Genomic DNA, 52,803 nt, shown 5'->3' on the forward strand with positions numbered 1-52,803 from the left:
CTATTAATGCACATCAATTATAAGCTATCAAGTAATGTGGGTTAGTGCAGGATCTATTCTAAATTATTAAGGCTATAGTTTGTCGTAATGACCAGCAACTGCACGTACATGTGATGTTCGAATTTGCTTCTTTGCAATTAAGGTTGGCACTCACTCTTGTCGTGGCGGATTTGCATTGTGAGGTTAGCGACTTAAGAAATGCTGATTATGGATTCTGTGGTTGTTTGTTTGTCTTAATTTCACATATATTCTCTGATTTGGGCTTCTAAAAGTAAATTTTTTGGATTCAAGCAAGTATTGTTTCTGTAAGGCACTAAGGAAAATAGTCATAGCCTCAGTTATCTTTTCAAATGTATCTAATTATGCAAACCAAAAGGGTGATGCGCTCTTTGTTGAATAATGGTGGTGATTTCAGGTCACCTCGATTGCGCAAAGATTTCGTATGCTTAGTTGAAAACTTATATTCTGGATCCACTTTGTATTAAGATATCTTGATGTCAGCAAAAGGCCAACACATGAGACAGTAGCAGGTACACCCTCAACACCGAGTATCAAGTTCAACGCTTGTTCATGAAACTAAAAACTCATTACATTGTTGTTACGTTCAAATTTGTTCCTTGAATTAAAACATCCAATGAAAATTTATGTTCTTTATTTGGATGACATTATGAGGGTTTTTTGCGTCTACCAAACTAAAAACTCTTCACATTGGTGTTACGTTCAAATTATTATTACACACAAGTGGGAACTTATTTGCAACCTTTTGCTACTAATTAGTTGGTCGAGTTCAAACGTTATTTAAGACCTTTCAAAAAAAAACTAGTGACAGTGGTTTTTCACCCTTTAAAAAAAGGTTTGTTGTGCTTTAAGCCCCTGACTTTATTTTGTTAAAAACAATGGAGCTTGCCTTAACAATGACAGACGTTGCCTTCCAATACTTACCGCAGGTAATTTGTTGCTTTCTCTCGCTCTCTCTCTTACGCGCACACACACACACATGTCACACACACAAGCAGATGCCTTTTTCATTCACCTTTAGATAAGGATAATTTTTACAAAGATGTGATGGAGAGACGGTTTCGCAGTCAGGTTATCATGAGATTTTAGAGGAGTTACTTGTTTATTTCATTCAGCAGGTAAATCTCCCACAATTCCCATAAATACCTGGCTCATAATACTCTTGAAGCTGATATTATTCTGTTTCCCATTAATGCGTGGCTCAGAATTCCCGGATAAGCTGATATCTTGTCCAGTGGAGTTTGCCCACCCTGCCACACACAAACTCAATAGAAAAGATAAGTTAGAAAACAAAGATGTCGGATGTACGACTAAGTTCAGAGCTTTGTTTAAGCTCAGTATGTGGGCTTCAAGACTATGGAACATTATTTCTATATACCTGATTTTATGATTTGATTCGTCAAACTTCAGAACTTCTTAGAAAATGTCAGCTCCTAGTTCATATACCATACCCATCTCATTTGTAGCATTATAGCTATTGAAGGAATCGATTTGCAGCCTCAGATTGAGGTAAAAGCTGAAGAACATGTATGATAACTTGCTTCTTTTTCTTGTTAAAATTTGTTGCTGGAGTTCACTCAACAGATTCTCTTATGTATGGGACAAGAAATAAGATCTCTAACACATTAATCTCTTCTGAACAAATTAGGGTCGTCAATTTCAGTTCACATAATTAGAGCTTTTACACACCACTTGGAACTTATTTGCATCATTTTGCTGCTATTAGTTGGTCGAGCGCAAATGTTATTTTAGACCTTTCAAATGCAAGTGACCGTGGCTTCTCACCATTTAGAGAAATGAGTTGTTATGTTTTAAGCTCTGATTTATTTTGTTAAATAGAATGGAAATTGCCTTGATGAAAAATGACAGATATTGCTTTCCAAACCCAATCGCAGATAATATCTGTTGTTATTTATCTCTGTCTCCCTCTTTCTCTCAATCTCTCTCACATGCAGATGTTTTTTATGCACTTTAAAATGTGGGATGATAATCTTTACAAATATGTAATGGGGAAGGTTTCTCAATCTAGCGATCATGAGTTTTTAAAGTGGTTGCATGTCTATTTTATTCAGTAGGTGAATCTTCCACCAATTCCATAAATATCTGGCTCATAATACTCTTGCAGCTGATTCTTGCGTGATGTTCAATTTGATCCATCCGATTGTTGCAGTGGAGCTCCCCCCCTCCCACGCACAAACACAATACAAAAGAGATAAGGTAACAGCACAAAAGATATCCAACTAAGTTCAGTATGGGCGCTTTCAGACAGTAGAACATTGTCCCTTTACATCTGAGTTTATATTTTAATTGGTCAAATTTCTAAATTTCTTAGAAAATGTCACTTGGTAGCACTACAGTTTATCTGGGAGGATAATAACTTGCTTCTTTTGTTAAAATTTGTTGCTCGGGTTGACTCAACAGATACTCTTTTGTTAGGACAAAAACGGGTCCAACCCATCAATCTGTTCTGGATAAATTAGGGTTGTCAATTTTAGTTCACGTTTCTAAAGATTAATATAATTAGGCAACATGAGCAATTAATTGGAACTATGTGGTGTTTAGAACTACTAGTCCATTGTAAGATGACGAAACATGACCACCTTGGGACTAAAGAGGTCCACATGGATGGGTGGACTGGGTTTACTGTTCACACGCAAAGACGAGGTCTTCCTCAAAATATTTGAACAGGATTACTACTGTGATAGTAATGAACTAACAGTAATACTTTGGTTTGAAGTGTAAACTACTGAACATAGTTGTTATTAGTCTGCTTTTAGAATTATTATTCAGATTTTTTGTGTTCGCGTGAATTGCAGTTGAAGAAAAAATTGTGCGAGTTCTATTTGTATATGTGGTGTGATTTCCATGATCTGTACTCCTACAAATTAGTATTTGATGTGGCTTCCGTTGAATGTGTATATACACAAAATTACTATTTGACTGGTTTTGTTTGGTTTATTCTTAAAGAAGTTTTTGGTAATAGTATAACTAATCTTTTATATGATTGCATGAATACTGTGCAGAACTAGTGTCCAATGTGTGTTTATTCTCTGAGTCAGATTTGAAGCCTGACCTTATCTCTGAAATTCTGAATTGATTCACAATGTCTGACTCATCTGATTAATTGCATTAGAATGACAAATACGAGTCAAATTCAAATAATGAGGAAAAAGACTTTTGACTTTTACATAGTAGTTGCGAGTAAAGGTTCATGTAATTGCCTGTGTAGTATACATATTTAGTGTTTTGGTCTGTAACCACAGTGAATCATAAATTAATATTTTGGTGATTGAGTAGTAGAAACTAGAAAGAACTAGTATTTTGGGCTGCTTACTATACAACATTTTTTTGGACGGATTTGCTTATATAATTATTTCTTTGTCTTCTAAACGGGTTTTCATTGTGTGAGTGCATAACGAGACAATAATTTATGTTATTGTACACTTCAGAATTATGCCTTAAATTAGTACTTCGGTGTGTTTTACATATAATATTAGTCTTTCGTGTGAATTGCATTCATCTGTTTGCATGCGTATTTGGGTTGTTTGTAACAGTACTTATCAATGTATTATCTTTGTTTGTATTGTGAGGTTAGCGACTCAAGAAATGTTGATTTGTAGGGATTTTGTGGTTGCTTGTTAGTCTTGAGTTCACTACGCATATTTTCTGATTTTGGGCCTCTAAAAGTAAATAATTTGGGTTTTAAGCAAATTTGTTACTATTAGGCATTAAGAAAGTAGTCACAGCATCTTAGTTATCTTTTGAAATGTAACTAATTATGCCAAGTAAAGGGGGATATACCCTTTGTGGAATACTGGTGGTGATTTTGGGTGGCCTTGGTTACGCAAAGATTTCGTATGCTTGGTTGCAAACTGATATTCTCGATCTACTTTGTATTAAGATATCTTGATGTAAGCAAAAGGCTTGCACATGAGAGAGTATCATATACACCCTCAACATTGAGAATTAGCTCAACACTTGTTCATGAAACTAAATACTCTCTACATTGTTGTTACATTGCAAATTGGTTCCTTCAAAATGTGAAGTTCCTTGAATCATATCTCCCAATGAAGATTTAAGTTCTTTGTTTGGAGGACATTATGAGGGTTTAGACTCTTCAAATCCAAGTGATAGTTGCTTCTCACCTCTTAGAGAAATGGTTTGTTATGCTTTAAGCCCCTGATTTTATGTTGTTAAACACAAATGAGCTTCCCTGGATGAACAATGATAGACGTTGCTACAGGTAATCTCTCTCCCTCTCTCACACACACGCAAGTGCCTATTGATGCACCTTAAATGAGGAAGGATAACTTTTACAAAGATGTGATAGGTCTATAGCAGCCTCTTCCAAGTCCTTCTCTTTCTCTATTCTAATACCCTTATGATCTACAGAACTGATCCTATTAACTCTTGCTCTGTAGTTGATAATCTTATGAAAGTAGGCAGAGTTTCTATCCCCTGCCTTGAGCCACTGCACCCTTGATTTCTGTCTAAAACTAATCTCTTCCAAACTAAGGAGCTTATTGAGTTCCACCCTAGCCGCCTTTCTTTCTTCCACCTCCTGACTGGATAGGTTACGACTCTCTTCCAGCTTATCCCACCTCTCAATACTTACTCGAGACATTTCATCCTCTCGTTCTTCTTACGAAATTTGTCTTTAGACCAGACTTTGAGTTTAGTCTTGGTAAACTGAAGCTTGTTCCAAAGAATTTCACTTCTAAACCCACCATCTTGCTCCACTGCCCACCACTCTTTGATATTATTCAGGAAATCATCCTCCAGCATCCAAATGTCCTCAAGGCGAAATTCATTGGGTTTTAAAAGTGATCGATAGGAAGATGTGTGAGTTTTTGTGGCACGACAAGGAATCAACTAGAAGAATTCATTGGGTAGCGTGGGAGGCTATTTGCAAGGAGTTGGAAGGAGGCTTGGGTATAAAGAATCTGAAAAGTATGAATGATGCTCTACTTTCTAAGTGGCTGTGGAGGTTTGCCCAGGAAAAATCCTCTCTTTGGAGGACTATTATATCTGAAAAGTTTGGGTGCCGAAAAGGAGGGTGGGATCACAGTAGCATTAGGCCTTCCTTTGGACGTGGAGTCTGGAAGGGAATTGCAGCTAGAGCTAAAGGGCTTTAGAGAATCATGAAGTGGAAGTTGGGTAATGGGAAGCAGATCAGCTTTTGGGAGGACGTGTGGTGTCTCTCAATACCTCTTAAGGAGAGATTTCCAGCTGTATACCACATTTCCTCGTCTAAAGAGGGGTCTATTTTCAGCTACTACAGCTGGGAACTGGGGACATGGGACATTAGAGTTCGAAGAAGGTTGAATGATTGGGAGATCCCTATCATCTCCAACTTGCTAGGTGTCCTTGAGCCTTTTTTTAAACCTTCGGCTGGGATAGAAGACTCGAAGGTTTGGACCAATGAAGACAAAGACGCAATCTCAGTTAAGCAATGTTATTCTAGATTGAGCAAGGACATCGATAGGGTAATCTCGAGTTTTGATTTTAAGTCTATTTGGTCTAGCCGTATCCCTCCCAGAATCAGTTTCATTATTTGGGCTGCAATCTTGGGTAAGTTGCCCACGATTGATAATCTTCAGAAGAGAGGGATGTTGATCCCAAATTGGTGTTCTAGATGCAAGAAGTGCGAGGAATCTATTCCCCACCTATTTTTGCATTGCGAGGGGGCTTCGAAGCTGTGGACTTTCTTCCTTCAATCCCGTAACTTCTCTGGGTGTCTACCTTACTCCTTAGCACAGCTCTTGGAGCAATGGGAGAAGGTACCAGTTAAGAAAACTAAGAGAGATCTTTGGAATCTGGTTCCCTATGCCATATGTTGGTCTATTTGGAAAGCAAGGAACAATGGCATTTTTAGAGATTCGTGTTCGTTGGCTAGGGTGGAAAAGGAAGACGTGCTTGGCGTCCTCTTTTCATGGAGTAGAAACATAGGATGGGCTACATCGTTCTCTTATTTAGATTTTGTCTCTAGTTGGGGGGATATCCTTAGATGATGTAACTCTCAAGAGTCCCCTCTCTTTTTCTTTCTTCCTTTAGCTATTCTTTTTCCTCTGTAACCCCCTTTTTCTTTCTTCAATATTAATTCAAAGTATTCAAAAAAAAACAAAGATGTGATAGGGATGGTTTCTCATTTTGGTGATCATGAGCCTCTAAAGGAGTTGTTTGTCTATTTAATTCATTCAGCAGGTAAATCTCCCAGGAATCGCAGAAACACCTGGCTCATAATATACTTTTGAAGCTGGTAGTTATGAAGTTTCATAATAAATTATATTGGTACCTAAAAAGTGATATTTGTTTGTTATGATTCGATCCGTCTGTTGTTGCAGTGGAGCTTGCCCACCCTCCCACCCTCACTCACTCACACAAACACAATGCAAAAGATAAGTTAGAAACTCAAAAGATATCTGACTAAGTTCGGAATAATTTTGTCTAAGTTCAGTTTATGGGCTTCAAGACTGTGGAACATTGTCTCTTCACACTTGAGCTTATATTTTGATTGGTCAAATTTAAGAATATAAGAACTTCTTAGAAAATTTTAACTCCTAGTTCATGCATCACACCCATCTCATTTGGCAGCACAACAGCTTCTCGGGAGCATAATGGCAAAGTTGTGAGCTGTTGAATGACAAAATTGATTCTCAGAACTGGTAAAGTTTAAAGAACACGTATAATACTTGCTCATTTTTCTTGTTAAAATTTGTGCCTCGAGTTGGCTCAACAGATTCTTTTCTATACAGGACAGAAAGTAAGATTTCTAACCTCTTCTGTATAAATTAGGGTTGCCAATTTTAGTTCAAGTTTCTAAAGAATAAGATAATTAGGAAAAATGAGAAACTAATTAGAATTATGTGGTATTTTGAATTAGCCCAATGTAAGATGATGAAACATGACTAATTTGGGTCTCGAAGACCCACATCGATGGGTCGACTGGGGTTTACTGTTCACAGGCAAAGATGAGGTCTTCCTTAAAGTGATTTAGACTCCTTATATGTGGGGGTTTACTCTGAAAAACACCGATTGATGAGAGGATGGAAAAAGTATCAAGATATTTGCCTCATGTTTGAACAATCAAGACTAAACTAATAGTAATGAGCACACACTTCTTATTATGTGTGTATGCATTCATTCTTCTTAGAATGTAGCTAATTGTGTTTGTTTATGAGTACATCTATATGATAGTCGCGAAGTAACGCTAATACTTTGATCTGAAGTGTAAATGTCTGAAACATAGTTGCTGTTAGCCTGCTTCGATTGTGTGACCGCATAGTGGAACCATAATTTATGTAATTGTACACTTGAAAATTATGCGTTAAATTAGTATTTCGGTATTTTTACATATAATAATTAGTCTCTTGTGTGAAATATATTCGTTTATTTCGGATGTGTATTTTTGGTTGTTTGTAATAGTATTTACCAATGTAGTAGCTTGGTGTTGTGTGAGTGGTATGGGCCGAAATTAACATGTGCCGAATTAGCATTTTGATGTGCCTTCTGTATTTTATTATCGTTATTAGATGAGTAGTTAATACAAAATTAGTAACCGGGTGTGTTCAATATTGTGACTTTAGTATTTTAGTTTGTTGTATTTGTATGCTTCATAGTATTTTGGTGTATCTTATTTCGTATTTAGTGTGCTGCCACTTTCGTATTTATATGATTATTAATGTTTTGTTTTCAACATTTTGTATTTTTTTGGCATATGTTGTCCATGGACATTCAGTGGAAAAATGTAATGAATCCATGGATCGACGACTGAAGGTTAGAATCCATAACATGACAGTGATGTTTGCAGTTAAAGAAAAGATTCATAAATAGTACTATTGGCATTTGTATGTGGTATATGTCGTATGACTGCCGTGTTCTTTACTTATAGAAATTAGTAATTGTTGTGTCCTTGCGTTGAATGTGTAATTTTCATAAATAGTGTTGTGATATTTTCGTATCTCGCTGATTTTGTTTGGATTTTTTAAGAAGAATATTTTAGTATACAAAGCTAATTTTTATTGTGTTGACCAAAAACTACACCTGGGCCCTCGACGATAAAATGTCCATTGAGACGTCAAGCCCAACTCGGCTCGCTTGTCCTTGTTTGGGCCCAGCCCAGAAGTCTCTTAATGGGCCCTCGTCGACTAGACCCTAAAACTCGTGTCAAAGCCCAATCACGTGCAAAGAGTTTCCACATGCACAAAACTCCACACGCCCGAATCTCCACACGTCTGGCGCTCGACACGTTTATATCTCCACGCACCACGTGTAAGAGATTACTTAATGAAGAGATCCTCTACATGTCAAATATATCCATAATGACAAAGATCTCAGACTTGGTCAACGTAACTCCAGCAACGAATATCCCCCCATTAATGAAAGGCATAACATGGTAACGTCTCACCTAAATAAAGAGACCATGTACATGCACACGGAGAGTCATTACCAGAGAACATGCACAACCGTTGTGCATGTACAACTTGTGCACACATCACCACATCCCAGGTATCTTGCCATGCATTTACTCTGTAACGGTCAAGCCTTTATTCTCCCCAACGGATCACTCCTCAAGCCTATATAAAGAGGAGCACTTTCATTTCTCAGGACATCGAAAGCAGAGCAAAGCAACTCATACTACTTATTCTTCTCCACTCGCTCTCTGTTCTTCGACTGTCCTTGAGACATTTTGCATACAAGTTCACCTGGTTCTGGTCGTCGACACCATTAGACGCCTCAAGGGTGTTAAAGCTTATCCTTGCTCGACGCTTCCTGTTCGACGCTTCCTGTTCGACGCTTCCTGCTGGACGCTTCCTGCTCGACGCTTCCGGCTCGACGCTTCCTGCTCGACGCTTCCAGACGTCTTCGAGGAGATCACAACCTTCTTCTTGCTCGACGCTACTGGTAACATCTACTCTCACACTTCTGATCATTTCACTCCCGTAGATTCGAACTCCGGTCATTCTACGAGCCTAGCCACTCTCCGATTATACATCAACGGTTATACCCTCGGCTTTTCATTTATTATTCATTGTAATACTTTGCTGACTTGACCGTCGGAGGGCCATTCGCAGGCACCATCCCGGTGTCCCCCAAGTCTTCACGGGTTTGTTCGTGTTTGTTCACTTTATTTTGCAGGTTTCTTCTAGACGTTGTTGGTGCCCATCAATCAAGAATTCGACGTTTGGAATTCCAGAAGACGTTCACGCTTCCGACCTTCTAACTTCCCACCCGTAGACTTCTCATCCTCTACAGTTTGGCGCCCACCGTGGGACCTCGGCAACTAACAACGAAGACAACCAGCCAAATGGAAGAGAACATGACATCTGCTCCTCTTGACGTTTCTGCTCAACTTGCTGCACTTACCGCTCAAGTACGAGAGAACTCTGAACGCTTCAAAGCATTGGAAGAAGAGAACCTGTTGGTTAGAGCAGAGAACCAATTACTCCAGGAAAAAATTACTGAACTTTCTATGACGACTCCAGGAGGTTCCAGAATTCATACCTCGAGAAATGCCAGACCAGTTCCTACAAGTACAGAAGAAGCAGGCCCCTCGAGTCAAGAAATTCCTGTAACAGTTGGAGGATCAACTCCAATCCCTACCGCTACTCCTGTCACACCGTTACGTGTCTCCTAGCACACGCATCAAACTCTTCCAACTACTACACCCTTTTACTCTTCTCTCCATATACTTTACCTACTATGTCCTATGACAAATGGATCAACTCAAGTTAATGTATCTTCTGATTCGCTTCCGTTTACGTTTACAGGTACTCCTCTAGAACAGGCAATGGCAAAGAAATTAGCAGAGATGAAAGCATTGATTACACGTATTCCAGGAATGCCCACTCCTTTCAAAAAGAGTCTTCCTCACAGCTATGCTGACTCGCCCTTTGTCGACGCTATCGCGTTGGTGAAGATGCCAAAGAAGTTTTCTTTCCCGAACATGAAGATGTATGATGGTACATCTGACCCAGATGACCACATTGCCTCTTACAAACAGAGGATGTTCACAGCAGCTATTCCAAGAGACCTGCGTGAAGCCTGCATATGCAAAAGTTTTGGGTCTAGTCTCATCGGACAAGCATTGCAGTGGTACACGAACCTCCCAAATAACTCGATTGCATCATTTGCTCAGTTGACGGACACCTTTGTCGAACAATTCGCCAGCAGCAAAAAGTTAGAAAAACTTTCTGGTGACTTGTACCGAGTCCACCAAAGAAGAGGAGAAGCACTACGTGACTAAGTGGGAAGATTTAACAAGAAGAAAGTATCTATCCCTTATTGTAACCAGGAAACTGGTGTAGACGCCTTCAGAAAAGGTCTTCTACCAGATGGAGAGCTTTACAAAGAACTCACAAAGTTCAACTACATTACAATGGAAGACGTATTAGCAAGGGCGTGGGTAGAAATTCGTTGGGAAGAAGACGAAGCCCACCGAAACAGGTCATACTCGTATGAAGGAAGAAACAGTGATCGACGCTCTAGACAGTCCGATAGAAGGACAGATCGTCGACATGCAGAACCATATCCAACATCCAGAGGACCCTTGTCCCGGGAGAACAGGAAACCATTCAGCACCCCCTCTGGGCGTCCAAGTGATAAAAATCAAGCGCCTGTTCGCTCCAAAATTCCAGAATACAATCTCAACATTGAACCTGCCGAAGTGATCGCTGTAATGAAAGGAATAGGCAATGTAGTAAGATGGCCCGCCAAGAAAAAAACTCCTAGTGATAAGAGAGACAATACCAAGTGGTGTGAGTTCCACGCTGACCACGGGCACATGACCGCTGATTGCATAGCCCTTCGACTAGAAGTAGCTGAACTCTTGAAGAGAGGTCACCTCACTGATCTATTGACAGATAAAGGGAAAAACACTATGGCCCAAAGAGATGTTCATCCAAAGGAACCAGAGGAACCAACTCCAACAAAAACATGTTTGGTTATCACAGGAGGATCAGAAGTAAGCGGAGTCAGTCATTCAGCCGCCAAAAGAAGTGCTCGTATCGCTGCCAACCCAGCTGCTCACTCACCTAAAGCCTCTTCATGTGCCTTCACTGATCAAGTTCTTTGCTTCCCTGACAATGAAGCATCAGGGCTCGTCAACCCTCATCATGACGCTCTCGTTATCTCACTCACTATCTCGAACATCTCTGTTAAAAGAATACTTGTTGATAATGGTTCATCTACTAACGTGTTGTTTTTACATGCATTGCGAGGAATGGGACTGGAAGAAACGAGTATATGTCGCCGACCCACCATTCTCATCGGTTTCAGTGGCGAGCAAAAGTACACGCTCGGCGAAATTTCTTTACCTGTTTTTGCAGGTGGAATCAACATCAGTACAACCTTCGTAGTACTCGACAGTCCCTCGGCCTACAACATCATACTTGGACGTCCTTGGATCCACAACATGAGGGCGGTCCCATCAACCTTCCACCAAGTTATAAGGTTCCCTACTCCGTGGGGGGTACGTGAAGTCAAAGACGAACAGAGCACGTCTCGAAACTGCTACAAAAACACCTTGAAGACGCCCAAAGCTCCCTTATAACAATTACAGACAGAACAACTACTCCATAGTGACCCATACAAGCCAACTATGGAGGAGTTGGATGAAGTACAGATTCACTCAGAGCTAACAAATCATAAAATACAGATCGGTTCAAGACTGAATCCTACGCTCAGAGAAAAGCTTGTAGAATTCCTCAGGCTTCACCATGACTGCTTCGCATGGTCACACGCTGACATGACAGGTATTGATCCGCAAGATATAGTTCATAAATTACAGGTTGATCCGAGCTTCCCTCCGGTCAAGCAAAAGAAGAGAAAGTTTGCTCCAGAAAGAAACAAAGTAATCAACGAAGAAATTCAAAAGTTGATCGACATCGGCTTAGTTCGTAAGGTCCACTATCCTGACTGGCTTGCTAATGTAGTAGTGGTAAAAAAGAAGAATGGCAAGTGGAGAGTGTGTATCGATTTTACCGACCTCAACAAGGCGCGTCCAAAAGACTCCTTTCCATTATCACATATTGACATGCTAGTCAACGCTACATCTGGACACGAACTCCTTAGTTTCATGGATGCCTTCTCCGGGTACAATCAGATCTTGATGCATCCTGATGATCAAGAGAAAATTGCCTTTGTGACAGAAATAGACATCTTTTGCTACAAAGTAATGCCCTTCGGCTTAAAGAACGCAGGAGCCACTTACCAGAGGCTCGTCAACCGAATGTTCGCTGAAATGATAGGGGATACGATGGAAGTATATATAGACGACATGTTGCTTAAGTCATTGGAAGCGGAACAACATCACGATCACCTTCGCCAAGCCTTCGACGTCCTCAAAAGGTATAACATGAAACTAAACCCTGCTAAATGTTCATTTGGTGTTTCCTCAGGAAAATTCTTAGGTTACATGGTGACATAAAGAGGAATCGAAGCCAACCCAGAACAGATACAAGCAGTCATGAACATTCCATCTCCCACTTGCATAAAAGACGTGCAGAAGTTAGCAGGGAGAGTCGCCGCACTCAGTCGCTTCATATCGAAATCTTCTGAAAAGTGCTACCTTTTCTTCGCCACCCTACGCAAGTCAAAAAACTTTGAGTGGACGCCAGCATGCGAAGATGCACTTCAACAACTCAAAGCGTACCTGCCCTCACCACCTCTACTCTCAAAACCCAAAGAAGGTGAGAAACTTTACATTTATTTTGCAGTAGCGGAGACAGCAATAAGCGCTGTGCTGGTACGAGAAGAAGATAAAAAACAACTTCCAGTCTACTACGTGAGCAAATCACTTCTAGACGCAGAGACCCGATACAACCGGTTAGAAAAGCTTGCCCTTGCACTGGTTACTGCTGCTCGTAAACTCAGACCTTATTTCCAGTGTCACTCAATAGTGGTCGTTACGACATTTCCTCTAAAGAATGTTCTCTACAAACCTGAACTTTCTGGACGTCTCACCAAGTGGGCAGTGGAGCTGAGTGAGTATGACATTTCATACCAACCAAGGACCGCCATCAAATCACAGGTATTAGCTGATTTCCTTGTTGATTTTTCACCTAACATACTAATACAGGCAGAGAAAGAGTTGTTGTGCTTAACCGACAAAAGCGAACAGAAGTGGAACCTATCAGTAGATGGTTCAAGCAACATGAACGGTATAGGGTTGGGGATAGCTCTGACTTCTCCCGAAGGAGATCTAATACAACGAGCTATCCGTTGTGCATTCAAAGCAACAAACAATGAAGCTGAATACGAGGCGCTTATAGCTGGGCTTACACTTGCAAAAGAAATGGGAATCCAGAGATTAGACGTTAAGTCAGACTCCCAACTCATTGTCCACCAGTTACAGGGAACTTATCAAGCACGTGACGCCAATATGATTGCATACGTTGCTCACATAAAAGAATTACAAACGTCCTTCAAAGAAATGAACACAACAGATACCTCGTCTAGAGAATGACCACGCTGATGCGCTCGCTAACCTCGGTTCTTCAATTCAAACAAAGGTAACTCAAAATATTCCTCTAGTTTTGCTCGAGTGGCCAGCAGTATGGAAAAATCCTACTTCAGAGGTAGCCGCTACGGATCAAATCGATAGCTGGATGAATCCCTTGATTCGATACTTGGAAAATGATGAATTACCAGAAGACAAAGGAGAAGCGAGAAAGAATCGTGCTAAAGCTGCCCGATACACCATAATAGATGGACAACTACTCAAGAGGTCATACTCAGGACCTTATCTCAAGTGTATCACCCCACAAGAAGCCAGGTACGTCCTCACTGAATTACATGCAGGAGAATGTGGGAATCATTCCGGAGGACGCAGTCTAACAACTAGAGTACTCATTGCCGGGTACTATTGGCCAACTATGAGGTCAGATTGCATTGACTTCGTAAAGAAGTGTGATAGTTGTCAGCGCTTCGCACCCACATCTCATCTCCCCCAGAAAGTCTCAACTCAATACTATCTCCTTGGCCATTCATGAAATGGGGGATGGACATAGTAGAAAAACTTCCTACAACACCTGGACAACGTGTGTACATGTTAGCTGTGACGGACTACTTCACCAAATGGATTGAAGCAGAAGCATTCCACCAAGTTCGAGATATAGAGGTAAAAAGTTTTATTTGGAAGAATGTCATTTGCAGGTTTGGCGTTCCAAAAGAAATTGTGACCGACAACGGTTCGCAATTCATTAGTTTCGACTTTCAAGATTTTTGTAAAGAATGGGGGATCAAACTAAACTTCTCCACTCCGAGATACCCCCAAGCTAATGAACAAGCCGAATCTTCAAACAAAACAATCATGAATACAATAAAGAAAAGACTGAAGAAGGCCAAAGGGGCCTGGGCAAATGAACTACCTGGAGTCCTATGGGCATACAGAACAACTATGCGAACTCCAACAGGAGAAACCCATTTCTCTCTCGCTTACGGCTCAGAAGCCGTCATACCAGCAGAAGCAGGTCTTTCGTCTACTCGTTACCAATGGACGGAAGAAGAAAGCAATTGGCAACAACTCAACCACAATCTTGACATGCTCGATGAAATTCGTGATATGGCAACTATTAGAAATGCAGCTTACCAGCAGAAAGTGGCACGTCATTACAACAGAAACATACGAACTCGAACGTTTAAGGTAGGAGATTGGGTACTTCGAAAAGTGTTCCAGAACACCAAAGAAAGCGGTGCTGGAAAACTTGCACCCACTTGGGAAGGCCCTATCAGATCACTAAAGTGGTAGGACAAGGCACGTATAAAATTCAAGCACAAGATGGACGTGACATAAACAACAGTTGGAATGCCGTGCATCTCAAACTGTATCATTTCTAAACTTTATTGTTACTTCTTTGTTTTCTCTCCTGCTTGTACATGTACTGACTTAGGCATCGGAGAGTTGGTGAGATTTCCACCGACTATAGCCCCTCAACGGAAATTGTGCAGGTAGAAACATCTTCACACCAGTACACGTTTCACGCTCACAAGAACATGTCGAGAGGAAATGGGAAGTAGTTTCCGCACTCTAAACTCAAATATTTCATCTTTCGCTTCTCTTTTAGTACTTGACTAACTTGAGTGTCGGAGGGTCAATGGCTATGCCATTGACCACTTGTTTCTTCCCCCACAGGAAATCAAGGACACCTCTTGCCGAAGGATAACACAACCTAAGTCCAGCACAAAGTTCAGTACTACACTTAGGCTGGGGGGAGCACACTCATGATGTATTTTCACAGGACAAACAGATGTGGGAAAAAGTAAGCATGAACAAAGAAACAACGAAATGCACGTAAAGACATATGAAGAAGCAACAGATGAAGAAGCAATAAAAACGCATGAAAAGATAACATAAACCAGGTGTGAATGTACAACAAACTCAACTACAAGACAATCCGTTTGTCTGTCTACATTCGCAAACATCGACAAAGTGGCAAATCGATTGCTCATTTTCTTTACATATACTTAGCAACCCGATTGCTCATCTGTTTTACATGTACTCGGCAACCCGATTGCCTCTCTTCTTGTAAAAAGGCTTACAGGTGACAACCTGATTGTCTTGTACTCGTACTACTTGTCTCAATAAAGGATTTCTCGAGGTATTATTTCATTTATGTGTGGATTCCAAAGCCTAAGTTTCTTACTTCTACTCGTCTTTATACGTACACAAGTTTAATATAGTTTACAAAACATAAGTCAACACGACTTATAAAAGGCAACCCGATTGCTCATACAAAGAACACATTCACAACTTGTGTACACAGTATAAGCGTAAACGAAATACTTCATTCAGAATATAGCAAGTGAGAATCAACGTCTCACCAAGTTCAAGTCAAAATACTTAAAATCAAGAATGGAGCAAAAACTCACCCATTCACGAAATCCATCAACTAGTACTGAAACAAAAACAAACGAGCAAAGAAAGAAATAGAGTCCACGACTCAAAAGACATCTCTAGTCAGAGCAAGAATCTATGTAGTAATCAACATCCTTCAGGGACTCATGACGCGCAATCTCCCCCTCCAAGTCCCACTCCGTGTGCTCCTTCGCGACATACTCCTTCATCACCTCCCATCGAGCTACTGCCACGGTATTGTAAATCATCTCTTTAAGCACTCCCGCACACTTCTTATGCGAGATTTTCAGCTTGGAGTGCTTGGCCTCTAACTCCTCATAGCGCCCTTGCATGGCTCTCTCCGACTCTGCGTGGCGACTACTCTCCGCTTCGATCTGCGCGTTCAAAGAACTAATATGTTTCTGGGCGTAGTTCGCACTCATCATCGCCTACAACAAAGAATACGGATGTTAACACATACAAGTCGGGAAGCCGATGATGTAGCAGACGTCTGCTCCAACGCTTTTTGAACTACAAACCTGGTAGCCACTAAGCGCCGTCTGCTCCAACGCTTTCTGAACACCTATCTTCTTAAGATAGGCTTTATCACTCTCAGAAGTTAAGGAGCTAGAAACACGTCGAAGGGAGGATGGATCTTCGAACACCGACATCGAGGAGGAAAAATCCACGTGCATCGCTTCAGAGTCTGCCTCATGCGTATTAACTCTCGAGGAAGAGGGCCCAACACCAGAAGTAGGGGGATGAACGAGCACACGCTCGGGAGACGATTCGACCCTCGGCTTCTTCGTTGGAATTTTCTTCTTGGAGGCCACCTCCTTAGCTGATGGTACCTTCAAACTCTTTCTTGGAGCCATATTTCCACCTGTAAAAAACAAAGGAAACAGCTGAAGAAAACATCTACGCGCGCAAAGGAAGCAGGTAAAAGTCAAACGGTTGAAGAAAGCTGATGCGCGCAAAAAGCAGAACACGTACCCTGTGCGCTTCTAAGAGCTACAGACTCAGTCTCTCCGAAAACCAACCTTCTCAAACTCCTCCTCAATACGGGCTCCTCCCAGAAATTCCAGAACTTGGCTATCTGATCTTCACTAGAAAGTCCGTGCAAGTTCCCGTCTGCCAATTCTACATTACACAGAGCAGATGTCAGAGTAAAACATGTGGAACAAAACATGTGAAACAAAACATGTGAAAACAAAACGTGTGAAAACAAAACATGTGAAAACAAAACATGTGAAAACCAAACACACGAAAACAAAGCATGTGAAAACGAAATCGACAATATGAACAACACTCACGAGCATCTCTCCATTTGAACGAGACATTCCCGTACTCGCGCGGGGCAAACACGCCGTCCCTCTTAACAAAGAAGAACCGACGCTGCCAATTCTTTTCAGAACGTGGCAAACCGACTATAACTTGTTGCATGCTTGGACGGACTTTGAGTTGGTACTGCCTTGATCCATGATCATTTGCTTTCATGAAATAATGGGCGGTTACATCTTGCGCGGTTAAAGGCTCGTTCAGATTCTCCCCAAGCTTCTCCAAAGCCATCAACAACCTCCACGCGTTCGGCATGAGTTGAGTAGGGGCTATCCCAAACCTGACCAACACATCCCTCACAAAACAAGAAATGGGGAATCGTATGCCCGCTTCCAGAAAGTTCTCATAAAGGGCATAATATCTAGGTCGACGCGACTCGACTACAGTTTCATCTGGTCCAGGCGCTCTCATCTTTAGAGTTGCTGGAATTTGATACCTCATCCTGAGGTTTTCTACGCACTCCTCAGTCAGCACCGAGAGTTGTTGTTCCACATCGATCTCGTCATCAGAAGACGAGTCAACATGAGGCTCTCCACCTAAATGCGGAGAAAGCTCAGCGCTACTTTGTTCACGGTTGTATGGGAAAGTCCTGGCCATCCTACGTATCAAAGGGAAAACACACTCAGGAATGCCTCGCACGAGTACAAAACAAGCTAACTGAAAATCGCGTGCAAAATGGAGGCATGTACAAAATAAAGACACTTACGAATCAAGAACGCGTATAGACGAGTCACGTTAAATTGAGGTATTTTCTGTACTACTTACAGGATTGAGCAATTTTTTCTCTTGTGCACAGATACACGTCAGAGATTATACACGCATCCTCCTCATGAGTACGTGTACACACCTCCACCTCACATGTTTACGTGTACAACTATGCGTACTACAAGTTTTACATGTACACCCACACGTGCTACTAATTTACGTGTATTCCCACATGCTTCACCGGTTCACTCGTGCGCCAATACGAATTACAAGTTTACTTGTACTACAACTACTACCAGTTTGCGTGCACATCTACAACTACTCCTAGTTTACACATCCTCCCACAACGGCTACCGGTTCCCGTGTATCCCTATAACCACTACGAGTGGGTGCATAAGTCTACTACAAGTTCACATGCATACGGGAAGTTTCGTACAAGCACTAATATGAAAGAACATGCTGATCGGTAAGACAAATGTAAAATAGCAAGTTCCATACGTCGAAAACAGATCGAAGGATCGAAATTTCAAAAAATGGAAAAATGACTTACTTGTTGAGAATTGGTATGAAGATCACGAAGAACGCGAGGAACAGGAGAAAACCGCTTCTAGAAATCCAGAGCTCTAAAAAATCTCACAACAATGAACTTCAAAGGCCTAAGGACCCCTTTTATAGGGCTCCCAACCCCTGATCAAAGGGCCACGTTGACTCACAGGTCACATCGCCACATGGCAAGATCCTGATGATCCATGACATAAACGCCACCTAGGCTTCCACATGGCAATACTCTGCCAAGTCGCCAAATTCGGTCACCCCGAAAAAGATCTTCCGACGTCGGAGCTCGACAAGAGCGGACTCTCCACGCATTACCCGTCCACAAGACACAAGGTGTCAAACCCCCACGCCGCCGGACGGTGCAGGAAAGGCTTCGTGGAATGAATCCCCGCACTGCTTAGGCAGCGTGAAAGGGGTCTCCACACTGCCCAGGCAGCGTGAGGACGACCCTCGAGTCGCCTCGATTCAAACAAACCTTCAACGTTGTCCGACACCGCGAGGGACATCTCGGAACCTGCCCGACGACGGGGAAGGTCTCCCGGACTTCTCCTCCCAAGCAGGGCTGCAACATTGTTATCTGGGTTTACACAACTAACACAAAAATTATCTGACCAACGAGACCGCTCTCGTTCCCTCTTCCTCATCTACTCTCCAAGAAAATAGACCATTTACTTAGAGAGTGGGGGACAAACTGTGTTGACCAAAAACTACATCTGGGCCCTCGACGATAAAATGTCCATTGAGACGTCAAGCCTAACTCGGCTCGCTTGTCCTTGTTTGGGCCCAGCCCAGAAGTCTCTTAATGGGCCCTCGTCGACTAGACCCTAAAACTCGTGTCAAACCCCAATCACGTGCAAAGAGTTTCCACATGCACAAAACTCCACACGCCCGAATCTCCACACGTCTGGCGCTCGACACGTCTATATCTCCACGCACCACGTGTAAGAGATTACTTAATGAAGATATCCTCTACATGTCAAATATATCAATAATGATAAAGATCTCAGACTTGGTCAACGTAACTCTAGCAACGAATATCCTTCGATTAATGAAAGACATAACATGGTAACGTCTCACCTAAACAAAGAGACCATGTACATGCACACTGAGAGTCATTACCAGAGAACATGCACAACCGTTGTGCATGTACAACTCGTGCACACGTCACCACATCCCAGGTATCTTGCCATGCATTTACTCTGTAACGGTCAAGACTCTACTCCCCCCAACGGATAACTCCTCAACCCTATATAAAGAGGAACACTTTCATTTCTCAGGACATCGAAAGCAGAGCAAAGCAACTCATACTACTTCTTCTTCTCCACTCGTTCTCTGTTCTTCGACAGTCCTTGAGACATTTTGTATACAAGTTCACCTGGTTCTGGTCGTCGACACCACTAGATGCCTCAAGGGTGTTAAAGCTTATCCTTGCTCGACGCTTCCTGTTCGACGCTTCCTGCTCGACGCTTTCTGCTCGACGCTTCCTGTTCGATGCTTCCGGCTCGACGCTTCCTGCTAGACGCTTCCAGACGTCTTCGAGGAGATCACAACCTTCTTCTTGCTTGACGCTACTGGTAACATCTACTCTCATACTTCTGATCATTCACTCCCGTAGATTCGAACTCCGGTCATTCTACGAGCCTAGCCACTCTCCGATTATACATCAACGGTTATACCCTCGGCTTTTCATTTATTATTCATTGTAATGCTTTGCTTACTTGACCGTCGGAGGGCCCTTGACAGGCACCATCCCGGTGTCCCCCAAGTCTTCACGGGTTTGTTCGTGTTTGTTCACTTTCTTTTGCAGGTTTCTTCTACACGTTGCTGGTGCCCATCAATCAAAAATTCGACGTTTGGAATTCCAGAAGACGTTCACGCTTCCGACCTTCTGACTTCCGACCCGTAGACTTCTCACCGTCTACAATGATTGCATGAATTTTGTGCAGAAATAGTGTGTGATGTTCGGTTTTTGTTTGAGTCAATTTTGAAATCTGATCATGTTTCTGAAATTCTGAATTGACTCGCAATGTCTGACTTGTTGGATTGGTTACCTTTGACTAGTAACGTGAAATGACCCTTGACTAATGCAAGTCTTCAAATGACTCGAACAAGTCAAATTCAATGAACAAGGAAAAAACACCTTAACTTTTATATAGTTGCGTGTAAAGTTTCGTATGATTGCAAAACCTATTTAGTGTTTTGATCTGTGACCACAGTGAATCACAAATTAATATTTTGGTGATTTAGTAGATTGAACTAGTATTTTCATTGTGTGAACAATAATTTATGTAATTGTACACTTCAGACTTATGCATTAAATTAGTATTTTGGTGTTTTTACATATAATCGTGTGAACTATGTTTGTTTATTTGGATAGTATTTTACCAATGTAGTATCTTGGTGTTTGTGTGAGTAGTATGGATCAAAATAGTATTTTTTTTGTTCATTGTATAATTATTATGTTCTTAATTAGCATTTTGATGTGCGTTTTAAATTTATTTATTTTTAATCGTTATTGGTTGAGTAGTTAATACAAAATTAGTAAATGGGTGGGTTTAATATTGGGTCTATGGATCAACGACTGAAGGTTACAATTTGGTGTATTTTGTATTTTAGAGATAGCAGTATCATGGTTTATTTTGCATTCTGTAACTGTGTGCTAACATTTTTATACCTATATACCTATTAGTATTTTAATTTCAGCATCTTGTATAATTGAGTGGGCATCTTAATTGATGTTTGCACGAGCATATACTGAATTAATGTTTCGGTTTCATCTTGTATTTGTGTAATCATGCAAAATTAGTCTTCAGGTGACGTTCGTAATAATGTGGTTGAATAGTATGTATTGTTTGTTTAGTCTCCTTGTAGAATTAAATTTTGTGTTGTGGTTGGCTTCATTTTTCAATTGGCTTCAGTGTCATCGTTTTATAAATTAAGTTTTGTATTGTGGTTAGCTTCATATTTGTATTGCCTTGATGAGTGTCATCGTTTTATATAGCAAGAATTTAACTCTAGAGATTGCCTTGATGAGTGCTCCTATGTTATCATCATAAGTATGATATTAAATGCACCTAAAAATTAAAATGTCCAAGGTTTATTGCAGGCATTTTGTAGTTTAGGATAACGATGTCTTATATATTTGAAAGTGAGAAGCTTTATAGGCAATGCCTAAACATCTTAAAGCCAATATTACCCCAAATTCGATCAAAATAAATTGACTATGTTTAATTAGAAGCAATATCCAAACATGTGAAAACCATAGTATCTTTTCTTCTTTAGGCAAAAAGTCACCGACCAAAGTTTGGTTGGCGACTTTAAATTATTTTTTTTTTTAAATTTCTTTCTTTTTCTCTTCCTATTCTCAATCTTTAAACTCTTCGGCGAAGGGGAGCTCTTTGACGAAATAAGAGAGGAGGAGAAGGAAGAAAAAACTTAAGGTCGCTGTACTTCGACCGATGATTTTGTCGAAATAAGAAAGAGAGAAATGGGAAAGTTCTCGGCCAGGAAGGTCGAGACTTCACACGCGACTGGCCGGATGCGTCCTAGAGGCGTCCCGACCAGTTTTTAGCAACTTCTAAGTTGCATCCAGCTTCCAATTTATTTTATTTTTCTTTTTGCTTCTAAAGTTGCTGTCCCCATGTATTTAGAAACTTTTAAAATCCAAAAGTTGATTTCAAACGATTTCTAAAAAGTCAATGAAGAACAATTCTTTTGAAAACACTTTACAATACCGAAATCAATCAAAATTGAATCTTTTGAAACTCTTTTCAATCATCACCTTTGAAAATCAATTCGAAAACTTTTAAATCACATTCAAAATCATCAAATTGAAGCCTAACACTTTTAGACATATCTATCTAACCAATCATGAATAAGTCCGAAACTTAACAAAAATTAGATTTTTTGCAAGAGGCTCTGACACCACTGTTGGATTGTGGTGTCACCTAGTGTTCTAAGCAGAATCTCAGATATCTCATGTCTAACACTATTATGGTCCCAAGATCATCATGGATAAGCTAATAATTAACTAAGAGTTAAAATTTACCTTTAGCGTTAGTTTTTCGTCGAACCTTTCCAATCGAATGCGAAGACCAAGAGATCTAAGTGTTGTTCCTCTACTCAAGACACCCGAATGATCAATTTGATCCCCCACCTTGTAGCTAGCTAGAATTCCAATGGTGGTTTGATTAGAAGAACACTTTTTGTTGAAGACTAGTTAGATAGCTTGGGAATTAAGTCACTTTCTCTCTTTACTTGATGTTGTAGAGTAAGAAAGCTTCTTGAGAAATTCCACACCTTATTCAAATCCCTAAGAGACATTATATAGAACCCTAAGTTAGAGTCTCACCCTAATTAGGTTTCCTAAAAACTCCTTTTGAATAAGATTAAGGAAATAACAAAAAATATAAACTAGTTTCTATTTCTTGATTTCCTTATTATTGGTCGGTCATATCAAGCCCATCTTGGGCAGATCTGGAAGGCCCGTATAGGGCCACACGACCAAGCTTGGTCGTGCCCTTTTGGTCCCCAAATCACCTTCTTTGGTGCCCGACCCAAATACCCTTCTTTTCGGCCTTTTGTGTTATCTTTGCATAAACTTCTTTTAGGCCTATGAGACATGTTTATGGGACTCTCCCATGATTATATGTCTCATCCCACTAGTTATATCATCCGATGAAATAGACATTCTTATTTGTAACCCGATGTAGGAGCTGGTCGAAGTTAGCCGCGAATTACTCCGTAATTCGACGATCGTAGTTGGTTTTTAGCTAAACACTACGACCCCTAAATCGTCCGGGCTTGATGATCTTCGTCATCAATTTTCTATCTGACAAATTTTGCGCATTGCATCTTTGGTCGAAGGACATCCCCTCACAAAGAAGGTCTGGTTCGTCGCCAGATCTAGCAATGCTAAGGTCCATGGAGACCATTACCTGATGAAAAAAGAGGGTTTATTCTTAAAATTGAGAAGAAGAACAAGTCCTTGATCTTACATTCATATCTTGATTTCATCACAGATAAGGCTAATGAGATCAGGAGAAAGAATCAAGATCATTCGTTGTATACGAATTCTCGAGGTGGATGTGGGTCTTTAGATTCTCGTGGGCATCCATTGAAATATGTTCCTTTCAAACACCCAAGTACTTTTGATACACTAGCTATGGATCCTGTGAAGAAATTTGAAGTAATTGCGGATTTAAAAGATTTGGCAGATGCTAAAATGTTTTATCAGAAAACAGGTAGAGCTTGGAAAAGAGGGAATCTTCTTTATTGTTGATGTGACACGAAAATGTCACATTTGAGGCGCCTAACTTAGACTAATTAGTCCTTTTCGAGTGTTATGAATAATATTTTATGTGTTTTTCTTGTTTAGGTACCATATTTGGAGCTAAACATGGAATTCGGAATAAAGGGGGCGAATTATCACTATCATTTCATGTGCCCAAAATGAGAGAAAAAGACTTCAAGCAAACCATATGAGAAGAGGAGTCAAAGACGAGCCAAACGGTGAAAACGGAAGTCAATTCCGAGTTCGGACGGGGAAGTTGTGAAAGAAAGAAGTCGAGGTTCGGTCTTAAAGCAAGGATTCTATGAAGGCACCCTCCTTTGGTTATAATTCCAGAAGGCACCCTCTTGACTTCCAAGTGAAGATTAAAACCCAAGTCTAAAACCCAAGCCCAAAGAAGATGAAAGAAGGAAGAGATTTTGGAGGCACCCAATGGACTCAAGTTTGAGTCAAAGTCAAGGTTGACTAAGTCTAGGGTTTGAGTCAAATACACTATTCATCTTCTTCCTTCTTGATTGATTCATCAACAACCAAGAAGGGGAGTTAGAGAGAGGAGGCTAGGGTTTGAGGGCTCTTGGAGATCTAGGGTTTCAAAGAGTTGCTAGAGAGAGAAAAGGAGAGAAGAAGAAGGTGGCCGGCCAAGCTAGGCCGGCCAACACTAGGGCCGGCCTAGCCTTGGCCGGCAGCTGCTCGGGAAGGATGCACGGGAGGCTAAGGGACGCGCACACTTCACGGACTACATGGGAGCTGCTCGGGATCCACAGCACCAGCCGGCAGCAGCAGCTTGGGACGCAAGGAAGCTGCTGCTCGGGATTCACAGCACGGCCGGAACAGCAGCTGTCCGGAACTCGGCAGCAACTCGGGTCCAATGTTCCAAGCTCGGGAACGTGCGGATGTAGCTCGGACTGTTCATGGGACGCGACTGTAGGTCGGACATGCTCGGGACAGCAGCTACCGGCTCGGGAGAAGCTTGTGTTGGCCGGATTTTATGCATTTTTGGCCGGAAACTTGGCCAGATTTTCTGATTTTTCCGGCAACCTTCTTGATCCGAAACCATGGGGCTTTTACTTCTCATGTCCTTGGCTAGCTTCACATGTGATTTGATTTGATTTTGGGCTACAAATTTCTAGAGAGAGAAAGCTAGGTTTAGCTTTAATGGAGGTTTGTGATAAATGGAGAAGATGATGGTGGTCGCTATGGGGAACCCAGAATTTGCTAAGGGGAGATCGGCTGCACCTTAAAGACTCAAATTTTCCGACGAACCTAGCCTTGAACCATATCGGAAAAGGGGGATTCTCTTATCATTTCCTTTCCATTTCTTATTCAATCACCATATTTAGCTAACTTTAGTTTGTCGATTATATGAGATGAAATGTGATGAATTCGTGATTATATTTAATATGATTTGATGTTTTGATTATAAATTGATGTTCATTTATTTCGATTATCGTTTTGATCGTATTTTCATGTGTCTTGTCAAGCACTTCGCATAGTTAATAGACGAAACGAAGTATTCGATATCGATCGTAGTCTAAGTCATGATTTCATGTGTCTTGTCATGCATTTCACATAGTTAGGCGACTAGACAACACTTTCGATGACTCGGGATTAACCGATTTAGACGTTTGTTTGACTAAGTATGATCTCCGGATATACGTAGTGCTTATAGACATCACCTTAGGAGTCGAACATCGATTATACTTAGGAACATTAGATCGGACCATACATAGTTGTAGATTTGTCATTATGGATTCCCGGTTCGACACCTCTATCACTTATTTGTTGCCCGAATCGAGTCTTATCTGCCTCCCGACTCTTGTTCCTTCGACTCTTCTCTCGAATCTCTCTCGCCCATTTTACTTTTATCGTTTAATTAGTTTATTTGTTTTCTTTATTGCTTATTCATCAAAACCCCTTATTAATGTTTCTTCTTTTCCTTTTTAGTTTAAGTTAGCGTTTAATATCTAGACCGAGGGATAAGACCCTTCGATATCCAAACTACCTTCCTATCCTTGGATCGATCCCGGCTTTGCCGGATTACTACTTGATACCTCCGCTTGGGTGTGCAACCTTTTCGGGTGCATCAATTGTCCATCAGGAACAGGTAAATCAAGTATGATAGCAGCCATGGCTAATTATCTTGGTTATGATATTTATGATCTTAAATTGACTGAAGTTAATACTAATTCAGAGTTAAGGAAGTTTCTAATGAAGACAACATCAAAACCAATAATTGTTATCGAAGATATTGATTGTTCCATTAATTTGACTAACAGGAAGAAATCTAACAGAACCCATTAAAAATTCACCTAAGACTCTAAGAAATGGGTTTGGTTCAATTAGTGAAGAAGGTGAGAATTCAATTACCCTTTCAGGGTGAACCAGACCTCCGGCGAAGACTCCACTTCCCTGGAGATCTAGAGAACAGAGAGAAGGGAGGGAGAGAGAGAGAGAGAGAAAAAAAAAGAAAGAAGAAGAGAGAGAGAGAGGGAAGGAGAGAGCAAAAAATAATTTTTTGTATGCTTGAAGGTCGTCGGCCGAAAAATTAGTCGGCCGGCGACCTTCGTTGGTGAAGACGATGAGGTGACAGAGAGAGGTGATGAGATGGAGGAGAGAAAAGTGATGACTAATTAACAGACTTATAACGGTAACTGAAAAATGAGACTATCTGGATATTTTTGATAAAGTAGGGGGTTAGGCAGGAAGCTGGTCATAAAGTTGGGGTCTACTTAAGAACTAGTCCAAAAAAATTAAAAATAAAGAGAGAGAGAGAGAAGAAGTAGATCTTAAAAGATCATAAAAAGGTGTGAGCAAGGTTTCTCCTTCTCTCATATCCACAAATTCCTTCCATACAACAAGATATCCAACCAAATTTGAGTCTTCATTTTCACACCTACTTTTTCTTTCACTACTACTTTGAGAATTAAACTTGAACACTTGATACAATACTGCCCACGTTGAAGAACTCATCCCACACAACACCACTAAATTCCCTTCAAACTCCGTGTTCAAAGTAGCCCTTCAAACCAAAATCTATATAAAAGTAAAACCCTTTACAGAGTTGTTTGAGAGAGAGAGAGAGAGAGAGAGAGAGAGAGAATGGCTTCAACAAGCAACCCACTTCTATCTTCAACCTTCTTTGATGCCCAATTTTACTACTCACCCTTAACTCCAAAATCAACCAAATCTTCATATCTCTATCTACCCATTTCATCTAAAAGAAAAACCCTAATTACAAAAGCCATTCTCAACAACAAGAACCACAATTCAAACACTCTTCAATCCAAAACCACTTTAGCTGCATTAATCTTCTCCTCTGTTTTACAAACCACCCAATTACCAGCTTTAGCAATTGACACAATTAATACCACCACCCAATCTCCTCCCCAACCTATACTTCAACTTGAATCAACCAAACCCAATTCCTCAAATCCCTCATCTTTATCTGACAATCTTCTTCTCACTGCTCCAAAACCCCAAACCCAATCAACATCTGATCTCCCAGAGGGTAGTCAATGGAGATACAGTGAATTTCTCAATGCAGTGAAGAAAGGGAAAGTGGAGAGAGTTCGGTTCAACAAAGAAGGAGGTGTTCTTCAACTCACAGCCATTGATGGTCGTCGAGCTTCTGTTACAGTTCCAAATGACCCAGACCTCATTGATATCCTTGCCATGAATGGTGTTGATATCTCTGTCTCTGAGGGTGAAACTGGCAATAATCTCTTCAGTATAATTGGTACTTTTTCTCTTACTGTTATTTCATTAGTTATGAGTATGTATATACATGGGGTTCTTGAATAGTTCCTTCATTATTAGGTTATGACAGGAAATTCGTAGTGGGTTGAAACAAATTAGTCTTAAAAGTAATCTGTTTCTTCTTCAATCTTCATTAATGCCTGTTTTAACCACTAAATGGCTGTATGAAATCATGAACCTCAGTAGTTCATGTGCAATTTTTACGCCTCAAATTGAATTGAATCTCATTAGTTTCACAAGGAAGAGAGTCTAAATTTTCAATCTTCTTGTTCAATAGTTTGATAGTTAACTCTAGCTAATCTCGTTTGTCAATAGTTATGTTTACCAATCAATGTCAATTAGTCCTAGTTAATTAGAGGGAAGAATACATACTTTCTCCACTAATTTTTGCCACATTTAGCTGAATATTAGTAATTTTGTAGGTAATCTGTTCTTCCCGTTGCTTGCTTTCACTGGATTGTACTTCTTATTCCGACGGTCACAAGGAGGACCTGGAGGTCCCGGAGGGCTTGGTGGCCCGATGGATTTCGGTAGGTCAAAATCCAAATTCCAAGAGGTTCCAGAGACAGGAGTATCTTTTGCAGATGTCGCCGGTGCCGATCAAGCAAAACTGGAGTTGCAGGAAGTTGTTGATTTCTTGAAGAATCCTGATAAATATACAGCCTTGGGGGCTAAAATTCCAAAGGGTTGTTTGCTTGTTGGGCCTCCTGGAACTGGAAAGACCCTTTTGGCTAGGGCAGTTGCCGGGGAGGCTGGGGTACCTTTCTTCTCATGTGCCGCTTCGGAATTTGTTGAATTGTTTGTGGGTGTTGGAGCTTCAAGAGTTCGAGATTTGTTCGAGAAAGCCAAGTCAAAGGCACCATGTATTGTGTTTATTGATGAGATTGATGCAGTGGGAAGGCAACGAGGAGCTGGAATGGGAGGTGGAAATGATGAGAGAGAACAGACGATTAACCAACTTCTGACAGAAATGGATGGCTTCTCGGGCAATAGTGGGGTGATTGTTTTAGCAGCTACAAACAGGCCGGACGTTCTTGATTCAGCGCTGCTACGACCTGGAAGATTCGATCGACAGGTTACTGTCGATAGGCCTGATGTTGCTGGCAGAGTAAAAATCCTTCAGGTTAGTTCAAGAACTGTAAGAGTGTAAATAGACTATAAAAATGGTGGAACAAAAGATAGTATCAGTAAGAAGGGAATATCCTATCTTACTATTACTTTTTTTCCTTCTTCATTGTTACACAGCTGTTACGCTCTTCACAACAACTATAATCTATTTCGCTTGATTCCGGATTTTACCAAGCCTCAATAATTCAAATTGTTAACTGGAAAGTGAAACATTTTAGAACATGTTGTCTTCTAATTGTAGCAATTTGGCCTCTGAACACAAATCTTTCTTCAACGTCATTATTTATAATTTTCAGGTTCATTCCCGAGGAAAAGCACTCGGGAAGGATGTGGATTTTGATAAGATTGCAAGAAGAACCCCTGGGTTTACTGGAGCTGATTTGCAAAACTTGATGAATGAAGCAGCCATTCTTGCAGCCAGGCGTGAGCTCAAAGAGATAAGTAAGGATGAGATTGCGGATGCACTGGAGCGGATTATTGCTGGACCTGAGAAGAAGAATGCAGTGGTTTCAGAGGAGAAGAAGAAATTGGTAGCTTATCATGGTAATAATAATATACTAGATTCACCCCTACATGCAAGTAGGTTATATATATTGTGAATCGAATATGATTAAATCCTTATTCGAATCCAGCAAGGAGAATAAGTTTTTCTCATTCTTCCTCTAGTAATTAAATACGAACAGGAATCAAATTTTGAATAACTTTTGTGCATGTTTGCATTTGTGACAGAGGCTGGGCATGCTCTTGTTGGCGCACTTATGCCGGAATATGATCCTGTTGCCAAGATCTCCATCATCCCACGTGGCCAAGCCGGTGGCTTGACCTTTTTTGCTCCAAGTGAAGAGAGACTTGAGTCTGGGCTATACAGCAGAAGCTACTTGGAGAATCAAATGGCTGTTGCTCTAGGGGGCAGGTTTGTCTTTGCAGATAATAACTCATAATACAAAAATTTCTTAAAACGGGTAAAGAACTAAAGATCATAGCTCATAAATGAAACTCTCTTATTTTCTGTGGATGGTGATCTATGCAGGGTAGCAGAAGAAGTGATATTTGGGACTGAAAATGTTACTACCGGAGCATCAAACGACTTCATGCAGGTTTCTCGCGTGGCAAGGCAGATGGTAGAGAGATTTGGTTTTAGCAAAAAGATTGGACAAGTTGCCATCGGCGGAGGTGGTGGGAATCCCTTCTTGGGACAGCAAGTAAGTTGATAGATGAAACTATTTCTTTGGTTTTGCTTCTTGAATGATGTAGGTGATGTTTGTTTTTCTCTAAGTCGGATCTGAAATTTTACTCGACGTCTGTAATGGCTCAAGTCAGGTTTCAGATTGTTGGTAATTGTTTGACTCCTGTGAATGGCTGATTCGGGTTGATTTCGGGTCCACTTAATTTTAAACTCTTCAGATTTAGATGAGTCATGCGGGGCAAATTCAGACTATGAAATGACACAAACACCACTGTAGTGTATTTTGCTTTCGCAACCCACACTGTGATACATTCACTGTAGTTTAGTTAGTGATCCATGCATATCTCTCTTGTCCCCACGCACGAGTAATTTGCTTAATGATCTTCCTATTTGCAGATGTCAACCCAGAAAGACTACTCAATGGCCACGGCTGACATTGTAGATTCAGAGGTGAGGGAGTTGGTGGAGAAGGCATACTCAAGAGCTATGACACTCGTTACAACTCACATCGACATTCTCCACAAGCTTGCTCAGCTCCTCATCGAAAAGGAAACTGTAGACGGGGAAGAGTTCATGAGCCTCTTCATCGACGGAAAGGCTGAGCTCTTTGTTGCCTGAAACTACTATGAATTTATGTGTATATGAATATAGTTACTTCTTAATTATTTGTTTATTTGAATGGAGAAAATATACACATACATTAGTGTTCAAGAACAACCGTTTCTATCTGTAAGACACTTCTTTTCTCTGATTACACGACCCTGTTTGCCCTCGGATGGATAAAATGTAGAGAGAGAGAACTTCAAATTTGTCATTGGGTCTCATACTAACAACTTTCCTCAACCTTGTTCAGTTTCTTCAAGTATAATTCAGTTATACATGGGGGTTTCTGTACAAACAAGTACATTAAACAGGACAAAAGGAATGAAGAACCACTAAATATTACAATCTCCACAGGCTAAATAGCGACTTGTGTCAAGCTAAGATAGCTGGGAGCAGTATATACACGTCGTCATCTTATCTTTTTATGAAGCTTTTGCTCCTTTTGACCAAGCCCCAGATCGATATTGTTTTTGGCAGACGCACCACTATCCATCCAAAAGGCATCGTCATTTATTGAGCTAGAGGTGGCACCTGGCTGAAACTCTCAACCATTATTCTAATTCGCCAGGATAAATAGAACCAAGATGAAGCTGTAACGCAAACACGTTAGTCTTAAAGCTAAGAAACTTTTGTCTCTCGGGAACCTCTGTCTTCTTCAATACGTACCAGTAACTCCTCGTATGCTTGAACTGAGTTAGCAGTGAACCTTTCCATGGAGTCAAAAATCTGGGTAAGCCCTGAAGATAGACTACTACTACTGGTAGTTCTTCTAGCCTTGTTCCCCGACACCATAAAGATCTGTTTCTCCAATGCCTGTACTGTTCTCTGCATTTTCTTTTCTTCCCTCACTATGACTTTTTCTCTCTTATCCTTATCGATGCTCGACGTCAACCTGTTACGCATCTCTAGACTATGCTGTTTCCAGAGCTCAAGCACATTCATGCAAAAACCCCACATAGCATCAATCACCTCTTCCTCTGAGATTCTACCCATGGCTTGTGCCCACTGGTGACAGATCACGAAAATAGGAGGTGCACCAATACTACTAGGGGAAAACGGGCGTACTCCATCAACAGTTTCTTCAGGTTCGTAGAAAAGACAGTTCAAAAGCCAGCTATTCAAGGCTCTGACATAACCCTTTTGGGCTGAGATCCATTTGAAAAAACTTAGAGTCCAGCTCAGCATCCCCTCTTCAAGTTGCAATGTAGCCTCAAGGTTCGCATCACTAAGCTTTCGGTTGGAAGCCGAGGCATCTAAGTTTTTGGCTTCAGCTAAAGCACCACATTGGCTCTGATGACATTCAAGCATAATTTTCCACATTCTAACTAGCCTGAAACATAAGCCATAAATAGATGTCACCAATTAATAAAACATGAGAAAGCAAAGGAAATCAAAATGGTAAATAGAAGGAAAAAACCGACATACACGTTAATTAATTCCTTAATCTCTGGCCAGAGCTCTTCATCTCTCAACTTATTTATCTTTATCGATATCTTGTCAACAACCTGGATTGCGATTCTTATCTTTGTGGATAGCGTCCTGACTAGTGTCCTCGTCGAATCAATTTTAGGATTCTCGGCACCCTTTTCAACCAAACGCTTCAATTGCTTGGACTTCCTCTCATGCGTTACCCTCATCTTTTCCTCGCTCTGTAAAACATAACATGATAAGTAACTCATCCGAAAATTAAATTCTCCACAGCCCTCGATTACATTCACTTCTCATAAAAATATAAGGCATGGCAATAAATCCATATGAATTCAGGTATCTGCATATGCACGCCATTTGCATAATAACTCGTTGATATGAATCAGGGTACCGAACAATCCACAGCATTGGGGCATAACGACCTATTAAAATGATCTGGGTACAAAGGAGTATACCTTCACTTCTGCATAAAGTTTTTTCTCCCAAATGTAAAGTTTTTGCAGTGTTGAAGAAATCTTTGATGAACTTGTTCCTTGGTTTTCCTCAGAGCCCATGTAAGAGGAACTAGCTATCTCTGCAGAGGCTGAGGATTCCCGGTCTTTAGATGTAGAAGGCTTTGAAGATACCACTGATAATGAAGGGGTAATTGAATGCAAAATCTTTGACGACGCTGAAGTAAAAATTCAGGAAAGCAAATTACTTATGCTCAAGAATAATAAATATCAATTTATCTAAACGCGGAACCAATTATAGAATCTCTCAATAAACTGTAATTTTAAACTGAAAGTTCAGATATTGATTCTGTTTCCTACATCTGTATTCTGTACATCGTATAACTGTTTGCAACTTGTGATATTTGATTTTAGGCCCTGGTCACAGTTGACGACGTGTTTATAGTCCACTTACACTTGGGCCTCAGCGGGTTGGGATGTCAACATTCTTGATTTTCAATTTACGATCTTTCTAATTTTTGCAATATTAAATCAACTAATTGACCTTACATAAAATAAGAATCATAAAAATCTGCTAAATAGAGAAATAAATCGAAAGAAGGTAACAACTCTTACCTTGATAAACCGCATTTCTCCTTCGATGTTGAAGGTGTCCTACCTCTAGAATCTCGGAGACTTCGTCTGCGGACTCTGCAGCTCTATTAAAGTGAGCTCTTATTTCTCTGATAACCTCGTGAACCCCTCGAGCCTTAGATGTAGACACGCTGCCTCGCTCCTCTGATCGAGTTTGAACCACAACCTTATCCACCAAATTCACATCATACGGGATCTCCTTTCCAGCAGATGCACTTGGCCTTACCTGGTAAAACGCCTCCCCCAAGTTTTCTTTCCTTATTTCGTCAACCACCATTTTAGAGTGATTCATACCACCTCCATCACTGAATTTCTGATGACCGTGAACTTCCTTCACTACCTCATCATGGTAATACTCATCTTCCAAATCAGGTATCCCTTCTTCTTCCCTCACGTCCTTCGAATTACGACCAGGTGTAGCTGGTGGATAATACTTCTCAACTGTCTCAAAAGGGTTTAGAAAACCCCAAGGTGAATCCCTAGGTGGGGAAGGTGGTGGCGGAGGGGGTTTCGAAGACGACCCAGCTTGCACCGCCAGAGGAGGAGACGACCCATAAGCTGGCGGCACCGACCCATAAGCCGGCGGTACCGACCCATAAGCCGGTGGTGCCGACCCATAAAAACCATAATTGGAATAAACAGGAGGATAATTACTATTATTATTGTTATAGTAAGAATAAGGATTAGGGTTTCCCTGGTTAGGGTAAGCATAAGGATAATAAGTAGATGAATCTTGAGTCATATGTACAGTATCTGGACTCATTGGACGTTGCTGATAAACAACAGATTGAGTTGTTTGATTCTTCATATAATTCATTGACATAAATCTACCACCAGTTTGGGTTTCAATTTCTTGTTTATTATGTAAAGGTGATGAATTTCCAGAATGATGAAGAGATTCATCATCTTCATCATCATCATCATCATCTTCATCATCAGAATGAAATTGAATATGAGAACCAGAACTAGAGTGAGAGTGATGATGATTATGATTTTTATAATCAAAAACAGGTGTGGGTGATGAAGATAATTGAGTAATAACAGGATTAGAATCAACTTTCTTCTGAGGAGGAAGATTAATAACAGGTAAAGGTAAAGAATTATATCCAACCATATCTTGATTAAAAAATCGGTCAAGAGATAAACCAATTTCTTTAAGAGAATTGATATAATTTATATGAGCATCAGCAAGTGAATACCTTTGTTGAATTGCTTCTTCAAGAAACCGACATCTTTCACGGCATAGAGTCACAGCTGGTAAATCATCAAGTTTGGAGGTACCACAACCCATGACACAAAACCCTAGAAAAAGAAAGTACTACTTATTTATAAAGTAAGAGATTCAAGATAGAAGAATTTTGGTCTGTGAGATCAGATATCAAGAAGAATTACAGAAGATAAGAATTCTTGAAACTTTAGGTTTTTCTTTTTTTAGTTAGAGAGGGAAAGATAAGGGAATCTTGACAGCTACTACAAGACTAGGAGAGAGAGAGAGGAATGGGGACTATTGTAGTGTCGATCATGGTTGTAACATATTTGTCTGTAGCTTTCTTTACCTTTTTATTAAAATTGTCTCTCCAAAACCTGTTTATACAAATAAGTGGGTAGTTAGTGGTTTAGTACTTCGGAGGAGATATCAACTTCACTAATCCCCTATTCCCTCTCAACAAAAAAATATCCCCTGTTCAACTACCAGTGGACATTTCAAAATGGACGAAAGTCTAGAGCATTTACTTTCATATATTTTAAATTTCCCAAGAATTTGAGATATTTAATGGGGGTTATTTAAATTTTGTGTATGCTGGACGCACGAATAGTGTCTATGGAGATTTGTAGGTTTTGGATTTTAATGGATATTTTGGTAGATTCTAGTGTAAAAAATGATAATTCCAACACAAGAAATCCATTTTAGGTACATACTTTTTGGGCCTAGTAGTTTTGCTTATGTTTGATTTAAGGGAGGTATCAATTTAAGGTACCCGTGTCTTCAGGGGCAGACCGACGTAGGGACCTGTGGGGTCACGTGCCCCCACATGTCCAAAGCTAATTTACATTTGAGGTAGAGGTCCCTCTTGAAATAAAAAAGTTAACCTCCATTATATCACTAAACAGATCTTGACTCAGTGGGGGAGAGCGTTTCTTACGCATTGGACAACATGAGTTCCATCCCCACAATCAGTCTTCATTTTTGTTTTTGGTTTTTTATGGCTAAATTTGTTTCTGCTCCCTAGTTCGTAATCGATTATCGTTTGGTCCTCGTATTTCTAACTTTTGACACTTCGTTTTAGTCTTCATTTTTGTTTTTGGTTTTTTATGGCTAATTTCTGCTCCCTAGTTCGTAATCGATTATCGTTTGGTCCTTGTATTTCTAACTTTTGACACTTCGTTTTCAAATTATTTTTATTTTGAGTCTTTTTCTCTTTGTAAATTCAATATGTTTCCCCTTAACTTTGTTAGAGCATTTCTTTTACCATATCATTATTAGGGCTGTTATATGGTATGTGGTTGCCCATATAATCACTGGCTATGCAAAGGGATGTGGATGCCCATAAGATTATTGGTTTAGTATATGTTTTGGGTGCCTTTAAGATTATCTTCCTCTTGCCAAACTCATATCTATTGCAGCCCACCATTCCTATAATGCCACCTTGATGTGGTGTCATCTTGTGGTAGTTCCACATGAGAAGTGTCATTGCATGGGAGCTTAATATGCAAAGTGTCATCTTGGTTGTGACAACACATCATGCGAGTGACAACACATGAGGTTATGTGTCACCATTCTACAACTCCATATGCAAAGTGTCATCTTGGTGGTCACAACACACCATGCAAGTGACAACACATGGGTTATGTGTCAACTTCCTATTACTTCTCCCATCCTATAAATAGATGTACTTGGTGTATTGTTTGTATGAGTTTGTAAGAGATAAGTTGGTAAGAGATGGAAAAGGTTTGGAAAGAATTCATCTAATAAAGTTTGGTTCAAGTTTATCTCTTTTGTTTTAGTATAGCTCATTACCTATATCTCTTCCCCTTCTCTTTAAGTTGCATGCAAATATCGATACACATTGAAGCAAATAGACCGACAATTTACAACACGTTATCAGCACGAGTCTCTAGCTAGCTGAACGAAGTCGTTACTCTGCTCCGTTACCTAAATCAACATAAGTGAAAAATTGAACAAACTAAGCCGCTACTCCGTCTAGTAAAAGGTATAATATTTTAATTTATATTTCATAATGTCTAACCTTGCTAGACTTGAATTTGCAGCTCTAGATATAACAGGTAAGAATTACATAGAGTGGGCAGTCGAAACTAAACTGAATCTAAAATACAAAAATCTCCTGAACACTACTGAAGAAGGGGATAATGCATGATGAAATGTTACGGGCTCATGCTTTAAGCTTTTTGAGACGTCACATACATGATGACCTGAAGTCAGAGTATTTGTATGTGGAAGATCCCTTGGCTTTATGGAATATCTTAAAAGATAGATATGATCACCTGAAGATGGTCATCCTTCCAAAATCTCGAAATGATTTTATAAATCTTCGACTACAAGATTTTTCTTCCATTTCTGCTTATAATTCCAGCCTTTGTAAAATTGTTTCCAGACTAGAAGTGGGAGGAGATATTATCACTGATGAACAGATGATAGATAAAACATTGAGTACGTTCCATGCCTCGGATATTGTCCTGCAGTCACAATACCGAGAGCGACGTTTCTCTAAATTCTCCCAGTTACTGACATGTCTTTTGGTCAATGAACAGAACAACCAGTTGTTGTTGCATAACCATGAATCTCGACCCACTGGGTCCGTACCTGTGCCTGAAGCACATGCAATATTGTCAAAAGATTATGGAGGGAAACAAAATTACAAAGGGAAGCGTGGTTCCGGAAGAAACCACCAACGTGGATCCCGCACGAACAAATGGGAGAGAAACAGGCAAACCCCTTACCACCGGAAGTGGGAAAAGAGAAAAAATTCAAAGAAATATGCAGCGAGAAAGCCTGATAAAGTAAAGGGTAAAAATAATACCCCTCCCAAAGCTCGTGAAGAAGCTTGTTACCGCTGTGGTATGGAAGGTCATTGGTCCCGTACCTGCCGAACGGCGAGACATTTGGTGGACCTATACCAAGCATCTCTGAAATCTAAAGCTGCACCAGAGATGAACCACATGGAACTTGATCACCATTGTGTGTTGGAGATTATCTCCCTGAAGGAGAAAACCAAACTGGTGATATGTTTAATATTTAGTGTATTAACTTTTCTATCTATTATAATGCTATATTATAATAACTTTTGTCTGTTAGATATTAGATAATATATTATATATACCTGTAATAGTTTTTTTATGTTATAAATAGTTGTGGATTGAATCTTATATTATATTATTAAATGAAAAGGTATGGATTCCAGAAGAAACATATCTAAAGGTGATGAAGATAGCTGTCTAGCAGACAGTTGGACCACAAATTCGATACTTCGAAATACAAAATATTTCTCGACCTTAAAGTTATGTGAAGCAAATGCGATTACTATCGCTGGCTCATCAAACATTATAGAAGGCTCCGGAAGAGCTACTATAATCTTGTCCCGTGGTACGAAAATAACTATTGAGGATGCTTTGTACTCGGCTAGATCCCTGAAGAATCTATTGAGTTTCAAAGACATTCGTTTGAATGGGTATCACGTCGAGACTGGGTCTGAGAATGATAAAGAAATTTATATATCACCTCGAGTATATCATGCCAGAAGCGTGTTTTGGAAAGACTTGAAGCTCTTTCTTCTGGGTTATATCTTACCGATATTAAAACAGTTGAATCATATGTCGTTGTCAATCTGAAGTTGCACGATCCAAATACTTATAAAATTTGGCATGATCGACTAGGACACCCAGGATCTACCATAATGAGTAGAATAATACAAAACTCTCAGGGACACCTTCTTCAGAACCAGAAGTTTCTGATAGATAGGGATTTTACTTGCACTGGTTGCTCACTGGGGAAGTTTATTACTCGCCCATCCCTGACGAAAGTACATACCGAATCTCCCAAAATTTTGGAAAGGATTCAAGGTGATATATGTGGCCCTATACACCTGCAGTGTGGACCATTTAAATATTTTATGATATTAATAGATGCATCAACTAGATGGTTCATGTAAATCTGCTCTCGACGCGGAATCAGGCGTTTGCAAAGTTATTAGCTCAGATAATTCGTTTACGAGCTCAGTTTCCTGATTATCCAATTAAGTCGATTCGTCTAGATGGAGCAGGAGAATTTACATCGAGTACTTTTGATTCCTATTGTCTCTCAGTTGGAATTAATGTTGAACATCCTGTAGCTCATGTTCATACTCAGAATGGTCTAGCTGAATCATTCATAAAACATATCCAACTGATTGCGAGACCAATGTTGATGAGGACTAAATTACCGGTTACTGCATGGGGACCTGCAATCCTTCATGCTGCCACCTTGATAAGGTTACGTTCTACTTCGAATAATTAATTCTCACCTTTGCAATATGTTCAAGGCCAACAGCCAAACATATCTCATTTGCGTATTTTTGGATGTGCTGTATATGTTCCTATTACAGCCCCACAACGCACAAAGTTTGGGCCTCAGCGCCGACTAGGAATATATATTGGTTTTAATACACCATCTATTATTCGATATCTCCAACCCCTGACGGGTGAGATTTTCATTGCACGCTTCGTCGATTGTCACTTTGATGAGACAGCTTTCTCGCCATTAGGGGGAGTAAATTTGCCTGAAGCAAATGTTACCAAAAAGGAACTTTCTTGGGTTACACCAAATTTGTCTCATTTTGATCCTCGTACTAATCAATCTGAAGTTGAAGTACAAAGGATAATACATCTACAAGAGATTGCTAATAAAATGTCTGACGCATTTAATGACGCAGCGAGAGTGACAAAATCACATATACCTGCTGCAAATGTTTCAGCAAGGATAGATGTCCCTGAAGGACAAGATAAAAATACTGCAGCAAATGAATCGTCCAAAACACGTCTGAAACGTGGACGACCAATCGGTTCTAAAGATATAGTTCCCCGGAAGAGGAAAAACCAACCACAAGCAAGTAATGTTCTAGAAGAAACGAAAAATACACTCCTAGAAGTGGGTAAAACCCCAGAAGAGGCAGTAGCTCTTGAAGAGCATGAGTTATCTCCAAATGAAGAGATATCTATAAATTATGCTTGTAATGGTAAAGTGTTGAATCGAGATAAAATAATCATCGATGATATATTTGCACTTTCAGTGGCCACTGATATTATCACTGAAAATGATGATTATGAACCACATTCTATTGAGGAATGTCGGAAAAGGACTGATTGGGTAAAATGGAAAGAAGCAATCCAGACAGAGCTGAATTCACTGTCAAAACGTAACGTTTTTGGACCTGTAGTCCTGACCCCCAATGATGTAAACCCTGAGGTTTCAAATGGGTATTCGTTAGAAAACGGAATGAGAATAATGAAGTCATTCGCTATAAAGCAAGACTTGTGGCACAAGGTTTCCTGCAGAAACCAGGGATCGATTATGAAGAAACATATTCTCCAGTTATGGATGGAATAACCTTTCGATATTTGATCAGTTTAGCAGTTCTGGAAGAACTCGAAATGAACTTAATGGACATGGTCACTGCGTATCTATATGGAAAGTTAGATACTGACATTTATATGAAAGTCATTGAGGGATTTAAATTGCCTGGAGGCAACCCACGTACCATGTATTCACTAAAGCTTAATCGGGCTTTATACGGATTGAAACAAGCAGGACGAATGTGGTACAATCGTCTTAGTGAATATCTGATCAAAGAAGGTTATGTTAATGATCTCGTTTGCCCATGTTTATTTATCAAGAAAGGAGATGTTGGATTCGCGATTCTTGCAGTATATGTTGATGATATCAACCTTATAGGAACTCCAGAAGAGCTCTCTAAAGCAGCAGAATATTTGAAGAAAGAATTCGAGAGGAAAGATCTCGGGAAAACAAAATTCTGTCTTGGCTTACGAATTGAAAGAAGCACAAGTGGAATACTTGTTCATTAAACATTATACACTGAAAAAGTCTTGAAGCGCTTTAACATGGAGAATTCTTATCCGCTTAGTACTCCCATGGTTGTTAGGTCTCTCGATGCTCTGAAAGATCCATTTCGACAAAAAGAAGAAGACGAAACACTCCTTGGTCCAGAAGTACCATATATGAGTGCTATTGGTGCATTATCATACTTAGCTCAATGCACTAGACCGGACATTACTTTTGCAGTAAATCTATTGGCCAGATATAGCTCTGCACCAACTAAGAGGCATTGGGTTGGAGTAAAGCAAATTCTAAGATATCTGAGAGGAACAACTGACATGGGATTGTTTTATTCAAAGGACTTATCCGGTGGTTGTCAAGTAAAAGGATACACAGATGCCGGTTATATTTCTGATCCGCACAAAGGGATTTCTCAGACAGGTTATGTATTCACAAGTGGAGGTACAACTTTCTCATGGAGATCTAGTAAACAAAGTATGCCCGCTACTTCATCTAACCATGCAGAAATTATTGCCCTCCATGAAGCAACAAGAGAGTGCGTATGGCTTAGATCCATTATTGAACATATTAGAAGCTCAAGTGGTCTTGATTCAATCACAAAATCTCCCACAGTCATTCACGAAGATAATTCGGCTTGCATCGCTCAGATCAGAGAAGGATACATCAAAGGCGATAGGACTAAGCACATATCCCCTAAGTTATTTTACTCACATCACCTCCAGAAGAATAATGAGATTGATATCCAGAAGATACAATCATGTGAGAATTATGCTGACTTGTTCACCAAGTCTCTGCCTACTACAACGTTCAGAAAACTGGTAGATGGCATCGGAATGAGACGCTTGGATAACCTGATGAAGTAAGAATACATCGTTCCAAGATATGATATTCATCAGGGGGAATCTATTATCATGTGCAGGTTCATGTATCGCCATCTACGCTCTGTACTCTTTTTCCTTCGTCCAGTTTTTGTCCCAATGGGTTTTTCTGGCAAGGTTTTAACGAGACAGTATTTAGCGTATCCAACGTAACTCGGAATCTATTATTTGTACTATTTTCCTTCATCAGATTTTGTCCCACTGGGTTTTTCTGACAAGGTTTTTAATGAGACAATTATTCCAAGTGATGGTCATCCAAGGAGGAGTGTTATATGGTATGTGGTTGCCCATATAATCATTGGCTATGCAAAGGGATGTGGATGCCCATAAGATTATTGGTTTAGTATATGTTTTGGGTGCCTTTAAGATTATCTTCTTCTTGCCAAACTCATATCTATTGCAGCCCACCATTCCTATAATGCCACCTTCATGTGGTGTCATCTTGTGGTAGTTCCATATGAGAAGTGTCATTGCATGGGAGCTCCATATACAAAGTGTCATCTTGGTTGTGACAACACATCATGCAAGTGACAACACATGAGGTTATGTGTCACCATTCTACAACTCCATATGCAAAGTGTCATCTTGGTGGTGACAACACACCATGCAAGTGACAGCACATGGGTTATGTGTCAACTTCCTATTACTTCTCCCATCCTATAAATAGATGTACTTGGTGTATTGTTTGTTTGAGTTTGTAAGAGATAAGTTGGTAAGAGATGGAAAAGGTTTGGAAAGAATTCATCTAATAAAGTTTGGTTCAAGTTTATCTCTTTTGTTTTAGCATAGCTCATTACCTATATCTCTTCCCCTTCTCTTAATTCTATTAAATTGCATGCAAATATCGATACACATTGAAGCAAATAGACCGACAATTTACAACAAGGGCTTCTTTTTTTATTTAATTTTCTTATATATACATATATATATATATATATTATTTCTGTCTATTTTTTTAAACTTAGTCACCTTTCTCTTTTCTTAACTTCTTTAAGAACGTAAAATGAGGTGATAATTTTTCAAGATAGCGACTCTCATTTCATTGAATTAAAATTTACAAGTAATTTTTTTAGAATTCGAATGTTTATAAAACTAGTTATTTTTATTAAGACTATAGTCAGTGCAACTCACAAGTTAACAATAGTCGAGTTGGTTGAAAGTGTAGGTAGAAGTGTAGGTAGAAGATACATAAATCAATTGCTTGAATGTCATATCGCGATTTTTTGACAATTAAAGCTGTTTTTTGTAATCAAAAGTGCCCCCACAACAACAAAAAAATTCTGGGTCCGCCACTGCTTGTGTTTCCAGAGTTAGAAATAGAGGTGGTGAGATTAGGGTTTCCAGTGAGTTGTATAAACTAAAAAAATCCTAGAGATATCTTTGTTAGTTGTACTTCAATCATAGTGGAAATCATCGCATCATTGTTTATTGTGGAATACGCTTCATCAACTGAACCACATAAATCTCGTGTTTTGTGTGATTGTTTACTTTCTTTTTTGTGTATTGTTTGTTTTTGTCAAAAGGAGAATTCCAACGCAAAATGATTAACATTTCTCTCTCCATAATGTTTAACAACAAAAATTATGATTATAATAGGTGGATTCTTTGGGCCATTCTTAAAAATCTCAAGGGAATAAAGACTTAAAGAGTTTTTTTTAGCCCAAATATTTGCTAAGTTATATTTTGCTGCTTAATCTTCATCTTCACCTTTCCTCCACTATCACAACTTTCATGTGCCACCACCATTTTTGACAACCGGACACCTCAATGTCTCTATCTCTCGTTCTCTCTTTCAATGTGCTTCATCAAATGCTTTAAAATACGTTTTAAGGCCATTGCCATAAACATTCTAGGGTTACTAATTAGGTGGCCTTTTTAGCTTTCCTACATATCCCTCAAGTCACTTGAAGTTGTTTATAAGAATAAAATTTCGATTTGAAGTTATTAATACAAATTGAATATCTCCATCTCCACAAATTCTCTTTTTTTTTGCTTCTTCATGGTTATAAATTCGTCTGCTACATACTCCATCAGTGTCTTCAGAAATATTAACGTGTGATCACCTTTTTCTTACGAAATTTTCTGTAATAATCAGCTCCAAATTCATTCATGTTGTCTTATTTAAACCAAAAATAAATTGAAATCAAAGATTGACATATGGGAAAGCGTGAGTTCAATTTCAATTCTAGGGTTTTGATCCTTTTAAATGGTTTGATCATTTGTGGTTAATCTTGAATTACATACCGTTCATGAAAAGCCTAATAATTGATTACTTTTGGTTTATGAAGCTCGTTTGTTCACGTTCAGATTATTCTGAATTTTATTGTTGACTAATCTTCTACTTACGAAAAGTTTACAATGAATAACGAGAAAGAGGGTGACAGAGAGACAATTAGAGAGAGGGAGAGAGGGGGGGGGGGAGAGTTTGACATTGAGGACAGAGAAGGAGAGAGAAGGATATAGAGATGAAGATTAGGAGGCAAAATAAATAAGAAAATTAACTTTTGGATCTTTACTGAAAATGCCACCTTAATCAAAATCTATTGACTAAAGTCTTTATGCCTCGAACAATTTTCATTATTCTCCAAAGTCGCGGCCTTATAATAGTAAGATAATTAAATGAAAATTCCCAATGAGATCATCAATGAAAGTCCATAACAGTCTATCCATAACAGTCTATACAATGTCAATTGAAATATCAATGAGAATCCATGAATGTCCACAGACTCTCCATTGTTAATGAAAACGTACATCGATAGAAAGACTATGAATGTTTGTAAATGTCCGGATTGGCTACCCCAACAATTAGGAGTGTTACACGCTTGATCCTCATTGAAGTTGAAATCTTTGAGTATTTCATATTTATTTGTTTTACATGTGAGCACTTTCTTAGTAGAATCACGCTCTTTTCTAATATCTTTTCTTAATCTTCTGATGATTTTTTTCTCTTATGCAAATTTTGAGAAAGACGATACATAAAATGTTATCACTCGGATGATTCTTTTCTTAATCTTCTAATGATTCTAGAATCATTTTGCATAAATTTATTGTATATATAATGCCATTTCATTGGGTGTTTTGTTTGAGTTTGATTTCACTCTCAAATATTACATTTGCATCGTCTTATAATTGCACACGAGATAAATATATTAATATGTTGGGTTGGTGACTAAAGAAACTATACATTGTAGAGTAAGTTCTATTATTGGTCACAAATGGTTATAATTTTTATTTTACGTTTGTTATGTTTCCATCCTTTACAAGATTGATATGTATTAAGAATTTTACTATTCTTTTGATTCATTCCAGTTTTTTATTTGTACACGTGAGATGATGCAGTTTATCAGAACTTCAATGTCAAACTCTTAAAGTATTCGAAGATAACACCCGTGTCACCCGCGTTAGAGACACGGGTTATACCTATTTAAAGCACTATGAGTAGTGGTGGGAAAAAGACCCGGAAGACCGTTACCCGATCCGTTCAATCGAGATAAAAAGTGCCCATGGACACCCGATGGTCATAACGGTCAGTGCCCGACTGACCCGAAGAATTGGCGAACGGTCACGATCAAATTCTCTGTCGAAGGACGGCCCGCTAACCGACCAACCAATATGATTCGTCCAAATACCTAACCGGTATTATTGACCGAATAGCCCCACCGAATAACCCATCCTCGTTTTCAGAGGTTATAGGCCATCAGGTTTTTATAGACTTGTGATGATCGTTGGATATAGAAGACCAAACAGACCCCAAAGGCCGACTCTTTATAAACACCCCACCCCCTAAGTAACCTTAATTCTTTTTTTCTCTCTTTTCTTTCAAGGTCCACGTAAGTAAACTTAAATTCCTAACCTAAACGGTTGTTGGCTACAAGTCTTGGGACTCTCCATTCTCTCTCTGATTTCTGCATCTAGATTAGAATGTTTGATCAACTTAGTTCTTTTCCCTCTCCATTCACATTGTTCCCTCTCTGAATCTCTCGATCTGTTCAAAGGTTTTCATCGAGCACCGTACTATGAAGGTCTTTATAACTTTGTGTTATGGTTTTCTCTAAATCTTTAGTCCTTATTGGTTCGATTCATACTTAGTTACTTATTGCTTTCATTCATACTTACTAGTTCGATTCATATTTGCTGTTTGAGGGTTGCTTCATGAGGATTTGTTGTTCGATTAGCACATGTCTTAATTATATTTTGCCAAATGATGATCAAATTTATTTATTTTAATGATTATTTGTGTTTTGTTTTTATTAATATTTTTCATTTGTAACTTATAATTTGTAATTTTGTTTATGCGGTATGAAGATGAAATTATAAGTTTCTATAAATGTTTATTGGAAACCCCGAACCAAGATCGTCCGATGTCCAACTGGCTGGATAAAATAAATGGGCTTGGACGGTCAATAGACAAACAATTCTTGAAAGTGATCGACCGAGACCGCCCAAATAAATAGGTCGTCACCAACATTTTATGTATGAGTCGACCGATCTGATGAAGTTACGGCCGGCCCAGACCGATTCCCACCACTAACTATGAGTACACTAATTAATTTTAAGGGTCATTTTCTGATTGGCCTCCTAAAGTGTGACAGGTTTTCAGCACGACCTTCTATGTTTGCATAAATACCGAGATGACTCCCTTTTGCTTTTTGTATGCATTGACTAAACAATCAAATGTTAGTTAACAAATTGCTAGTTACAGGGGCCAAAATGATATGTTGGACGAATATAGTGGTCAAAATGGCTGGTTGGTAAATGTTGGGGCTAAAGTAGAAATAGCCCAAAAGGACATCTTATTGGAACAAGAAAGTTCTGGAGAGTCCGGTCTTTGTAGCCAAGATTGACCCGGTACAGCCGCCATGGCCCCTTGACGGTTTTTGTCTTGAATCTTTTCTACGACTATCTTATTGGCCTCTTTTCTCTCTCTTCTCTTTCCCATTCATTTGTTTGTTGTTCTTTCGTCTCTTTCCCAAATGAGATGATCCAGGAGAAACATCTTTTTAACACATAAAATATATATACATCGCCCAAGACCCTTTCTAAGGGTTGATTAATATTGTCGACAAATTTATGTCTCTACAGGGCATGTCAATATTATCAGTTCCATTACTTGCAATCCAACAGGCGGAGTTGGTACTCGTTGTACAAACAAAATGATTACCCAAAAACTAATTCAATATTACATCTTAATAATGGATATTCAGTTGTTATTTGGAAACTACTTGGGTTGTTACATTGGTTTTATATTATTGGCAATCTTGCATTAACATTTGCCTGATGCCAAAAGATAAATTTTTCTGACTCATCTTTTTGGCCAAACACTAGTTCAACTTATATTCTAGTTCTTGGAAATTGCCTTGTCTTAATCATTTACTATTAGTCACCTCTTTTTTGTTTTTGTTTTGGGTTATTTCCCTAATGGCCCCCTACTTTGTGACCAGCTTCCCGCCTGGCCCCCTACTTTACAAGAAATACCCATATGGCCCCCTTCCGTTATAACACCGTTACTCTCTCTCTTCCATTTCTTTTCTCTCTCCTCCAACATGTTTTCTCTCTCTGCCACCTCGTTAAAACCAGCCACATCATCGTCTTCACCGGTGGGGTCGCCGGCCGACCAAATTTCTGGCCGGCGACCTTCAAACTTTTTTTTTTCTCTCTCTCTCTAAAAAAAAAAAAAAATTTTTTTTTTAAAAAAAAATATCTCACCTCTCTCTCTCTAAACTCCGGCGAAGGAAAACTTCGCCGGAGTTAGGTCTGTTCATCACGAACTAAATGTGATCTACCAGAGTTAGTCAAGAAGGATCCGTCGTGTCCATCGAATGCGGCGGAAACCTACTTTATACTAAACTTCCGATACAAGTTACGTGCGCCCGATCCTATTCCAATACTGGCTCTGCCCGTGTTTATAAGAACTCGATTTATGATGCATTCCCTTTAGATATGTAACAATTTGACTTTTGAAAAATTATTGGTTCAAGTAACGTCGAAAGGAGATCAACCTATAATCACAACAAAAAAGAAATTATAATATTTGCCTAATGTTTTTTTTTTTTTGGTGAAAATATTATTTGCCTCGTGTGAACGCTTAAATTCTCCTTTCTCTTATGAATGGTTCTTTTTCAAGTGCTAACATGACAACATTATTGAAGATCTAGCCACCTGGGAAGTACAATTGGGCAAGGACATCAATATCTGGGAAGATAACTGGATCCTAGAAATTAATGGTCCTATACATAACAACAATCAATCTAGTCTGAACAAGGTTTCCCAACTCATCACGAATAACAACTGGAATGACGAGGTCCTCAATGCTAACTTTGATACAAGAACTCAAAACCATCCTAGTGAACAGTGACGACAAAGATCAAATCAAATGGAAGCTTACCGATTCTGGTAAGTTCACAGTTAAATCTATGTACCAGCACCTTAGCACCAACAATATCACTCAGGAACCTATCTCGCAGAACTGGAAGTTCATCTGATCTCTACCCACGGTCCCACGTATAAAGATCCTCATCTGGAAAATATGTACTAAATCTCTCCCAGTTAGAGAACGAATCGGAAAATACATTGACAACAACCTGCATTGCCCTAACTGTACTAAAATAGAAACCATTGAACATGCTCTTCTGCACTGTGCTCTAGCTAAAAACATTTGGTTTCACTTTAATATTATCTCGGAGAACATTACTTATATCTCTGATTGGATCTCCTCTTGGGAAAACTATTCCAATCTCTGTTACACCAGTGAAGATATTCACTTCGCGAATATTCTTTGGATTTTATGGAAAGTTAGATGTGACCACTGTTTTCAAAATGAGATGAACGATCTAAATAAAATTATAAAAATGATAGTATCTTATCCGAGAAACAACAAAATCACCGAGAAAAAGAAACAAAAATCCAATGAAAAATGGCAACCTCCGGGTTCTCAATTCATAAAAATTAATGTTGATGCATCTTTTATTAATGTAACATCCAATGTGGGAATCAGCTTAATAGCACACAACGCAAAATCCAAATTCATTGAAGCGCAAGTGAAAACATCGAGGGCGAGAAACAGTGAAGAAAGTGAAGTTATGGCAATATTACATGGTCTAGAATGAGCGAAATAACAGAATCTAAAGTCAATAATCATCGAAAGCGACAACATCAATCTTATTAAACATTTCAACAATAAGAAACATTCAGTCCACTGGCAATCTCTGATCCATATCAGAAAATCGCGCGAAATCAGAAGAAACTTCGAAATGGTGCAATTCAAATATACCAAGAGAGAACTCAACTCACAAGCAGACAAGCATGCCAAATGGGCCAGAAAGAAGAATACAAGTAAAAAGTGGATGTTCCTTGTATTTTAGTAGATAAATATTGTAATAACGTTTTTATTAATTAATGAAAAGCTAGTTCAACAAAAAAAAACATGACAGTTTCTTCTAATTTTTCTTCTTACTTTTCTTTTTCTTTTTTCTCATTACTATTTGTAGTCCATGTATATTTCTCGAATTGTATGTTATTAGGTCTTAACCTTTGCAGCTTCATAATCAAAAGATCATTATTTCAAGAGTCAACCCTGAGAGGTAGCTCAATAGTTGAATCATAGACTTTTTTTCTTTTTTTTTGATGAAAGTTGAATCATAAGTTAAACAAAAAAAAAAAAACAGTTGAATCATAGACTTATTTTACAAAGATTGCTAGTTTGAATTTTCTCAAAACTATTGAAATTCCACTAATTATTTAAATTCTATAACTAGACTAAGGTGCATGTACATGTGAGTTACCACCCCTCTTATATATAGAGAGAGAGGTAGTGGTTGTATATTTATAGTGGTATATGATTCATACAAGAGAAGATAAAGCCCGCCCATTTACTAGTGAGGTATATATAACTTTATTGACTTAAAAGAGATAATTATGTGGAGTCACTTCTAGGGTAATGCAGCAATCACTTTGTGTTTCCTTTCAAAATTTGGGTACCATCCCAACACAAATTATTTCATCAAAAAAAAAAAAAAAAAAATCCCAACACAAATTATCTGTCATTTTACTGTTTTTTTATTTATTTATTTATTTTTTTTTTAATGTCATTTTACTGTTTAATCAACATGATATTATTGATTATTGCTTCTCCCTTTTGATGAGTTATAAAGTGAAAATAGTGTTAAATAAATTAAAGTGGGTCTTTGGCTGCCTCACTACAAAAATGTGACCCCTTGCTATCTAGGAGTCACTCCATTAGCATGATACGAGTTCAACTAATTTGTGAGATTCTAATTGGTAAATGTTGATTACGATCTACAACAAGAGAATTTCGGCGAAAAGAATGATTCCCTTCGTCGCAACAGTGAATATTGAGAGAGAGGAAGTCAAAATTTTAGAGAGAGAGGATAAAAAGATTTGGTAGAGGAGAGAGAGATAGAGTCATTTCACTATTGTCTTTTATCTTTCTCTTCCTCCCCCTTCTCTCTCTTCCTTCTTCTCTCTCACTTTTCCTTTCTCTATCTCTCTCACCCCTTCTATATTTGTTCCAATGAAGGGGAAGGTCACACTTCGCCGCAACGCCAATCTAGTTTGGGAGATCAACCAATGTGAATTGTTTTAGGAATTCTCCCCAAACCAATGCCAGCTAGTTTGACTGAAAATCTCTCAAACTAATTTCTGATTTAGTTCGCAGAAAATCTCCCATACTAGATCGATGTCTCGACGAATCGACCCCTCCCCTTTGCTCGAACAAATAGAAAGCAGGGGATGAAGAGAGGAAAATAAGGAAAGATAAATGGTGGTAGTGGTGGTTGGGGGAGAGAAAACACATTGCGGGAGAGGGGTAAGAGAGAGGTGAGAGAAATGGTGGTGTTGATGGTTAGTGGAAGAGAGAAAGATCTGGAAAAAATATTACAGTACGCCGACAATAACAGTTTGATGATTGTGACTTTGGGGCATCCAAAACATTCCACGGAGAATAAAGACTTTGGTCAATGAAATTTGACCGAGTGGAAATTTTATTTCGAGTCCACAAATCAACTTGTTTGATTTTACTCTTTAATCTTAATTTTCCATCTCCGACCACCACCACCATCACCAACTCCGACCACCACCACCACTATTTCTCTCTCTTTTTCCTTCCTCCTCTCTTTCACTCTCTCTCACTCACACACACACTCACATTTTTTTTTTATTTCTTTCTCTCTCTCGCTCTCTCTCCCTTAAAATAGCCAATCTGATTTAGGGGAATGCTTCGAAGAGTGGGCGAAAGAGAGTGAGAGGGGGGTGGCACCAGAGAGATAGGGAAGAGAAGGAGAAAGATAGTGGTAGTTGAAGGCGGTCGTGTCGTAGTCCCCAAGCTGCAACTTTTTTTCCTTCTTGCACTTCACGGTTGACAAGAAATTAGGTACTTGGTGCCCTTAAGAAATTTTAAAACATAAGTAACCTTTTACTCGTAATTCTATGGGAGATTTGCTGTTTGGACTCCCTGTCGTATAATTGACTTGCTGTTTGGACTCCCTTTTTCCAGAGTTGCACTTTGAACTCCCTTTTGACGGAATCACCTGAGAATATTCCGTATCTAAAATTATACTTTAAAACATCCCTATTTTACCCTTATATAATAATATTGCACTTTAGACTCCCTAGTTTATTTAACTCGTCTTCTTCCTCACAAACCCTAACCACTTAATCACCCCATCTTGGTAATAAACTCATTTCTTCTTCTTCTGTCTTTAATTCGTATTTGGAGTCTCATAAGTTGAGATACCTTCAATTTTAACATCTTTCTTCGTGAAAATGCAAAATTATTCACAAATCAACCATATTCACCATGACATTAAACATCACAAAAAATTAACCAGGCTTTTTTCTTCAAAAGAACAACTTGTGAATTAAATCCTGCTTTTGTTTTAGCATAAGAAGTGTCTTTCAATGTTAATGGTTCAGAGATCCCTGGTTTGAAACTTGTTGATCTCTTTCATGGAATTTATTTGCATCCCTTTGATTGCCAACTCGTGAAGGAGGGGGGTGGGGAACTTGCTTTTAGGATGTCAATGTCAAGCGTTTTTTGGTATTACACAGAACATTGGACTAGGGCTAGGATTGACTAGGTGTAACAACAATGTTGGCTTTTAACAAAAAAAAAAAAAAAACAACAATGTTGGGATTGATTAATGAATTAGGCACTTTTTTTATTGAGTTCACTGGAGATGGTGTGGTGATATATGATTTTTAATACTAAACCAATTGTTATCTTCAATAATCAATCAATAGTTAAAATTGAAGGTATCTCAATTTATGGGACTTCAAGTGAGAGTTAAAAGATAGAAAATGAACTTATATTCAAATAAGGTGATTAAGTGATTAGGGTTTGTGAGAAAAAAATGAGTTAAAAGATAGAAAAGAAGATGAGTTAAATAAATTAGGGGGTCAAAAATACAATATTAATTATACAAGGGTAATCTAAGAATCTTTTAAAGTATTACTTTAGATACGGAATATTCCCAGATGATTCCGTCAGAAGGGAGTCCAAAGTGCAACACTGGAAAAAAAGAGTCAAAACAGCAAGTCAATTATACGAAAGGGAGTCCAAACAACAAATCTCCCTAATTCTATAAATTTGGAACATAAGGTTTTATTAATCTTTTCACTTCAGATTTGGAGTATGATAAAATTAGGACAAAAAATTGCCAGAGTACTTGTTTTTCAATAACTTTCAACGACCAGTTTCTGATAAAATTGTTAAAAGCACTTTCATTCAAAGTAAGCTCTCCCACTTTTATGTTCGAAATAATAAGTGGACCCAATTAATTTGTTAAAAAACAATTTTCTCTCTAAACTCTTCAGTGGACAAATCTAAGGTGCTGTTTGTTTTTCCATTTTTATGTCTGAATCTGAATTGGCTGAATGAATTGTCTGAATTGAATTGGCTGAATCTGAATTAGTTGAATTTTTTTGTAAGTTTGATGTTTGTTTTTTAAATCTGAATTTTGAAGTCTGAATCAATAGTTTTACATTTATACCCCTATTTAATAATTTCCCATAAGAAAACCTAATTTCACAAAAAACCAATGTTTTTTATCTCTCTCTAATAAAAAGAAAGAAAAACCCTAACCTCTTGAACGTCTTTTTCCCCATCTAGTTTCTCTCTCTAAAAATGGAGTCACCTGCTACTACGTATAGACTCCGACCAAAATCAAAATCATCTTCACCAGATGAATCTCAATCTCCAAACCTGACTACTCCACAGAATTCGATTCAACTCCCTCAAGGAAGCAGAAATCAAGGGTTTGTCAAAATGATTTAGATTAAAAGAAGAAACACTAAAAGAACCCAATCCCGTTGAATGATTTTAATGATTTCGTTAAAGTGGCAAAAGATTTTAACCCTCAATCAAAGTGGCAAAAGAAACCCTCAATCAAACTCCCAGAGAAGTAAGGGTTTCAATGATTCTAACCCTAGTTTTAGGATTATTATTTCTTTCGATTCAATCTTCCTTTCTTATACTGATTTTGTTATTGACTTTTTGATTAAGGTATGAACTATTGTTTGAGTTCTTTAAAAGCATGTTGATTTCAATTAGGTTACTTCTATTGAGGAAGGAAATGACTTCCTTTACAAATATTTCTCCAGAAATTGAATCTTTAAAGAGATGGAAGGATAGAGTGGTGGTGATGGGGGTGGTAGTGTGGTCGGTGGTGATTGATCGGTGGTGCCTAGTGGTGGTGGTGTTGCAGTCGGAGGTGGAGGTGGTGATGGTTAGGTGAAGAGGGAGGAGATAGAAATAATTTTTAGATTTTACAGGGCTAAAGAAGTCATTTTGTATATTTCAGATTCCTTCTATTTTCAGACTTGTTTTAAAGTCTGAAAAAAATGGACTTTATTCAACCCATTTCAGACCTCAAGCCATTCAGCAGAACTTTCAGATTTTGACAAAGAAAAAAAG

At 39.1% G+C, this 52,803-nt stretch overlaps 3 protein-coding genes and 1 long non-coding RNA gene across 4 annotated transcripts in view; 3 read left to right on the forward strand and 1 right to left on the reverse strand.

Annotated features, from left to right (window-relative positions):
• The window catches only part of LOC147538774 (uncharacterized), a 3,210-nt gene extending 774 nt beyond the window's left edge, over nt 1-2,436 (forward strand). Inside the window, exons 1-2 of the long non-coding RNA XR_015225622.1 lie at nt 1-182; nt 416-2,436. The exon at nt 1-182 is cut by the window's left edge and continues 774 nt beyond it. This is a non-coding gene — a long non-coding RNA (uncharacterized LOC147538774). The remainder of the gene's footprint in view (nt 183-415) is intronic.
• Nucleotides 2,437-20,996: 18,560 nt separating this feature from the next.
• On the forward strand, nt 20,997-26,043 carry LOC147538775 (AAA-ATPase At5g57480-like). The gene is made up of 4 exons (XM_086643002.1): nt 20,997-21,099; nt 23,371-23,727; nt 24,506-24,628; nt 25,840-26,043. The coding sequence occupies exons 1-4, from the start codon at nt 20,997-20,999 to the stop codon at nt 26,040-26,042; spliced, it is 786 nt and encodes a 261-aa protein (XP_086499128.1). The 3' UTR covers nt 26,043.
• A 593-nt stretch (nt 26,044-26,636) lies between these two features.
• On the forward strand, nt 26,637-30,583 carry LOC147538776 (ATP-dependent zinc metalloprotease FTSH, chloroplastic-like). Its single transcript, XM_086641739.1, has 6 exons — nt 26,637-27,477; nt 27,920-28,620; nt 28,922-29,168; nt 29,355-29,538; nt 29,656-29,827; nt 30,208-30,583. The coding sequence occupies exons 1-6, from the start codon at nt 26,841-26,843 to the stop codon at nt 30,427-30,429; spliced, it is 2,163 nt and encodes a 720-aa protein (XP_086497865.1). The 5' UTR covers nt 26,637-26,840; the 3' UTR covers nt 30,430-30,583.
• Nucleotides 30,584-30,645: 62 nt separating this feature from the next.
• LOC147538777 (uncharacterized) lies at nt 30,646-34,749 on the reverse strand. Its single transcript, XM_086641738.1, has 4 exons — nt 32,910-34,749; nt 32,298-32,512; nt 31,840-32,063; nt 30,646-31,744 (listed from the first exon to the last, which is right to left on the reverse strand). The coding sequence occupies exons 1-4, from the start codon at nt 34,216-34,218 to the stop codon at nt 31,033-31,035; spliced, it is 2,460 nt and encodes an 819-aa protein (XP_086497864.1). The 5' UTR covers nt 34,219-34,749; the 3' UTR covers nt 30,646-31,032.
• Nucleotides 34,750-52,803: the final 18,054 nt, after the last annotated feature.

This window comes from Eschscholzia californica, unplaced genomic scaffold (genome assembly GCF_041429995.1).
Source record: "Eschscholzia californica isolate CP2 unplaced genomic scaffold, dmEscCali1.0.p SCAF_5, whole genome shotgun sequence".
NCBI classification, from domain to species: Eukaryota; Viridiplantae; Streptophyta; class Magnoliopsida; order Ranunculales; family Papaveraceae; genus Eschscholzia; species Eschscholzia californica.

Bases quoted from the DNA above. Each gene is read 5' to 3' on its own strand.
- LOC147538777 (XM_086641738.1), bottom strand. From the start codon at position 34,218: ATGGGTTGTGGTACCTCCAAACTTGATGATTTACCAGCTGTGACTCTA. The intron at 32,064-32,297 runs GTATACTCCTTT...TATGTTTTACAG, and splicing joins AACTTTATGCAGAAGTGAAG to AGCGAGGAAAAGATGAGGGT. The intron at 31,745-31,839 runs GTATGTCGGTTT...CTTATGTTTCAG, and splicing joins ATTAAGGAATTAATTAACGT to GCTAGTTAGAATGTGGAAAA.
- LOC147538776 (XM_086641739.1), top strand. From the start codon at position 26,841: ATGGCTTCAACAAGCAACCCACTTCTATCTTCAACCTTCTTTGATGCC. The intron at 28,621-28,921 runs GTTAGTTCAAGA...TATAATTTTCAG, and splicing joins GCAGAGTAAAAATCCTTCAG to GTTCATTCCCGAGGAAAAGC. The intron at 29,539-29,655 runs GTTTGTCTTTGC...TGATCTATGCAG, and splicing joins GCTGTTGCTCTAGGGGGCAG to GGTAGCAGAAGAAGTGATAT.
- LOC147538775 (XM_086643002.1), top strand. From the start codon at position 20,997: ATGGGTGGGTTTAATATTGGGTCTATGGATCAACGACTGAAGGTTACA. The intron at 23,728-24,505 runs GTTGATGTGACA...CGGGATCCACAG, and splicing joins AAGAGGGAATCTTCTTTATT to CACCAGCCGGCAGCAGCAGC. The intron at 24,629-25,839 runs GTGCGGATGTAG...ATTGTCCATCAG, and splicing joins AATGTTCCAAGCTCGGGAAC to GAACAGGTAAATCAAGTATG.